Source organism: Pinus tabuliformis, chromosome 7, assembly GCF_031772625.1.
Source record: "Pinus tabuliformis cultivar Carrire ecotype Pingquan chromosome 7, CPIR1, whole genome shotgun sequence".
Classification (NCBI taxonomy): Eukaryota; Viridiplantae; Streptophyta; class Pinopsida; order Pinales; family Pinaceae; genus Pinus; species Pinus tabuliformis.
In genome coordinates, this window is record NC_142293.1 from 557,774,759 (window position 1) to 557,846,847 (window position 72,089).

At 35.4% G+C, this 72,089-nt stretch overlaps 1 pseudogene; it reads right to left on the bottom strand.

The window, feature by feature from the left end:
• Positions 1–3,444: 3,444 nt before the first annotated feature.
• On the bottom strand, positions 3,445–52,618 carry LOC149248596 (phospholipase A1-Igamma1, chloroplastic pseudogene; annotated as a pseudogene).
• Positions 52,619–72,089: the final 19,471 nt, after the last annotated feature.

The window sequence follows — 72,089 nt, forward strand, 5'->3', positions numbered from 1 at the left end:
TGGTTGCATAACATGAATTTACAAAGACACCATCTACATATAACTAAATATAGAGGTGGAAGATAAGGGAACAAAGGGTGTATTCTTCAAGGAAAACATAAGTGATATGTGACTTGAATTCTTGAAATATTTCATGGCTAGATTAATGGTGTTAATTGCATGGTTTTGTGTGTGAAAGTTAAGTTAACCTTATTATTGTTTAAAAAAAGGGTTTTCCTAGTTCTTATGCATAAAAAGATGGATTAATTATGAAATTTTCTTGAAAAGAGAATTTATGAGAACCTTGCATGTAAAATATAAAGAAGCCATCATATTCCTTTTGAAAATAATGCATGTGAACTATGCACATAAAAGACAAAAATTCATGTCATATCTTGGAAAAAAATTGTCATTGTATAAACAAAAAGAATATCAAATGTGTAGTTGCATGCAAAATTAATAGCTATTATGTTAGTTTCTTTTGGAAAATATTATTTGTTCATATGCAGAAGAATAATAGCTATGGTGTTAAACATCTCAAAGTGGAATATGCATTTACTTTTTATAGACTTATTGAGGAAGAAATAGGTATTGCATGGAAAGAATAACTATTATGTTTAGTTTTTTCCTTTTAAGAACAAGAACATGCTTTTGCATGCATGAAAATAATAAGTATTGAGTTTGATTTCTTGAAAAGAATATGTGATTATTTTTATAGTTTCTTGAAAAATAACATGTGTTTATATGCATAAATAATACTTATTTTGCTAAGTTTCTTGGAAAATAATGTGTTGAGGTGCATATAAACAATAGTGATTATGTTTGTTGTTCTTGAAGAGAATATGTGTTTATGTATATAAAATGATTAGCTAATGTGTTAGTGTTCTTGGAAAATAACATGTGCTTATGCATAGAAGTAATGGTTGTTGTGTTAAATTTCCTAGGAAAGAAATGTGTATTGCATGCACAAGAGAATCACTATTGAGAGATAAGTATTTATATGCATAAGGATAATGGTTGTGAGGCTAGTCTCTTTTGAAAAGAATATGAATTTACATGCACAAAGTTCATAGTTAATGTGCTAGTTTCTTTTAAAATACGATAGTAGCAATGGTTGCTCTTTTGAAAAGAATGTGTCTTGTGCAAGAAATAATAGTTAATGTGGCATTTAACTCTAAAAATAATTCCATTTTCTTGTGCGAAGAGATGGGGATAACCATGGAAGTTCTTTTAAATATTATTATGTTCTTGGACATAGAAGTAGAATGTAATTGTTTCCCTTTCTCAAGATACATGTGAAGTAGGGACAGTTGAGCATGCCTTGGTAATATTTATGTATTTTACCTTATGCAGGTAAGATATGAATGGACCAACATGTGTAATAAGCATACACGTGTAAATATAAACATAAATATTTTGGTAGTTATGTACTTTTAATTAATGCATGTGCAGTGTTAATAAAGAGGCATGTCTCAATACTTTGTATGCATTTTAATTATGCACATGAAAATATGCTTGAAGCATAAGTAAAATATTTATTATTTGGATGTCATAGTTTGCTGACACTAGTAATTGTGGGAAAGGATTGTAACTCTTGCAAAAGACGGGCTATATTTAACATTATAGAAGGGAAAAAACTAGTGGTCCATGTAGATTAAAGGAATTTCAACTGCAGGATAATCCACTTATGGAAACATCCAGACCACAAAGACATAATGTCCGAGGATTTGCGAGTAAATGACATCATGATTAATGTAATAGCTTCTAGCTAGTTATGTTGTATTTAAGATGATATTTCTTATAATAGTTTGTAACAATGGTCAATGGATGGACTTCCTTACAACCATTGAGTGAGGGGTGAACACCCTCACGAGACGTTTAATAAAATTAAACATTTACTGGTTTTTATCTACGGGGTTTCCAAGGTATATCAATGTCCAATTATATGTTTTCCTATGTGCCATTCTAATGATGTTGTTTTATTTCATGGCGATTGACACTTACATAATCAAATATGTGAATAACCATCCTAAGTAAATAAACAACGAAAAATGATGTAAGTGATGAGGCTCATCAATAAGTAAGCTATATGGGTCACAATGCCCCTCTCCATCTTATTAAATTGACTTTTCTCACATTTATTTACATATTTTGTTATATTTTTCTTAGTGAGAAGGGTAAAGGTGAGCTACTATGTCATGTGGCCTAATGTGTGTTAAATGCAAGAATTGGAGCAGTTTTGGGCTGACTTAAGTGCAGGAATTCGGAGTAGGTAAACAAGAGAGATTTTAGGAGTTGTTATCCCTCCTTAACTCCTCAAATCATTCGATGATTCCTCCACTCTATCTCATCAGCTCGGTGTCACTAACAGCCAAGCAAGCTGAGTTCATTGGCAACCAAGCCTGTGAAAGTCAAGGAAGAGTTATTCTCGAGTTAGGGAGCCAAGTATCCCTATTTTCTAGGGAGTTGTTGGTAGCTCCAATTTTGTATAAATAAGAGAGCCAAGGGACTCATTAGGATTCGATTTTTTGTTGTAGCCAAGAGGCCATTTTGAGATAAAACATTATGATTGTTATTGTTATGATGTACTTGACTTTTTTATCATAATGAGAAATTTTGTTTTGATCAAGCATTGAGTTGACTCAGAGGGTTGAAGCCCTTGGGTTAGGGACCAACCCTAGCAGCAGAAGTTCCTCTTTTGTAGCTGTATTCTTAGCTTAGAATGATATTTAGCTGTTGAAGTTTGTTTATGTTTTTCTTTTTAGCTTAGCAAGTTACTTAAATTGTTGCGTCTTGTTTCCATTAGTTTAAGGAGGTAGATTAGTATTGCAGTTTAGTGAAGGAAATTATACTAGAAAAAATTGTGACAGTGGTCCCTATCTCATCTCCCTCATGGGATCATGATTAGAGGACCCCACTCTCACAACCCCAAAAACAGAGTTTGTCTTTTGTTTATTGCATATATTAAGTTTCATTCTTAGCTAGATTATTGTTTATGATTTCTTGGAAGAATATGAATTTGTTATCTTGTTTTCTTAAGGCTTATATAGCTTAAAAGGAAATCCATTTCATAGATCTAGTCCTTAACAGTAGATAGATCAACTTCCTCAAATTCAACTCATCTTTTCCATGTGGACATGTAGTGATTTATAAATGAAAACAGAAATAGGTTTTATTGCAGGGATTGTTGATCTGCAGGAAGGGACTCCTCCAACCAGCTTCACCTAAGTCTTCTCCACCTTCAATCGAGGCATACTAGACCATAGTCTGAACCTTTGTTTTCTAGCCACCATGAGCAAGCTACCTTAGGCAAATCCGACCTCCTTGAGGTGTTGGGTTTGGCCTTGGGTGATGTTTACCTTCCCTACACCTTCTACTACTGTCATGCACCCCTCCAACACCTCATCTCACTATTATTACCTTCCAAAACCTCTCAGCTGAGACAAATCAGGTGGCTGGGCGGTCTTACAAACACCAGAGTTGCGCACGTTCTGTTGGGGTTTCTCCACCACCCGTACGAGAATAGGCGACCACCACTTCTGTTTTGCGGACGGACGTTTGTTGGAAGGGTTCCATGGATTTAGAGATGACTGACAGACGAGAGTCTTGGGCACTATCGATTTCACAGGGAAAGAGTGCAGTCACCAGAAGCAGCAGCTGGAATTTCGCTTGTATTCCCAAACCAGATATGTCTGGGATTTCTAGCACGAAACGCTGGAGCGTGAGATAAAGAAACGTACAGTGATTGAATCATGGCGAGAGCGAATATTTTCGATTTGAGCACGGGATTCAGTTAAGCATAGGGAAATTTAAGAGGAGATTGATCGTGTGTCAGAGTTGATTTCCCGGAATAAACAGACTCTAATCTTGAAGAACGAGGACGGTTTGACCAATTCACGGCTGAAGCAGCTGTTTATATGAAAAATTGGGTGACCAAGCATGATGGCATTGATTTTTTATAAAGCAGGATCGCAATCTGAAAGAGCGAGCATAGCCTCAAATTGAAGGTAAAAGCTACAGTTTCAGAGGAAAAAATGTAATTAATGTGAACGCCTTATCTCGCTGTTCCGGGCCAACGTGTAATGGTGGGGTTTTGGGGATTATGGCAGTGTCATAAATTTCCGCGTAATCTTCTGGTTTCTGGGTAGCCGCAGTGTCATGTATTGCCTAATGTACCATGTTGAACAGACAGTGAATTATAGGTTACATGTGAAAACATGAATTTGGTTTCATTTGAAGGTCAAGTAAATTCGTTCCGTTTCACATCTTGTGCATTTTGAAATTGTCACCTGTCACCATTCATCTGCAGAATATCCGTAGTTATGCGTTGAGTGTTTTAAACAGAAAGACATTCAAATGACTCATTCTAGCCTTCTAATAAAATCAACAATGAGGGAGCGTAGTCCTTCATAGATATCAGATTTGCATGAAATTGAATGAATTTTAATGACATCTATGAGATCTAGTTGTCTAAGCGATCTATATTCTAAACTAAACAAAACATCACCCTCTCAACACCGTCTCAAGTTTTCTTTAAAACAACTTTTTTCCCATGAATTTTAATAAAAAAATTGGCATTTTTGTGAAACTCCTGTTTCCTCAAACAATGTATTCAAACTGTCTATTTTTAGATTATTTTCAAATTGATTACTAATGTCCTCATAAGCTGGATATTTCATGATGAAGTGTCATTTAGTTTCAATTGCTCTTTTCCTGCAAAAGATACAAGTTCTTGCTACCAACTCTGCCTTGGCAGTTATCCATGTACCTATTTCGCACCTAAAATGGTGAGATCCAGTCCTCAGCTGCACTATTAAAGTTTTATCCTTTCCCAATGTTAGCCTTTCCCTTGATTGCAGCACTCAAATAAGTCTTTTCATCATGCCACTGTGATGGGTTGAAATTTTTGGCATATATCGATTTTTTTCTGCCATCCTGTTTCGCCCACATGGCAATCCTAATTTTTTCAAGTACCCACTTTTTTATCTCCACTTTAGAACTAGGACAGTCTTTGCCAATTTATTCACCATTTGCTCATCCACTTGTCATTTTGCTTCCTTCAATTTTTCTTCCTAAACTTTAGCTCCTCTGCAGCAATCATCTTGGGCCAACCCTATGCATGCATGCTTTCCACATTTTTTAAATAACTTAACAAACAAATAATTGTTGAAGCCTCCATTGCGAACATTCCACCTTCTGTGAGCAAGATCTCATATGGGACACTTGACTTGACTTTGAAGTTACTAATGATTAAGTGATTTTGAATTCTTTCTAGTTGTCTCTACTTGTGATTTGACATGCTACTCCCCCAAACTTCACATCCATAGAGGACAACCGGGGTAACCAACACTCCAAAAAGAGTTTTCTTGGTTTTCCAGTCCCACAATTTTTCTTTCCTACATCTATTCTGAAGGAGGTAAGAAGCTCTCCATCCCCCTTGTATCCTTTTAGTTATGCATGTCTCCCAACTAAGCCTGTTGTGAAAAACAATTCCTAGGTACTTGTATTCTTCCATTATCTCCAAGGATTTTTCCTCAAATATAAAGCTAACCTGCTACTTTTTCTGCTTTAATAAGAAGATCATGACTTTGGTTTTGCTAGTGTTCACTTGCATCCCAACCTCTTGACAGAAGATCTCTAAGGCCTTCAAATGATCTCTGAAACCTTGAACAGATTTTGCAATTAGGATAAAATCATCAACATACAAAAGTAGTTTCACCACATAACCAGCTAGTTGAATACCCTCTCCACTGGTGTTGCTTAGCCATTCTTCTAGCTTATCAATATATAAATCAATTAAAGCCGAATCTTGTTTCAAAGAAAAAGACATCTCGACGACTCTTCCTACCGTTCCAATAAAACCGAGAGTGAGGGAACATGCTCCAGATTTTCTATGTTCATGGCCACACGAAGATTCTCTGATCCAAATTTTTAACACCGCGCATATTCATTGCAGTGCATAGCCACACAAAGATTCTCTCGTCCTATTTTTCTACACCACGCGTATTCATTGACTTTTGTAGCGCTTCTCCTGGTCTGTCTCACCTTTTGCTTTCCAAAAATGTTCTTTTCATATAAATTTTTATTATAATAGGAGACCAGCACAATTTGGTTGATATATTCTAAAAGTTTATATCAATCAATTACATTAATTGATGTATAATAAATGTAATTGATCTATGTAAATAGTAATTATTTAATATTAAATAATATTTGCAATTGATTCTAAAGATGTAAAAATACACAGAAAAAAATAAAGATTTAAAAAAATTATCAATATAAAAACTCTTATTTTTAATAGAATAAATATTATATAAATACCAATCTTTCTCACAATCTTGAAACTAGCGACTCATTTTCCATGTCATAATGGGTCCTCGTGCAAGATAATCTAATCCACACTAATTCAAGAATGAGTCTAATGTTTTTGCTACAAAAAAATTCCATTAATCTAGTCCACACTACTTCAGGAATGAACCTAAATGTTCTTGCTACAAAAGAAAATGGCATATCCAAATATGTTATCCTCTTCACCTCTACTATCACAGCAAGCGACAACCTCATGCCTCACATCTCTTTGGATCCGAATCTCCGAGAGGATAGATAGATCTGATTTCTTAATCGCTGGTTGATTCAATTTGCTGGGTAGCGTGAAACCCCAAAACCAATCTCTATGGCCTGCATCCTAAAAGAATTCATGAGCAACACAGAGATGTTACCAATGTGTTTAATTGTATGGAAAGTGCAACACGGTGTTTCAGACACCAAGCAACCTCAAGAACCAGAAGCACATTTATTGTCTTCGGTGCAAACAATTATTGGTCGATTTCTGGTCACTATCAACAATGGGATGAAACTGGCACAAATGTATGAATGGTTGATCTGCACAGACTGTAAGGGCATAAAAATTCTTGTTTTCTTCTCTGCAGGTCCAGGCTTGTTTTCTGCTCGATACGATGTGTATAGACCCTGCGATGTCATGCTCAGGATCAAGTCTATCAATCCTGCCACAAGATTTTCCACCCAACCATCTAGCCACAATGTTCATTTTGTTGATGTATGCAGAATCACTATTCTCTGGAATGTGTTCATCGGCAACACTTCAATGGCCTCCTTAACCATCCATCCAAAATTAGATTATATATAAACCCAAATAAAAATACTCTTGCAGCGGCAGCCATGGAAGCGGAAGCGAAGGAATAGGAGGCTTCAAGCGTAAGGCGATTGGGGAGTATCAGTGGGTCTGAGCCGCGAGATTCCAGAATGCAATGTGGTAAAAAATAATTAAACTAAGGCAGAAGAAAATTGAAGTATCTCATTGGCTAAATCTATCCAACCCCAAGCCCTCAGAAAAACACTTTCAATATAATTAAGGAACTACAAATTAAATAGTGCATAAGTGTATGGGGATGGATATCAATATTTATTAACTATTTAATTAAATAGGACTCTCTTAATTATATACTTCTATGGTTTTATGAATTACTAAATTTTTTAAATAAAAATTATAAAAAACAAATACATTAAATACAGTCGTACCAAACTATAATTAGATACAATCTTGTCGGATGTGTTGATACAAAATTTCTCAATAAAGCTTTACTATTTACTACTATTATTCCTAAAGTTGACGAAATAGTAAGTTTTCTATTTACTAACTACTATTATTATTCCTAAAATCATCTTTCTTGCATGAATTTGGGCACCCGGTTGCTTTAGATTAGGGACAATTTTGGGACTAGTCAAATCCAATCAATTTAATAGATATTTTCCTGTTGTATGTCTAGAATTAGCTGGACCCCTCTTAAAATTCAATCCAAATCTTTAACCATTGAACTGCGTCATTTACGTGCAGTTTCGTTTCTTGAGATAAAGAAGTGATGCCTTGCCACTCCCAGCGACAATGGTGGGGTTTCCAGTGTGACATTTCAGCGAATAGTTTCAGAGTAAATTTAGGGTTGTGTAAAGTTTCTACATTGATAGTCATAATCTTTAAGTATATAAATCTTAAGATAAATACTATAAACCCTAAAATAAATATGGTTGATTATGGTTTACTATGGTTGATTTTCATTTTGAGATCATTTTTGTCACAATGCAACGTTGGACCATGGATGACCATGGTTGAACATGATTAAAAAATTTGATGTAAAAAATTCAAGCATTGCTGGAGGTTGCTCCTCATACTTAAGAAAATTCTTCGGGCTAGGATAAAAAATTTATCTTGCCATCTAGGTATTAAGATGCTGAAAAGCATGCAAGGCCACATATTCACCTTCACTATCATAATCCATATTTGACGTAACCTCTTCTTCAAAATTTTCCATATTCATATTAGTTTCTTCATCAAAAGTATTTTGTCCTTCTTTTTCTTCTTCATTGTTATGATATTTTTCATCTTCTTATTTCTCAAGATAGTCCGCATCCATCTCATCATTCTGATCAAAATATTCTTCTCCCACTTCACCTTGTTTCGTTTCTTCACCATCACTATTGTCTTCCTCTACATAACTTTTTTTTGGACATGATGTGACTTCTGCACATGATTTTTCTAATCATTGAAATGCTTCTTGAATTTTACTAAATTCCTCAACGCATTCAAGACATAAACGTAGTGGCATATTATGCAGCGAACTACGTTCAAAGACTCACATGATTATATTGTGCACCATGGCTCTAATACCACTGAAGCAACAAAACCTGTAGCTTGTTGACTTAAACGTAAAAATATACAAGAGGTATTTTTAATAATAATTTATTATATATATAAAATGTACAAGTGATGTTTTAATGTTACAGTGAGGGCATGATTTATATTCCTAGGCGGGTGTCCCTTTATGAATGGTTGTTTCCTTTAGGGACACACCTTTTCACTAAACTAATCACTAATTAATCATTGTTTTCATGTAGTGTTATTATCTATATTTACATTATTTTTACATAATTTATGTTCATAAAATCGACCATGATAATAAACCCAAGGGATTGATATTATAAACCCAAGGGAATAATAAACCCAAGGGATTATAAACCCAAGGAAATAACATTAAACCCAAGGGATAAATATTATAAGCCCAAGGTATGTAAACCCTATGATAAATATTATAAACCCTAAAATAATCATGATTGACCATGGAGCCTCAAGGGTTAGCTCAGTTGTCAAAAACTGTGCCTCGCCATCGGGAGGTCACAGGGTCGAATCCACCCTGAGCCCTTGGGGTCAGGTCTTGCAGTAGGCCGAGGGGCGATTTAGCCTAGCTATTGCCCATATTTTTCCATGGACATAGCAATCACTCACTGACCAGGGTGCTCATGAACCACATGCAAAAAAAAAAAAATCATGATTGACCATGGTTTACCATGGTTAATTTTCATATAGATATAATCTTTGTCACAAAGTGACGTTGGACCATGGTTGACCATGACTGACTTTCATATGGAGAAAATCTTTTTCACAATGCGATGTTGGACCATGGTTGATTTTCATATTGAGAAAATCTTTGTCATAATGTGACGTTGGACCATGGTTGACCATGATTATAAACCTAAGGGATTTATATTAAACCCCAGGATCAATATTATAAATGTTATGAATAATATTATGCCCTGGGAATAAGAACCCTTAGATTAATAAACCTAAGGGATTGATATTATAAACCAAAGGGAATAATAAACCCAAGGGATAAATATTATAAGCCCAAGATATATAAACCCTATGATAAATACTATAAACCCTAAAATAATCATGATTGACCATGGTTTACCATGGTTAATTTTCATATAGTGACAATCTTTGTCACAAAGTGATGTTGGACCATGGTTGATCGTGATTGATTTTCATATGGAGACAATCATTTTCACAATGCGAGGTTGGACCATCGTTGATTTTCATATTGAGAAAATCTTTGTCACAATATGACGTTGGACCATGGTTGACCATGATTATAAACCTAAGGGATTTATATCAAACCCAAGGATCAATATTATAAACTATATGAATAATATTATACCTTAGGAATAAGAACCATTAGATTAATAAACCCAAGAGATTGATATTATAAACCAAAGGGAATAATAAACCCAAGGGATAAATATTAAAAACCTAAGGGATTATAAACCAAAGGGAATAATATTAAACCCAAGGGATAAATATTATAAGCCCAAGGTATATAAACCCTAAGATAAATATTATAAACCCTAAAATAAACATGGTTGACCATGGCTGATTTTCATATTAAGACAATCTTTGTCAAAATGAGACGTTGGACCATAGTTGATCATGGCTAACCATTGTTGATTTTCATATTGAGACAATATTTGTCATAGTGTAACATTGGACCATGGTTGATGATGGTTTAATTTTATATTGAGACAATATTTGTCACAATGTGACATTGGACCATGGTTGATCATGGTTGACCATGATTATAAACCCAAGGGATTTATATTAAACCCTAGGATTAATATTATTAACCTTATGAATAATATTATACCCTAGGAAAATGAATGTTGAGATTAATAAACCCAAGGGATTAATTCTAAAACCTCATGGTATTATAAACCCAAGGAAATAATGTTAAACCCAAAGGATTAATATTATAAACCCAAGGTATATAACCCTAAGATAAATATTATAAACCCTAAAATAAACATGGTTGACCATGGTTCATTTTCATATTGAGATAATATTTGTCATAGTGTGATGTTCAACCATGATTGACCGTGTTTTAGCATGATTGATTTTCATATCAAGAGAATATTTGTCATAATGTGACGCTGGACCATGGTTGATTTTCATATTGAGAAAATCTTTGTCTTAATGTGACATTGGACCATAGTTGACCATGATTATAAACCCAAGGGATTTATATTAAACCCATGGATTAATACTATAAATCCTATGAATAATATTACACCCTAGGAATATGAACCCTTAGATTAATAAACCCAACATATTGATTTTATAAACCCAAAATATTAATACTAAAAACTCAAGGGATTATAAACCCAATGGAATAATATTAAACCTAATGTATTAATATTATAAACCATAAGATTAATACTATAAACCCTAAAATAAAAATTGTTGACCATGGTTTACCATGGCTGATTTTCATATCGAGACAATCATTTTCACAATGTGATGTTGGAGCACGGATGACCATCGTTGACCATGAATGAGTTTCATATTGAGACAATCTTTGTCACAATGTGACATTGGACCATTGGACCATGATTCATTTTCGTATTGAGACAATCTTTGTCACAAAGCGACATTAACGATAGTTGACCTTGGTTGATCATGGTTGATTTTCATATTGAGATAATCTTTGTCATAATGTGATTTTGGACCATGGTTAACCATGATTGACCATGGTTTCTTTTAATATTGACCATGATTGATTTTCATATTGAGATAACCATGGTTGACCATGATTGATTTTCATATTGAGACAATCTTTGTCACAATGCGACAGTCGACCATGGTTGACCATGATTGAACATGACTAACTATGGTTGGCTTTCATATTGAGACAACATTTGTCAAAATGTAGCGTTGGACCATGATTTACAATGGTTGACAATGGTTGAACATGGTTGAACATTGTTGATTTTCATATTCATAAAATATTTGTCAAAATGTGACATTAAATCATGGAAGACCATGATTATAAACCCAAGGAATTTATATTAAATCCTAGGATTAATATTATAAATGCTATGAATAATATTATACCCTAGGAATATGAACCCTTAGATTAATTAAACCAAGGGATTGATATTATAAACCTAAGGGACTAATAAACCCTACGGATTAATACTAAAATGCCAAGGGATTATAAATTCAAGGAAATAATATTAAACCCAAGGGAATACTATTATAGATCCAAGCTATATAAACACTAAGATAATTATTATAAGCCCTAAAATAAACATGCTTCACAATGGTTGAAAATGGTTGATTTTCAAATTGAGACAATATTTGTCACAATGCAACATAGGACCATGGTTGACTTTCATATTGAGACAATCTTTGTCACAATGCAACATTGGACCATGGTTGACCATGGATGGCCATGGTTGTCACAATGTGGTGTTAGACCAAGAGACAATCTTTGTTACAATGTGACTATGATTATTGACCATGGTTGACTATCATATTGAGACAATCTTTGTCACAATGCAACATTGGACCATGGTTGACCATGGTTAACGATGGTTAACCATGGTTGATTTTCATATTGTGAAAATATTTCTCACAAAGTGATGTTGGACTATTGTTGACCATGGTTAACCATGATTGACCATAATCTACCAAGGTCAACCATGTTTGACCAATGTTGACCATGGTTGACCATGATTGGTTTTCATATTTAGAGAATCCTATGATAAACCCTATGATGAATATTATAAATGGTAAAATTAACATGGTTGACCATGGTTTATTTTTGTATTGAGACAATCTTTGTCACAATGTAACATTGGACCATGGTTGACCATGATTAATTTTCATATTGAGACAATCTTTGTCACAATGCGATGTTGGGCCATGCTTGACCAAGGTTAACCATATTGAGACTATCTTTGTCACAATGTGAAGTTGGACCATGCTTGACCATGCTTGACCAACATTAACCATGCTTGACCAAGGTTGACCAAGGTTAACCATGGTTGATTTTCATATTGAGACAATATTTGTCACAAAGTGACATTGGACCATTGTTGACTATGGTTAAACATGATCAACCATGTTTGACCAATTTTGACCATGATTGATTTTCATATTGAGAAAATCCTATGATAAACCCTCTGATAAATATTATAAACGGTGAAATAAACATGGTTGATTTTCATATTGAGACAATCTTTGTCATAATGCGATGTTGGACCATGGTTGACCATGATTGATTTTCATATTGAGACAATCTTTATCACAATGCAACATTGGACCATGCTTTCCCATGGTTGGTTTTCATATTGAGACAATGTTTGTCACAATGTGACATCAGACCATGGTTAACCATGATTGACCATGGTTGAGGATGGTTGACGATGGTTGACCATGCTTGACCATGCTTGACCATCATTATAAACCCAATGGATTTATATTAAACCCGAGGATTAATATTATAAACCTTACGAATAATATTATACCCTAAGAATATGAACACTTAGATTAAAAAACCAAAGGGATTGATATTATAAACCCAAGGGATTAATACTAAAACCCCAAGGGAATAATATTAAACCTAAGGGATTAGTATTATAAACCCTAAAATAAATATGGTTGATCATGGTTGATTTTCATATTGAGACAATCATTGTGACAATGCGACATTGGGCCATTTGACCATGGTGCATTTTCATATTGAGACAATATTTGTCATAATGTGACGTTGGACCATGTTTGACCATGATTGATATTCATATTGAGACAATCTTTGTGAAAATGTGATGCTAGACCATGGTTGACCATGATTGGTTTTCATATTGAGACAATCTTTGTCACAATGTGACATTAGATCATGTATTACCATGGTTGGCCATGCTTTTACTATGGTTGACCATGCTTTTAGTATGGTTGACCATGTTTGACCTTGGTTTTACTATGGTTGACTATGATTGATCATGATCGACTATGGTTGAACATGGTTTGCATATGACTCACCATCATTTGACCAAGGTTTGACTATTGTCAACTAGATTTAAACATGATTGACTATAGTTGACTATGGTTTGAATATGGTTTGATTGTGCTTGACCATATTTCGACTATGGTGTCTCTATAGTTGACCATGATTTCATTATGGTTACCATTGAAATGGTGGTTGTTGATGCTCAACAATGGTTTGTCTATGGCTAACCGTAGCCATCCACAATATGTGTCCATGGTCAATAATGTCCATCCACCATAGTTCAATATAGTTAACTATGGTTGACAATGGGTCAGCGACTGATAGGTCATTGTGTCTTTGGTAAGTATAGTTCACCATAGTAGTCATGTTAACTATTATTGACTATGATGCCCATATTGACTATAATTGACCATGCCACCAATAGTCAACCATAACCATGTTGACTATAGTTAACGATGTCAACAATAATCAAACATAATTAAAATGTTTTAAGAAATTTTAAGTGAGTGGAGTAATATATTATTAATGTAACATTGATATTATATTAAACTATTATTAAAGCTATTTATATGTTTTAATAGTGTTTTCTACCGTTTTTTAATAATATATTAATGTCATAATTAAATATTAATAATATATTAAACACTAAATATTTATATACTAATGATGTATTAAGCGAATATTATATCAATAAACTAAATTAATGATTAAATTAATATATTAATGTATTATTTAATATTTAAAATACTAAAATATTTACCTCCTAGCCAAGTTCCTCGCCGCAAAGTTGAGACCCTTGGTTGGGCAGACTGAGTCCTTTGTCAAAGACTCAGCTTCTTTTATTGAGGATCTTAAGAAAATTAAGCTTGAGCCCGAGGACATTCTGGTAAGTTTCGACGTGGTCTCGCTTTATACTTGTATTCCTATCAATGAGGCCATGAAGGTAATTAATAAGCTAACTGACCCGGATACGGCTAAGTTGGTTGAGCTTTGCCTTACCTCCACCTTTTTCAGCTTCGAGGGAGAATTCTATGAGCAGACTTGCGGAGTTGCCATGGGCTCCCCCTTGTCCCCTGTCGTCGCTAATCTCTTCATGGAGGATTTTGAGTCTAAGGCTTTGGCCTCCTCCCGGCTATTACCGAAGCTTTGGAAAAGATTTGTTGATGACACTGGTGTTGTCTGGTCTCATGGTCCTGATGAACTGGAGCGTTTCTTCAGTCACCTCAATAACCAGTCCACCGCCATTAAATTCACGATGGAAAAAGAAGATAATGGTTGTCTTCCGTTCTTGGATGTTCTCATCTCTAAGAAGGTGGATGGTTCCTTTTCTCATCAGGTGTTTAGAAAGAAGACGCATACTGAACAATATTTGCATGCGTCTTCGCATCATTTCCCCGCTCAGAAGTTAGGGGTTCTTAGCACGCTTGCCACGCGTGCTGTAAGAATTTCGGATGAGGAGAGCCTGGAAGCGGAGAAGGCTCATCTCCTTGATGTTTTCGAGAAGAATGGTTACAATAGGCACCTAGGTCGAAAAGCCTTCCTCAGGGCCAAAAAGGAGCCTTCAATCCGAAGAGTCCCTAAAGACCATATCATGGGTGTGAACCTTCCTTACATCCAAGGGACCACAGATAGGATTGCGAGGGTTCTAAGAAGGTACGATGTGCCTGCAACTTTTAGACCTCTCCGCACGATCCGTAGCTCCCTCAGGTCTGTGAAAGACCCTATTGACCCTAAGGACATGAAGGGCGTATATGTCATTCCATGTTCCTGTGGGACCCCTTATATTGGTGAAACTGGTCGCTCTATCAATCAACGTATTAGCGAGCATTCAGCTGACTTAAGACATGGTAGAACCAAGTCCTCTGCCCTAGCTGAACATGCGGGGAAGACTATGCATCATGTGTGTATAGAGGATGCTCAAGTCATTGCCAAAGTTGCGCAGTTTCACCATCGCAAATTTAGAGAGGCCCTGGAAATTGAGAAAAGGCCGAACAATCTTAATAGGGATGATGGCTGGAAGATTAGCAGTTGCTGGGTCCCAGCCTTGTCTTCCTAGCCTCCTCTTTCCCCTTTGGTTAGGTCTTAGGGTTTCTATCTTCCCTCTCCTCAATTTCTGTTCTTGGCGGGTGTGTCTTGGAATGCAGGAGGTAGTAATTTGGTTTTAGTAGTTTCGGGCCAATTATGGCTTTTATCCTATCCGAGGGGGTAATTCAAAATTTGATCAGATACCTTGCTTTGTTTTTTAACTAGTTATTTCCTTTAACTGAATTCATATGTATTTAATTAAAATAAACCTTTTTTAAACCTTGTAAGTAAATAATTTTAGTAATAAATATTGATTGTTTAATGGATATAAATTACTAGGTTAGATTAACATGTGCTTTAATTATGGTATTTACTTAACTAGAATACTATTTATAAGATAAAAATTATTAAGTAAATATAGAATATTTAATAAACATAATTAGTGTATGAACTTATCATAATTAATAAAAATGTTTTAAATTTAGAGGAGATCTAGTTCACCTTTGGACCCTGAATTTTAATAAGTATTACACAGTTACCTATTGTAACTATTTTATAAGAATATTTGTAATTTAATACTATTTATTATATCTAAATAATAATAAATTTAGGTTATTTGAAAAAATTTAATTTATTAATGACCTTTATATTTAATTTACCTTATTTATATTTAATTTACCTTATTTATTAATGACCAATAATTCTTGTTTACCTTTGGACCCCTTGGGTTTAAACAGTTATTATTAAATTAATACACACTTACCGATTGTAACTTAATTCTAGGAATAATAGTAATTTAATACGATTTAATTTAAATAATTTGGGGTTAATATTAAATATAGGTTATTTAATAAATATGATGATATAATGACCATTATATTTATTACTCAATTAACTAATAATAATTAATGCTTCTATTAATAAAAATCAAGGGTTTGACTTTGATCCTCAGGTCAAAATTAGCCGTTGCAATATAGCCGTTGGAGTCTCTGCACACTCTATTTAATTAAGCTTAGCCTGATCATTTCTTCAACTTGTCCTGACGATGAACCACACTGGTTGGTTCGAAACGCGTCGACAAAAGATTGATTATGTGATTTTGCCGAAGATATCCAGACAATGTTATGGATCACAGAAGTCTAAATTCCTAAATATTAGTATTATTATTTTAGTATTAAAATAATATTATTTCCATTTACATCTATTTCTTAAATTCCATGCATGATTCTATTTCTTAATTAACTTATATTTACTTTAAATATAGACATAATACACCTAATAATTATTCCAATATTAATTGTAAAATAATCACCCAAGAAAAAAATCCATTATTATTTCATTATATCACTATTATAAATTTAAACATCTTTTGAAAATATCTTTCACCATCTCACCATTAAATAGATAATTCAAATAATTTTTTAATATTGAACTTTAAAATAATTTTTATCATCTCAAAAATAATAAAATTTCAACTTTTATAATAAATAATGATAATTTGATAAATTATAAGATTCCATATATTCCTTACTATGTTATCTTATTCCCATGGATCTACACCTTTTACAACACGAAGTTTTTTTTATGCGTCTTAGCACTTAATATATGGTTATAACCAAATCTATGGTAAGTTCAATTTTGACCGTTTGTTTGAGTGACACATGTATCAGTTTATAGCGTGGGTTGGTGAATCAGTCAAATATATTTAATTTCGTGGTTTTTTATTTTTCTCTACAGAGTTGTTTTTAATGTGATATTTTAGATTTTATGGTGTCGGAAGTTAATGAAAAATTTTAAAATAAAATCTTAATTTGTATTATTTAAATTGATTTTTTAACTGTCTATATAAATTTAACACCTTAAAAAAATCTCTTCAAATTAACAAATTCCAATATAAAAAACAAATTGTATCATTACACCAAATACTCTGAACAAACATTAATTGATTCCATTTTGATAATCGATAATCGAAGCACCTTGCACGATCACCGCAAGAATGGAAATGCTTATACTCTTAAAATATTTTTATGTCGTGGCTCCATGTGTATACCTTTAAAAAAATTTATGTCATGGCTCCATGCTCATATTCCTTCAAACCCCATTGTTGTCATCCATTTGTAAAAAAGAACTAACAAGTCAACGCCCACAATTTTTATTTTTACAAAGCATTAATTTTAAAATTAGAGGATGAAATTTTAGTTGGTATAATTATATTTAAAATAAATTTTATTTTATTTTATTTTTGAAATCAAATTTAATAATTAGATTGATGATTACGTCTATAGTATGTCTATTTCAAAATAAAGTTTTTAGAGTTTTATTTAATTATTAATAATTATCAAGTGAATTTTAGAAATTCAACTTGCATAGAATATTTTAAAATATTGTTATGTCACTGTTGGCAGCAATGACATCTAGTATTTTTTCTTGCTTATTAATATAGACCGTATTATGAAATTTTTACAAATTTTCGAAGTTAACCATGGGTTTTTATAGTTTTATAACTCATGACATCAGTGTGTTGCCATATCCTCGACTACTATTTTCGAGGATGAACATCATCCCCATGCGGCAGCGAGTTGTTTTATATTTATTGTGTATCATCCTTTGTAAATTCTCTTGATGGCTTGCATACTTTCCAAGTGCTAGTGGTAGCAAGGTTCAAAAAAATCATTATCTACTTTTCACATACATGAGTTTGGATTTAGGGTATGTGACTTTTGTGACCATCGATATGGGGTTTCTAGTGGAGTCTCAGCCTAAGGAAGAACTCTTAGAGAGGCTCTCACAAGTTGTTAGGGTTTCTCATATGCATATGGGCTTTTCCGCAAGGGTGGATGTCATTGCTACCAAGGACCGATGAGGTGGAAATCCATTAGGGGGAAATTTTCAGGGATTGGGGTTTCAGCGAAGAAAATTTAGTAGGGGTTTGTCACTTCTAAAGAATGTGCATCCTGAGAAGTTCAAAGCTGAATTTGTTGAGGAGGAAGAAGAATCCAACAGAAAACATGTTAGCTGAATTTTCTTATAAAACCCCAGAACTATTATTTATATTAGTTGACCCCATTTTTCCCATGAGTCCATTATTCAGTTGATGAGTTAATACATTGCGAAGTTTAGAGAAGTGTTTTCAAAATTTTTATGTAATATTCCAATTTAACTTCTTTCTTTTCTTGTCTTTTAGATCTATAGTAAGTTGTTAGTCATTAAATTCATCCTTGGTCAGGTTGTTCTATATTAATTTCACATGATCGCCCTTAGTTGGTGGAGCCTCTTGTTTTCATTATGCTTATGGTTAATGATTCTCCCTATCATTCCATATAACCACACATTAGTTGTGGTAGATGTATGTCTAGATGTGATCGTCGAGCTCACTAATGAGGAAGATCAATATGTATGCACTACTTCTCGCAATTGAGTTGTTTGAATGGAGTTAAAGGGATACATTGGAGAGATTGTATGTGTACTGACTAAAATATTTCAATCTTAGTGTTTGGGTAGGATTTAGAAATCTTTTCTATGGAAATCACAGTTTTTGTGAAAAGAGAAGTATTAGAAATTTGAGTTAAAAATAAATGCAATCCTTGAAGCATCCTTAGCTATAGTTTGGAATTTTTTATTTCAACGATAAATACTTGTTTCAATTCTATTTAATAATCTGTTTTGAGAAGATCCAACACTTGATAATGTTTGCATATGGCATTGTATAATTGAAATTTTTCTACTAGATATAACAATTATGATTCAGTGTAATGTTTTGTCTTCTAAAGCTAATAAGACATGGACGAAGTCAAATTTTAAGACAATTTAAGACTTTCCAGTAACATGGAACATAAGAACCTGTGAAAGGTAAAATGTTGCAATGTGATTTGTAACTACAAATGAGAAGGTATAATGTTATGATATGCAAGATATGGTAATGCTTTTCTAAATTGCATGATGTTTATTATGTGGAAAAATTGGAATGAATATCATCTATATGATATGATATGTTAGTTATGAATTCCTGTCAAATTTACTTTTACAGATTATGGGACCCATGTTGATGGTAAATTATGAATACATGATGCACATAAATGTTCATCTATTTTAATGTTCATGTGCATTTGGTTAGTTATGTAAATTACAGTGGGAAAAGGTGCTAAAAGAGAATTTCACATGCTAGAAATTTATGGGACAGTGTGAAACACCCAAGGAGGATATGGGCCAATGGTGGTTTCCTGTTCGAATTTCCTCTCCCTAGAGATATATGATCTCAGTAAGGGAAAAGAGTTGGCCAAGATAGTGAGAGGGGAAAAATCTTGAGGAAAATCTATTAGTTTTGGAGCTTGTTGGAGGAGGCCCAAAGAGTGAGTTGTTGAGCTCTAAATTCCTCATAGACAAGATGTTGTTGGAAGAATGTCGGGGAAATTATATGTGTTATAATTCCAACGTTAAATTATCAATCTCAGACTCATAAGCTTCGAGGCACAAGCGCAGGTAACGCAGGATCAGAGCATCTAGCCTAAAATAACATCATGAAATACAAAATACCTAATTCCTATATCTAATTATCTCATCCAAAAAAGATGAAGTGGAGAAACCTATTTCACTGTAATCTAATCTATCTCCAAAATTTGAATCACTATTCTATTTTAACTATGATTTATTTAACTCAAGAACTCATTATAAATAAAACAAACAACTAGTACTACAAATGCTTCTAAACCAAACCAACAGTAATCCAAATTCAAAATTATTGCATGAGCTGCTAAAAAATTATTGCACAGTATCCACATTATTGCATAGGTAATATAAATCACTGCACTAGTAACACAAACCACTATACTAGTGATACAAATACAAATCACTATTCAAATTAGTACACAGGTGATACAAGTTTATTGTACAAACAATACCAATCACTTGCTCAAGAAATCCTTGGGGTTTGTAAACTAATGAAAACTCATAATAACTCAAACTAATTCCTTCTAATATACCTAATTCACAAGTTTAATTCTGAAAGTCTTCAAAGGAAATTAAATGAAAATTTCAATCAATGCTCTTATACTACTTAATTTAACATATTTAGATTCGAAAGACTTCAAAAATAAATAAATAAAATTATATTCTGATTTAAAACCGATCTAAATAAACTCAGAAAATATTATATGGAAAAGAAAAGTAACATGTGATCTAAACACAATTTCACTACAGTTATGTTGAATCTCAGAGCTATGTTACCACTCTTAATATATTAACATACGATATACATTAATGAATAACGTTCCACCTTTTATATTTCTTGGTGTTCTATATAAAATGCAATGCTATAGAACTATGTGTCATTGATAAGTGCACATGATTTAAAATTATAAAGACCAAATCCAATTTGAATCGACAAGTTGAGCTCATAACACAATTATCATTTTCGTAATTCATTTGAAATTGGAGAGCATTTTTCCAAGTATTCTTAATTGTGAAAATATGATTGAGAAATCATTCATGAGCAAGAAATACTAATTAACATTGTCCTCCTGTTCACCAAGGCTTAAAGACAATACATTTTTCCAGATTCAAGAAAGAAACAGAGCAATGGTTTAAGTACAGAATGGAAAATAGTAAATCTAAGATCTATTTGGCAAGCAACTTTAAAATGAGATATAAACTTATGAATCGAAGTAAAACACACTTCCTACAATCTATATGATTACAAGACTTATTTCCAGGTGGTGGTGAGCCTTTGCCACTTCCAGGAGCAAGTCTAAATTAACCCAATGCTTTAAGAACCGGAAATCATAACACTTACAAGAATTTAGATGCCAAATAAAGATTATGTATTAAGGTTCAACAAACCATAAGTTCAAATAAAAAATACATCACAATCTCCAATGTTTCCTGAGCATATAGCTTCTTGCAACAATATTACTTAATGATACTTCCTATTATCTTACATACAAAAGACATCAGGATTTATATAAGGTTCAGCTGATGAAAAATAGATGTAACTAATTAACTAAAAAAAGTAAACATATAACCCAAGACTAAAATTAAGTTGTATGCAATCTTCTCAAACAACTTCAAATGAATCCCAGTTAAGCTCATAGCACGATTGATGAAACCAACTCCTTATTGGGCATAAGGAGATGAGCTCTGGAATGCCAAAGATTTGACTAAATGTTCACTGGCAAATGGAGTAAAGGAACAAATTGAAGCCAAGTAAGGAGAACAGATCGAATGAAAATATTTCTAGAAGGTGCAACAAACTGTCCCAATCATGGTCCTACACGTGGCTGATCCAAAACCGTCAAACCTAGATTTTCTTTACTTAACCCAGAATTTCGGCACTAATTCTATACTTAATACTCCCCTGACCATAACTTTTTCGTGATGATGAATTTTCCAAACTATTTTTGGGTTACCTAAATGAGGGTAATATGAACAAAACCTGCGTCTTAGAATCCTGATATTCTTCCCCATTTGATTACAAATTTTATATTTTCACCTACAGGAATTCTGCATTCTATACTTAATCTTGTAGAATTTAGTTTAATTAACTTATGAAGAATTTCAACAATAGATCCTTGCAGTAAATAAACTTGGCAAAACCATCATTATAAAATCATAGAAAAGTCATATCTAATCATTAAAATTTTAAGAAAACTAATGATAATAAACCACGAAGTGTAAGATATGAATTGGCGGCAAGTTATGAAATTATGGTATGAAAAGTTCTAAAAATATAAGAATTTAGGTTATGAATGGTGATATTGTTCGGTAGAAAAATGGGCATATTTGAGGCCCAACAAATTCATAACTAACATATCATATCATACAGGTGATATTCATTCCAAATTTTTCACATAATAACCATCATGCAATTTAGAAAACATTACCATATCTTGCATATCATAACATTATACCTTCTCAATTATAGTTGCAAATCACATTGCAACGTTTTACCTTTCACAAGTTCTTATGTTCCATGTTACTGGAACATTGTTATGCTATCATTAAGCTACCCCAGCTTAATCACACTAGCAACATTAGTCATCATTTCTTTTGATAAAAGCATACCTTCAACAAAATACTATTATTTACAAAATATATTGTCAATTCAATATTTCAACAATGTAGAAAGGTGTTGCCTTATCCAAATTTCATAAACCACTTTTATGCATTAAAAATAACCATAACAATAAGGATACATCTTCTAGATGCTACATCCAAGGAACTTTAAAACAAAGTTTTCATGAAGTTGTTTTCCCAACAACAATTAAGGGAATAGGACCTTCAAAAATACCATAGCCACTAAAATGACACTTCATTTACGCATATGTATCTAATCAATAGTGATTATGCAACATTATCAAATTCAAGTCAATCACACATACCTTTCTTGGTTAAACAAATCAATAATGTTGATGGGTTCGAAATGCCATCCTGATTTTTGTTTAGTGATGACAACGAAGACACCACATATTCAAAACATAATAGAATTAGCTTATTAGATTTAATTTAATGTCGTTGTAGTACTCACACACATTGGGTGAGTTTGTAAAGGATGAAATTAACATATTTGTTAGATGTAGAATGAATACCAACTAACATTATCATTGAATCATCAATTTGTAAAGTTTTGAAATTTGAACAAGCAACGTAATCATCAACGTCAGATTACTACTAGTTATATCATTAAGTTGGTAGAACATACATAATCTATTTCATCTCATGCATCTCAGGACATTATAATACTATCAAATAATCTTGGCTTGTCTCATCCTACCAATTATTATTTATTATGTTCATATGAAAAGCCACGCCATTTTTTTCATTCTATTTTATTAATGGAATAACAATGCATTAAATCATCCACTTTAAAAACACTACTGTATCATGATCTAAGTTCTTTGTATCATTCAAGAACTTGCAGTCATATGTATACATTTTTAAACAAGTATCAATTTTCGTAATTATTCCAGTTTATTAAATACAATACTATTATGTGTGAAAGCTTCTGCAAAGCTTTAATCATACAAAAACATTGATTTATCATTATTAAGTAATTTTAAATAACAATTATGGTAACAATCCAATCAACCTTAAGTCCAATAGTGTAGTGCCACCATTAGACCAATAACAAGAAGTGAACTACCATATTCACCTTATTTACAATTTCTAATAATCTTCAATCAAAACTAATTCATGCATATAAGTTTAATAATTAGTCAAACCAACCATCTTAATTCAATCCAAATCCATGACAAGACTCAATCGTCAATTAGTCATTAAATTCAAGTCCTACCACTTGACTCGTTGTTTGTTTTTAACATCCAAAGTTGTTCTTTTGATGTTTTTTAAAACATTCTATTGTCCTGTTCAAGGACAACTCCCCACCTTTTCATTTTTTCGTTATCACACAGAACGATACATGCATTCATTCTTTATAAGTATTTCATTGTACCTTTAGTAACTTTTCTCAAAATGCACCATTAAGCATTATTATAGGAGTATGCTTGCAAAGGTGCGTAGTTAATCCACACTATCACTAGTGAGTGCTCAATATTGTCCATAAATGCAACATAATTTTTATTTTCTTTTATTCACATAAATATTAAAATGTCATGATCATAGTTTTAAAGCATCATTATCACTTACTATTCTTCAATGCAGTTATTAACATGCATCATGCATCTCATGTTAAATAGTCTACTGCATATATCGTTATGTAATTTCTTAGAATCATACCTGAGCTAATGCTCATTAGTATCATACCTCTACTTGGTTTTCGCGTATAGATTCCCAAAAGGCACTAGTGCTGCAACCTTTTGCTCTGATACCACTTGTAACATCCCCTGGTAAATCTCGTGTAAAAACACATAGGATTATAAAAGTTTCACATAATTTACTAGCATGTAACATTCTGAATTACTTAATCCATAGTCCTTCACTAACCCTTAAATAAAATTATTTTCATTACATAAAATAAGTTTATAGATGGAATAGCAAGTTAAATAACAAACATCCATTATGGCAACATATTAATATAAAGCTCTCTATTGTAATCTTACATCATTTTCATCATTCATATACATAGACTAGTTATTTACATATTTGATGATGTAAGTGCCAGTTTTCAAGCAAGGAAGCAACATCATTAGAATGAAAAACACATCATTAGACACCGATATACCATGGAAACCTCGTAGGGGAAAAATAACAAACATTCAATTTTATTAAACATCTCATGATGGTGTTCACTCCACACTCAATGGATGTAAGGGAGCCCATCCCTTGACCATTATCACAAAATATTACAAAGAAATATCATATTAAATACAACATAACTAGCTAAAAGCTATTATATTGATTATGATATCATTTACCCACAAATCCTCAAACATTATGTCTTTGTGGCTTGGTTATTTCCATCAGTGGATTATCCTATAGTGGCTATTCCTTCAATTTGCATGGACTACTAGATCTTTGTCTTCCATAATGTTAAATATAATTCGCCCTTCTCAAGAGTTACAATCCTTTCCAGCAATTACTAGTGTTAGCAAACTATGACATCCAAATAATAAATCTTTTACTAGTTATTCTCCAAGCATCTTTTCATGTGCATAAATAAAATGAATACAAAGTATTGAGACATGTCTCTTTATTAACATTGAAAATGCATTAATTAAAAGTAGATAACTACCAAAAACATGTTTTTTTATCTATACGCATGTATGATTATGACACATGTCAGCCCATTATCTTACGTGCATAAGGTAAAATACATAAATATTACCAAAACATGCTCACTCGTCCCTACTTCACATGTATCTTGAGAAAGGGAAAAAATTACATTCTACTTTTATATCCAAGAATATTGTAATATTTAAAAGAACTTCCATGGTAATCACCATCTCTTCACATAATAAGAGGGAAGTATTTTGAAACTTAAACACCACATTAACTATTATTTCTTGCACAAGACATTTTTTTCAAAAGAAAAACTATTGCAACTGTCGCATTTTAAAAGAAACTAGCACATTAACTATGATCTTTATGCATGTAAATTTATATTCTTTTCTTGATATGTTAGCCTCACAACCATTATCCTTGTGCATATAAATACTTATCTCTCAATAGTGATTCTCTTATGCATACAATACACATTTCTTTCTCAATAAATTTAACACAATAGCAGTTACTTCTATGCATAAACACATGTTCTTTTCCAAGAACACTAACACATTAGCTAATATTTTTATGCGCATAAATACATATTCTCTTCAAGAAAAACTAACATGATGGTTATTGATTTTATGCACCTAAACACATATATTTTCCAAGAAAATTAGCAAAATAACTATTATCTATATGCGTATAAGCACATGGTCATTTTCAAGAAACTATAAAAATAATCACATATGCTTTTCAAGTAATCTAACTCAATACTTATTATTTTCATTCATGCCAAAACATGTTATTGTTCTTAAAAGGAAAGACTAAACATAATAGTTATTATTTCCATGCAATACCTCTTTCTTCCTCAAGAAATTTATCAAAAATAAACACATATTCCTCTTTGAGGAATTTAACACCATAGTGATTATTCTTCTGCATATGAACACATAATCATTTCTAAAAGAAACTAACATAATAATTATTATTATTGCATGCAACTACATATTAGCTATTCTTTTTATTTATACAAACACATTTTTTTTCTAAGATATGACATGTATTTCTATCCTTTATGTGCATGGTTCACATGCATTCTTTTCCCAAATAATATGATAGCTTCTTTATCTTTTACGTGCAACGTTCCCATGCATTCTTTTTCAAGAAAATGTCATAGTTGATCCATCTTGTTATGCATAAGAACTAGGCAAAGAATTTTTTTTTAACAATAATAAGGTTAGCTTAACGTTTATACACAAAACCATGGAATTAACACCATTAATATAGCCATGAAATATTTCACGAATTCAAATCACATATCACTTATCGTTTCCTTCAAGAATCTAGTCTTTCTCCCCTTAGCTTCTACCTCCATATTCAGTTCTATGTCAATGGTGTCTTTGCAAATTCATTTGCACTTTCTCTCCTTTACATTCATCTTTAACAGTTTTGTTTTGCATGTCGCAGTCTTCTGTTCATTTTAACAGTACAACGCTTGTGGATCCTCCAAGTCCCGCATGCGTTTTTCTTGCCAAGTTGTGTGAAGGGTATTTTGTTCATTTCCTATAAAACCCGAAGAAAATTTCTCCTACCAAAAAGTGGACCCTTTGCCTCATCTAAATCTTGTACTTTAGCCATTTCAGTTTTACAGATGTTAATTAATTTTGCAATGAATTCTTGATGGAACAATCTAATAAATTAATAATGTTTTACCATATGTAAATACATGAGCTTTAAAGGTTAGTATATTACACATAAATTATATATATATATATATTGTAGATAAATGTCTTTCGGATTAATCACATCATTAGGATTTGGTTGACATTTCAAACCAACTAATGTGGTTCATCCTCAGGATGAACCACATTAGTTGGTTCAAAACGTCGACCAAATCCTAATGATGTGATTGAGAATGAACCCCATTATTTGGTTCGAAACGTCGACCAAATCCTAATGATGTGATTAATCCTAAAGACATTTATCTACAATATGAATCACAAAAGTCTCATATCTAACATATATAAGAATTCTTATTCCATAAAATAGATTCCATTTGTAATTCATTTATTTTTTTAATTATGGAGTTGACATGTAACATTTTAAATATTAATGATAGACAAATAAATGAACATATAACATTTTAAAATATATTTATAACGAAAATATTTTTTTTATACAGAGAGAGTCCTATGGCTATATGTTTTCTACTTCCATTGAGACATGTATTAATATTTTAATGTGTAAAATGTTAATTAGGAATGAAATATTTCAATGTCAACTATCTATCTATTTATCTATTAGAAATCTGCCCCCCCCAAAAAATTAATTCCATATTAAACTTTTTTAACTAATAAAACTTTATATATATATATATATATATATATAAAGTTTTATTAGTTAAAAAAGTTTAATATGGAAATAGTTTTTTTGTGGGGGAAGATTTCCAATTAATTCATTTTTTTAATATGCAATTGAGTTGTAACATTTTAAATATTAATAAAAAAATAATATATAGAGAGAGAGAGACAAATAAATAAACATGTAGCATTTTAAAAAATATTCATAACAAAAATAATTATATAGAGAGAGTGTGTGATATAGATATATGTATTCTACTTCCAAATATGATTAAGGCATGTATTAACATTTTTCATGTATAGAATGTGAATCATAAATAAAATATTTCGATTATATATATATATATATATATATATATATATATATATATATATATATATATATATATATATATATATATATATATATATATATCTTTTTCTTAGTGGTTTTTCAAAATCAACATAGATCCATCTTAACTTCGAATCTACCAAGAGCTAAGAGGAAACAAATATTTCAACATGCAAAACATTCCTTAAGTTTTGCATTCAAAAAAAGGTATGCATCTTGAGAGATTTGATCGCTTGGTAATTGGTAAATCCGGAGTTAAGATGGATCTATGCTAGTTAAAAAACAAATCATTGCTCTAAGAGTTTCTCTCCAGCTAGTATGATAGAGATGTTTTAATGTAACGTAATGTAATGTAAATATTTTCACTCGATAAAAAATAAATAACACTATAAAAATAAAATAAAAATAAAAATGACACATGGTATTCATGCAGAATATAGCCTATTTATAGGGGGAAATTAAACAAGCCTAGATCTATCTTAACTTGGGATCTACCAAGTGCTCAAAGGGATCAAATATCTTGACATGGAAACCTCTTTTAGAGTCAAAAGAGATTTTATCTCTCTCGGCACTTGGTAGATTCTAGGTGTTACATGTCCTTTTGTTACGTCCAATCAAATGGCCTAGGAACTGGATCAATAATCATCCTTTAACACTTTTCATTCATCCCCTACAAAGCCTAAAGCATCCTCTCTCCAAAAGTTCCAAGAATTCTGGGTTAAATAGCTCAAAATCCTAATTTTTAGCCTCATCACACTTTCCCTTCATGCAAACTGCACTCTTGCAAGTTGTACATAGAGCAATTGCATTGACCAGCACATGTTTCCTTTGTTGTAGGTGCAACAACCTGTAGAGTTGATGAAAATTAAAAATAATTATGAATCTTCTCTTTCCAGAAGTTTCCAAAGTGGTTCTAACTATTTACTGTTAGATCGAGTTATCAAAATCCTATACTTGAGGTATTATCTCTTATCCTTAGAGCTTATCCTCCCTTATATGTGGATCTAAGTCCTAGATTGGTAAATCCCAAACCACCTCATTTACCCTATCAATTTACTCCCTCCCATGGAGTCTAGGTTTCCTTTTGAAGACTCTTGATTATGCCCTCTTGTTGTTGTTGCATGCTTAGGGGTCCATTATTCATCCATGCACTTGAGTTGTGATTGAAGGCTTGCTTTGTGGCAAAGGAAGGACAAGATAGTTGGGAGATGTCTACAAGGTCAAGATCTATAAAGGGTTGCAATTTATCCTACGTTCATTAATACAAAAAACGTTTTTTTTTTCCTATACTCATGTCTCATTAATGTATATGTATTACAATTGCTTCTTGTCTCATTCTTTAGAGATGTTGGTACATGCTTTTTATATGTTGTAGTGTTCTTGATTGTTTTAGTTGTTTTGTAGGTCCCATTTATAGCATTTGGATTTGGAGCTAAAGATTACAAGGAAGGAGAAGAGGAGAAATTATGTTGGATTCCAGGTAGGTCTTTCCTCCATGTTCTAATTTCTCTAAAGAAAGCATAAGTATTTTTGTATTTGTTGTTTCTAGATCCAACCACTATATCTAGGGAGTTTGCTTTTGTCCACAGAAGGGAATTATCTGTCAAACAACTTGGCGACCATACTTGGGAACGAGAAGTTCCTTTAGTGGTTTCCTTTGCCTAATCATTTTAGACCTTTGAAAGCGACTCAATTTTACTTGTTCAAACAATAATTAGCCTTAGGAAAGTATAATTTTGAACTTGGTAGGGTTTGTGTTTTTTCTTTTGAATAAAATTAGCTCCAGTGCACTTTCTAGTCTGAGATAGAGTGACCCAACGCACTTGTCTCTCTTTGTGGATGTGATAACTCGTACTGGTTGTCATATATAGCCTATGTCAGTACCTGTAGGATGAAAATTTTTCATTTTTATTCCTTGCTCTAAGTTATGTTATGATCCAGTGTATTTTCCCTTATCTCTGAACTGGTCTATGTCTATGTAAAGCCATCATTGTGTTTAAATTTGAGTGTGTTTTCCTTTTGATGAGAGTTTGTTTGTTTTTGTTTTCCCTTGTAAATTAGGGTTTTTAATCACTTGGCTTGATTGTTGATTTTACAAAAGACTTTCATTTTCAGTTTTCATTTTCAGTTCTAGTCTATATGAATTCTTTTGATTCAATAATTTAGTGGTATTTCATTTTTCATTACATTTGAAAATTGAAAAAGAAAAGGAAAGAAAAGAATTCATTTTCTTCATGCATTAGGCTTTGAATTGAATTGGAATAGTACGTTTGGATATCTTAGTTAGGAAGTTATTGTTTGTTGTATTACTATTTGAAACCTCTTGCTTCCCGTAGATATATCTTCATTGAACAAAAAAAGTTCTTCTAATCATTCTAGTTGCATTATAGGAAGTTTATGTGAATTTGTTTCGTTAGCCTTGAAATTGAAACTTAAATCAAGATCAACCTTGAAATTTATTCAATTAACCTAAGGAGCATTTGGAAGATTAATGACACACATAGTGTTTTAGGCTAGAAGATATGTTTCAGTGTCATTAAACATAGGATTTTTCATTACTTGTCAATGTTACATCCCAGGGATAGTTGTTTTTCCATGCACATTGAAGTATATCAGAACATTCTTCCACGTACCTTTCGGTATATAAGACAATTCTCCATGTACATTTGATTATATAGGAACACCTCTATCAAATGGTTATGCATTATACATCACTACTACAGACCGTGCTTCCATGCACCTCCAGGTATATTTTGGAAGTTCCCACTAGGTTGCAATCCTGCCATAGGTAACCGAGTCAATCGCTTGTTAACTATGATACACTGAACATAGCATTAAGTGAGATTACCTGCATGTACCAGAAATGGTATATTGCAGTTCACAATGACTTCGTAAACCCTTTTATCTAGCTACCCCATTTTTATTTTTATTTTTGTCTTTAATTTCTAAAATCAATTAATTACCCGTGGAACAACATCCTTGTTGTGGAGCAATTCCTTAGTGGACCTTAGGTTAAACTTGATGGCAATAGTTCCTAAGTCTACTAGTCAAGGAAACCCCTCTGACAAGATCTTGGTCCTTTTCCTTCTTTTGGAAATATTTTTGCTCCTTATATGGATACGTTGTCTCTTCCCAGATTCACCATAGGTTTTCCAGTTTGGTTGTTTTCAACCTCTTTGGTTTTGAATGTCCAAACTTCTTCACAATCAAGTCCTCCACCTGAACAACATTAACCTCAAGTTGATCTTCAAGTTGAACCTTTTCCTTATTCCCCTATTGTATATTCTTCCCTTTCTTCTTCCTCGCCTAGTGAAAGTATTGGTTTTAGTAACCAGGAGTCTAAGAAGAAGAAGAAAAGGAAGAAGACGAAGAAGCCAAATAAGAAAGGGGGTAAACAAGAAACCATTGTTGTTGATGTAGCTAGTCCTTCAAATCCCCGTAAAGTCAAATTCACTTGCATGCTTTGTAAGGGTGACAACCTCCTTAGAGATTGTCCTATTATTCCTCAGGTATTAGGAGTGTGGTCTGCAGGCTCGTATAATCCCTTGTCTTCAGCCTCTGGAGATCATGTTGGTGACCAACCGTTGACTAGTGCTAATAAGGTCCACGAAAATAAGGGTAAAGTTAAGTTTCCCTATATGTTATGTGAAGGGAATAATCCAATTCACCTTTTCCCTTGTTTAGATGAAGTGCCCAAAGTGTTGGAAACCCTTACTGCTTCTCAACAGTAGCTTCCAGTTAGTTTTTGAAACATTTCCCCGAATCCTTCACTAGTTGATGAAGTAATTGACTCGAATCCATCTACAATCAATCCCACTCTCTCTGAATGTGATTTTTTCCCAACCAACCATTGGTTGAGAAAGTGGTTGACTCGATTCCACCTTCAGTCGATTGCATTTTTCCCATAGAAAGTGACGTTCATACCGCTCATGTTCTTCTTGTTTCTTCAGATCCCATCGAACAAGGGGACATTTCTCCCATTGTCACAAAACCCTCTCCAAGTAATGAGGTAATTTCCTTGGATTTGAATCAATTGAAAAAACCTTCTCTCCCTTCTTACTTTCCTTTTCAGATCATGGTGAAGGCTTGTGATAAAAATATTTGTCACACTATTATAAATGAGGGAGATTTTTTATCATTATATCCTCAACGACTTGGAAATATTTGAGTTGTCGTTAGCTTGTGTTTGTTTCTCTGAATATGTTAGATTTTAATAAGATAACCAATCAACCTTTAGGGATCCTTCCTAAGTTTCTTGTTACCTTGGAAGGAAAAATTATATATGTTGATGTTATGGTAGTCATGGGCCCCATGGATTTCAATTTACTCCTTGGGTAATATTATGTTTATGCTATGAACTTTGTCATGTCCACACTCTTTCGAGTGATGTGTTTCCCACATAAAGGAAAAATTGTGACTATCAACCAAATTTCATTCGTTGGTCCTGACTTAACTGCCAATCATCTAAATTCCATAAATGTTCCAAATATGAAAGTATTATCTCCCCAACCACAGGTTAATTATGTGGAAACATGTCCCATGTCTTCACTTACTAATGAAGAAGTGCCTTTCACTTTTTGCTCAACTTATTTTCACCTGGATCAAATAGATGATATGGTGAATCATTTACTGGGGGCATTGGAGTCTAATCTTTCCATTGGATCCCTTGATATGTATCCCTTCCAGAGTGTTGTTCTCTCATATGAATACTTTTTGGAATCCATGGCCTCTTAGGGGCCATGAACAAGATAAATAGTTATGAGTAAAGTTCCTTTTCTTATGTCAAGCTCATTAAAAAATGAAACAAGGTACACAGATCATAGTTTTTTTATTGTGTCAAGCTCGTTAAAAAAATGAAATAGGTCACCACGAGCGTAGTTTCTTCTATGTTTCAAGTTCGCATAAAATGAAATAAACCTTTGAGCATAGTTCTTTTCCTATGTCAATCTCATTAAAAAATGAAACAAATCCCCCTCCAACTCGAGTCTTTGATTAGATCTCGTAAATGTTAAGTCAAGCCTTTCATTTTATCTCATAAATGAACCTTCATTCCATCCACCTATTAGTGACTAGTAGTCTACTTAGGTGAATGAAATGAATCTTGGGGGGGAATTTCCTAGAATTAAGTCATTATGTTGGGGACATGCAACTTATCTCAAGCATACTTTTCCTTTGTTTCAAGCTTGTGTAAAAATGAAACTACTCTCAAGAATAGTTTTCTTTTGTTTCAAGTATGTGTAAAAATGAAACCTATTTCGAGTCCATTTCAATTATTATTTTAGATACTTGTTAAACTCATGAAAATACTGAGATTCTTTTGTTATATTTTCATGCTCATAAAACACACATGAAAATGTCGAGTTCTTTCTGTCTTTTCCTCCACGTTAATTAAATTGAAAGTTGGCAATATGAGTACACTTTTATCACCTTTTCAGGCTTGTTAAACTATTACGAAAAATGATTCCACAATTTATCTCTCGTGATTTCCATTTTTTATTAGCCTATTTCTGCAAGATGAGCCTTGGTTTGCTCATTCCATCATCACCATTTGCTTGGTTGATCATTCGCTTTCACTTGGTATTTTACCCTTTCCTTAGAAATCACTGTGATGAGTGGTCTTATATGCCTACCTCTTTACCTCTACATGTTTTGAGAAGTTCCATCATGACTGGAACTAGTTGCTACCCTTTATACCACCTTTTCATCTGGGAAGAGTCCTCTTTAAGTTTTTTTAAGACTCCCAAAACATGAAAATATTGTCAAGCAATTATCTTTTCGAACTCGTTAAAGTAAATGAAAATACGTTTGCCTAATATAAGTTTAAGCCTTTTCCTGACTGGATAGACTATTTATGAAAAAGGAATACTTTAGTCGAGCATGACTAAAAGGTTCTCTTGGGTATTTTTTTATGCCTTCTCAGGCCCAAGGGACAAATTTACGAAAAGAAACATCTTGGAGTTTTCTTTTTTGCCTCTTTTTCAAACTCTCTAAACATGAAAAAAAAGTTGAGTTATGCCTTCACTAGACTGGTAAAACTATTGAACAACATTGGACTCATCAAACATGACGAGACTAAAACACTCCTTCTCAAGATTCATTAAAATTACTCAGAAGGATTCATCTGAACAATGAACTTATAGATCAAGCATATGTTATCCTCCTCAATCTTGTCAAAAATAAAGAGGTACTGGCCAGAAATGGTTGGGAAATTGAGAAAAAATGGCATCAAACCTATTAATGGAAACAAGTCGCTCTTGAAAATGACACTCTTTCACTTCATCTCCATGACTGCTTTAGGTTGGGGAATCTGCTTGCCTCTTTATTGATCACACCTTAATGAAAGCCTTCATGATGGGTCTTTGAGTTCATGTTGAAAAATCCATAGTAGTGTCGTTGATATGTTCAAGAGAAAGTCCACACTCAGTTGACATCTACTACAATAACTTTAAGCCTTACTTCATTTATTTCGTTCCTAAACCAGATTTGTATCATCATTAGCATTATGTCTCAAATATTGATACCTATTTCGTGTCATTGATGGGGGATACATTAGGGCTCTCCTGCAATTGGTAACTTCCTCTCGACATCGTCACATTATCCAAGAAGTTGACTTACAAACTCCCTTTAGTGCCTTGGATCTTGCCTACCTCAATGGAAAGTTTATTTCTTTTGGTGGCAAGTTCTCATCATTGGCCTTTGACCAAAGATTCTATGTGGTGTTCAACTTCAACTCATTTATTCACACTGCACAAATTGTATTGTAGTACCTTGAGAGCCATTATCATTATCGATGGTTCCTCTTGCATCTGTTAACAACTTACATCATTGGCTAATAATAAGATGGTGTCTACTATGTTCGACCCCAACACATTTATTCACATGGTTAAACTTGTATTGTCGAGTGACAAGGTAGAAGACCCCATATCTAGTTTCATCCATCCGAGCTACGATTTCAGGATTCATACAAGATCACAAAGTATGATGGCTATGATCATTCAGAAATTTATCCAAGCATGGGTCCACCATATTTCATCAGTGGATGTGAATTTGATTATTGTACATGTAAATTGGCTTATATGTTGAGTATGGGTATGCCTACCTCAACAATGATATCATGATGATTAAGTATTGTAACATATAATTGATGATCTCAACCAATATATTCTTGATCTGAACTTGTCACATGGTAAAGAACTTAAGTCCTCAACCATTGCTTATGGCTTTGTAATTTGGGGGGGGAATTTGTTACAGGTCATTTTGTGACATCCAATCAATTGGCCTGGGAACCAAATCAATCATTATCCTTTAAGACTTTTCATTCATCCCCTGGAAATCCTAGAGCATCCTTTCTCCAAAAGTTCCAAGAATTATGGGTTAAATAGCTCAAAATCCTAATTTTTAGCTCCATTGCATTTTCCCTTCATGCAACCTGCACTATTGCAAGTTGTACATGGAGAAATGACATTGGCTAGCGCATGTTACCTTTGTTGCAGGTGCGATGGCCTCTAGAATTCAGTAAAAATTAAAAATAATTCTAAATCTTCTCTTTCCAGAAGCTTCCCGAGTGGTTTTAATCATTTACTGTTAGATCAATATCTCGAGCTCCTATATTTGAGGTCTTATCTCTTATCCCTAGAGTTTATCCTCCCTCATATGTGGATCTAATTCCTAGATTGGTAAATCCAAAACCACCCCAATTACCCTACAAAGTTACTGCCTCCCATGGAGACTAGGTTGGCTTTTTGAGACTCTTAGTTTTGCCCTCATGCTACTGCTTTATGCTTATGGATCCATTATCCATTCATGCACTTGAGTTGTGAATTAAGGCTTTCTTTGTGGCAAAGGAAGGACAAGATAGTTGGGAGACATATACAAGGTCAAGATTTGTAAAGGGTTGTAATTTCTCCTACATTCATTAATACAAAAGTTCTTTGTTTTCCTATACTTATGTCTCATTAATGCATATGTATTGCAATGCCTTCTTGAATCATTGTTTAGAGATGTTAGTACATGCCATTTGTATGTTGTAGTGTTCTTGCTTGTTTTAGTTGTTTTGCAGGTTCCTTTTATAGCATTTAGATTTGGAGCCAAAGCTTACAAGGAAGGAGAAGAGGATAACTTGTGTTGGATTCCAGGTAGGTATTTCCTCCATGTTATAATTTCTCTAAGGAAAGCATAAGTGTTTTTGTCTCTATTGTTTCTAGATCCTGAGTTCAATTTTATCCATAGAAGGGAATTATCTATCAAACATTGAGTTAAGATGAATTTATGTTGGTTAGAATATATGTTATTTATTATAATAATTTCAATTAAGTAGAGTTCTTGAATATTGATAAGGAGTTTGTGTGGAGTGAAATTAAATTTATTGTTAAATAATATATAGTTAATTTAAAGAAAATATGTGAAATTATATTCATTGAAATCAATTTTTTAAAAGGAAATATAAAATATTGATTAATATAAAAAGTGTTTTCTTCTTTCAAAATCTTATAAATTTAAATTGTTTAATCAAACCATTTAAAATCATTGTTTAATTATATCATGCAATTAAAAAAAAAAAAACTCAAAAGTAATATTTGTTTTTCCCCTTTTTTGAGAGGTATGGTTACGATATATATATATATATATATATATATATATATATATATATATATATATATATATATGAATGAGATTATTTTTCCTTTCTTATCAGTTGAGAAACTAAATCGATAATAGAAATTTAAAATTTCCAAAAAAAATCACAGTACCTATAACTAAGGCAATCTGTCACTTAAACTAAATAACCAATCGATACATGGTATTAATACAGAGATTATAAATTAAAATATAAACTAGTAAGTTGGTTTTCTTGATCATTCCATCTTGTAGAAGAGCCCACTTAGATCGGTGTTGAGTCAAGGAGAGGATGAAGGTGATGTTTGATTGCTTTTAACCAAGTCAAGGACATTCGTGACTAGCCTTTCAATTTTCTCCCACTTTTTCCATGCAAACCAAGATATCATGTTCTATGTCAAATTGTTCAATGAAAACTCTTCCAATAAGCATTTTAATGTGCCAATATAAATTGACCAATTGTATGTAAGAGGTTTCTTGAGACCTAGTAGAGGTGCCTATTTAGGGAATTATTCCTTCACACACACACATCATTTATTTTTCATTGTAATTATAAACTCCATAGATATATAATATAATAATAAAGGTAACAAAAATTTTAAAGAAGAGTTTCTTCTTATTTTAAAGTCAAAGGTTTGTCCATTTACAATTATTTTCAAGTCCTTTCCACCCTCTCCTTATAATTTTTTCAATGCTATAGTTTCACTTAAGTTTTTAATAAAAATTGGTTCTAAGATATTTGCATAAATTCATTTCCTCCAAGCTACTATTGTTATACATGAAATTAATATAAGTGATCATTTTGTAATTATTTCCATAACCTTTGTTTTAGCACTGCTAGAGAAAAAATAATTGAAACTTTTTAGTTTCTTATTGAGATTATAGGAGCTTCTCACTATAAGAAAAAAATTGTCACTATAAAAAAGAAGAATGATGAATATTTCAATTGAAGATTCTAAGAACATCCTACTCCTCTCCTTATCCTTTTTTCAATGTTATAGTTTCACTTAAGCTTATGAAATAAATTGGTTCTAAAATATTTGCATAAATTCATTTCCCCCAAGTTATTATTGTTATACATGAAATTAGTATAAGTGATTGTTTTGTAATTATTTCCATAACCTTTGTTTTAAAGTGTTAAATAATCATATCCATACTAGAGAAAAAATAATTGAAACTTTTTAGTTGCTTATTGAGATTATAGGAGCTCCTCACTGCAAGAACAAAATTTTCATTATAAAAAAGAAAAATTATGAATAATTTCAAATAAATATGATAGACACATCCTAATTAAAAAAAAAAAAAAAAAACCCTCAAACTTATTCAAATATGTGTGAAAAATGGTAGGTATAGGGGGAACCTTTCTTAACTCATGCATTATAGTTAACTTCTTTCGACCACCCCTCAATGTCTTTTTTTTTAAGGAACGAGTAGGTATTTATATATTAACAAAAGATGGGGTATGGGCCAGAACCCTTACACAGAGATTCAGATACAAAATTGGATATATCATTTATCCATTCAAAATGGCTAACAACTGTAGAGCTGCAAATCCTTCTTGTGCTAAAAACATGGAAACTATAAACTTCACATAAGGACCCTAGAATAAAGAAGCATCTACATAATATCATAGATAACCAATGTTATGAGGAAATAATAGATACTAATATGAAAACATTATTCAACAAGTACCGAGACCAACAGTGTCAGCCCCCCTCGCACGATGAGATCTCTTCTTTTCCACAACGTCGAAGCCTACTCTTCCCACATTCTGAAGCATGTCGCCAACCTTGGTGGACTCCAACGTTGTAACTCGAGCGCTTAATGAGTGGACCTCCTCACACAGACCTTCAATAAATTCCTCCATATCAGATTTATGCTTAATCAACTTTTCTTCCATCAATAATTGAAAGGAAAAAATTTGCCTTTTGACCATGTCCTCTAATTTTTTCTAATAGAGGCCAATAACGCTTAAAACGCTTCCAACAACCTGTCTAAAACAATGTTGGTGGTGGTATTCTCTTGGGATGCCAAAGGATTAGTCATATAGAAACATAGACACAACACCCAACAAACAATCTTTCTATTAACATTTATCCACACTCTAATGATCACATGAGAAAATAGCACATAATTGATCTGAGGGAACGAATAACTCGATAAATAGACAAAATTAGAGCCATGGAACAAGCAATACTACAACAAGATTTCAAGAGCCATGACAAAATTATCAACTAGCTAGAGAATTGATGGAAAATAATTACCACAAAAAATTTTAATTAAATCCTTCCCACTACTCCAAAATTTGAAATTTGTGGCCAATGAAAAACCTTATCATCTCCCACCAGGAGAAAATTAAATAGACAAGACACTCAATACTATGTATTATGAAAAATGGCACTTGTATAAATGGATACAAGATCGGGACCAAGTTGAAGGAAACTATGGTTGAAAAAGGAGCAACCATCAGATCCTGGGATCCATGCCTATCTATAAATGATCCATGTGATAGAAATAGAGGATGAAAGATGGCCACAAAACAAGATGGAGGATTGCCCCACTAATGATGGAATTAGTAAAGGAGTAATTTATTCTTGGGACTCCAAATTTCATGGATAAGGAGATGAGAAGGATAAGGTTTGCCTCCATACAACCCTAATTACACTATAATAGTATAAACATAACTAATGTATGGGAATATTAACAAAACTATGATCTAATTATAGCCAACCTTGACCCATAGTTGATCCTTTATTAGTAAGGGTGTCTGCCACTATATTCAATTTCATGTACACATGGAAGGGATCCAACTACTCAAACTAAGAGGCAGAAATAATATTCCTCTAGACCAAGTGTGATAGCCCCACCCAAGGTTCTTGTACGAGCCATGTAATAGATGTAATGTAAATTTCATGTAAGGTTGAAATTCAAGAAAGAGGGGACTAAGTTAAGGGACACAGATTCCAGGGTTGGGGTGGAGAATTGTTGCTTGGGATGTTGTGGTTTCTTGTGCCAAGGAGAAACCTGGATTGGAAAGGCAGGCATTGATGGCTATCTAGTGCAAGGAGTTAATGAACTGGCTCCTGAAATTAAATCAGCTGAGGGAAATTACTCAGGCTCGTGCTTTCTTGAGAAAACACTACAAGCAAGGAGGGAAGGAATTTATGAAGGAGCTACAAAACTACAAAAAGGAAAGATGCAACAATAAATAATGTGAACAAAATTTTGATCGAGGGCATTGGAAAAAAAAAGGAGAGGACACGCGGGAGGAGGATACAAGTAGGGGAAGCCTTTGAGTAGAAGGAGGAATTCATTTAAACAAGTGGAACAAGGAATAGAGACCCATTTGAGTTCCTAGAAGAGGAGAACATAAAACTTTTCTTAGAAGGAGACTGAGAAGATGATTGGGAACCATGCCTTCAATAGAAGCTTGTAACAGACATCTTGAAGAGAAGAGAAGACAAGGGAAGAGAAGGGGATTGGTTCTCTGTCCCTGGAGGTTGTGGGTTCAGTGTTGGCCTCTAGAGCCCTGAAATATCTTGGGATCCCTCAAGGATGTGGATTGAGATAGTATCACTGAAACCCTATGACAACTTGGGTCCCTAAAGGCTATGGGTTGAGACAAGAGATCTATGGAACCCTATAACAGCTTGGGTCCCTGGAGGCTGTGGGTGGGATCAAATCTCTGGATCCCTATAACAACTTGGGTCCCTTGGAGGCTATGGTTTGAGATAGTCACTCTAGAACCCTATAACATTTGGGAGGATACCATCGTAAAGTAAAAATAGAGACAGGCTTTATCACAGTCTTTGGTTACTCCATAGGAGGGGGTGAATAATTGTACGTGCACTTGCGGGTGAGGTTGGGAACCTATAAACTCCCTATGTAGGAAAGAAAGAAGTAAACAATTGTTGGGATTGAGACAGGAGGTCCTTTGGAGTCCCTAACTTAGCTCACAGCTTGTGTGTGGTCCCAAAAGCAAGAATTGCCCCCTCAGACTATGGAATCTGGCTCGGGGGTGGCAGCTGCAAGTAACAGTGGTTGTAGCTATCTATGGTTGGGTGGAGATTCATAGTCCTAGACTTAGTTTCCATGTAGACTTAAATATAAGTATTTGTGAATGTTTCTTGCATTTAAATGGATTATGTTGTAATGTTGTTTATAATGGTTCTTGGAAACAAAGATTGATTTTGTGTTGTTTGTGCGTATACCTGTGGTGCAACTTGGAGGGGATATTCTCCTTATATGTATGTTGAATATATGTGTGTGTATATATGTATGCTGGTGCTTGAACCTGAAAGCAAATGTGTTCAATAGCCTAAGTTATGGCAACCATAGAGTATCTGATGTTAAGATGTGAAATGAACCTAAGAACAGCGATGCCTAAGCTATGGATTCGAGGATGGCCTTACTCTGAATAAAACACCCATATGTGCTCAAAATGACACAGTAATGGAAGAGAAAGAATTTCATGATATGTTTAACCATGCTCAGAAAATAATACAGTAGTGAAATTGAATGATCTTAATGATATGTTTCGGGACATAATCAAGCTTGAATTAAACCATTAAAAGTAGTGGGTTTTGAGACCCTTTTTATTAATGTACAACTTACATAAAAGACCCTTTGTTGGCCATAGTCAATCATTGTATACATTTGAGGTAATTACTTACAAGTTACTGTGACGACAGGAAAGAAGTGTATAAATGTTATGGGAAGTTCCCCAAGGCTGGTTGATCCTTGCAACTTTACCTAAATGTCCTGCAACCATACTCAAATGACCTAAAACCTTGCATTTGCAGCAACCTCCATTCCCGCCATGGGGACTTTGGCATTAAGGGCTACAAGTCCCTACAGTAGCCAAATGCCCCAGAAACCTTTGAGCAATACTAAGAAGTCGCATGTAGGACTGACATGGATTCTAGAATTGTCGGCCTGTGTCAGGTGAAGTGGAACCTTCTCAGAATCTTGCACCAAACCCATGGTAGGAAATGGGTGTATGATCGCCTACGTTTCCGTGCGAGGAATTCCCTACGTGAGGGCAGGGAAGGCCTATTGGCAAGAACCCGCTTAGCCTATATAACGCACAAGATGAGGAGGCGTAATGCCATGAACTAAATTATATCATTGTTAGAAGAGAATCAATTTTTCATAAAAGAAGATTAAGAGGTCTACCTAACCTTTAAGATAAAGCTGCAACTAGGTAGATTAGGTGGAGAAGGCTTATACAATGATAGAGTTTCTCTGTGGAGTGTTCACAAAGATCCTCTTATGATTTGTTACATAATCAAGGATCGATGTCCTCTAGACGAGATTGAAATGAGACTAGTCACAGTATGAAGGGACTGAGTACTGTGCTTAAGAGGGAGGATCAAGAAACCTTATCCCTTCGTTAATCTGAATCCTAAACATGGAGACACCTCATTGACGTGCCATATTTTTCCCTGGAATGTGATTGGATGAAGAAGTGAGGACATGGTTTGAATAGAACTCGGAAGGGTTAGTTGTTTGATAATATGAACAACTACGATGACGTCAGCTGGATGTGCTAGCTAACATGCCAGCCTGAACTTCCTATGATTAGTCGAGAGGAAATCTGACATGATCCAGAGGTGGGAGCCCAAAGGTTCATTCCCTGAACATTTCTAAAAGCACAAGCTAAGGAACATCAAGATAGAGGTGCAGGGATGACGCTACACATGATGTGCTCCCGACATTGTTGTTATTAGTGGGTTGGTTGACCCACAACACACCTAAGCCCGAACGTATAACTCAGAAGAATGAGAAGATAAAAAAATGGAAAACATCCGGCATGGCCTGGCAGGATGCTGTGGGAGGTGTATGTGGAAGTTCTTGTTCCATTGTGGTAACACCAATTGTTAGCGACTGGCTCATATAACATGTCGGACCACTAAGTTTCACCTGAAGGATCATTTGTGCAGAAGAGTTGAAGGCGTCGATTAAGGCCCGACGGGATGGCGCAAGAAGCTACATGTTAAGACCCCCCTTAATGCTACGATGTTATTGGTCAGGATTTGGCCCACCTATCAAGTCATCCTCACGGGTTCATCGTAGAAGAACAAAGAGGGAATTTATTCATAAGCGCGAGGAAGGTAAGTTGGAAGGATGACGTAGGTTATGCCACACAATGTTACACTCGTGGAATTGGCTACAGTGGCATACATGAGTGGAAGACAGGCCAATGGGAAGGGAATTCATACGACCCCACCTTCCATGCCAGCCCGGTGGAAGAGTCGTGATGGTTGGTAGGTGCTTCTCTTTAAAGTGCGCCAAGAGGGACTTAGCTAGATTACGTATCTTGGCTATGTAGGTCATCCATGCAAGCCCAACCATGATACTATTGGAAGAAATCAGTGCCACAGCCAGATCAGCCCGACTTTGCCGCCAGGCAGAATAAAGTGGTGTTGTGAGGGAAGTTTTTGAGATGTCGTGGATCGGCAATTACGAAAGAAAATGGTGGACAAGCGTTAGGCAAATGAGGAGATGGTATGGGGGAACCGTTGTCTAGGTAACTCTGGAACAAAGAGGTCGATGGGGACCTAACATGTAGTATGGGAAACCGTAAGGAAGGCAACACTGAGATAGGGAGGATGATTGTGTTGGCATACAAAACCAATCAAAGTGCAGGGGGTAGACCCCACGAGACATGTAGCTTGGGAGATTAACCCCGACAGGTTATAAAGAAGGCATGAAGGATTGCGTCGGGATGGAAGAGGCTACGAGTTAAGCTCGACCCTTGGAAATTTAATTTTAAAAGCTCATTAAAAATAATTTCAACTATTATATGCAATATATTTTTTTAATTCAAATTGTGTATATATTTTTCAAATTTAATTTAAATAACTCATTAAAACAATTTCAAATATTATATATAACAAATATTAAACAAATTATGAATGTCCAATTTAAAGAATTGAATATCATTTTTATTAAATTTTAATATTAATAACATATTCCCAAAACACTTGGTGATGAGATTAGTTATATTATAATAAATGTATCTCGATAATTATAATTGATCCCATTTATTTATTAAAATTATATATAAAACAATTATATTATAATATTAAAGTGGATATAATTATATAACAAAATAAAATGAATAATTGAAAAGTTATATATATTTAATATTTATTATAAATTTATAGAATGATAATAATTAATTTTATAAAGTTTTTCAGGTAGACATCTAGAGGTTATAGTGGTAAACATTAGAATTGAAATGAAATGTTAAAGATTGGAATGGACCCAACATAACATAAAGACAAAACTAACTTCATAAATTATAGTGGTAGAGATTAGAATCAAAATAAAATGTTAAATGTTAAAATAGACTCATGTAATGTGAGGACAAAACTAATTCTACATCTTATATAAAGAAGTAAGAGACCAGCGCAATTACAAATTCCTCTAAATACATGTGCATGTATGTATGTACGTATGTATGTATATATATTATATTATAATACTTAAATATATATATATTCACATCATTTTTACATATATACATATATACATTCACATCTTTTTTTTTAATTTAAAAATAAATTCATATATACTTATTTTTTAATACTTCGAAACAAAATTGTTACGTGTATGTTACATAACCAATGATGCCCTAACATATTATTTTTACACTTTCATAGACTGTGTGAATCACTGAAGCAAATATTCACATGACTAAACCATCGAAAACAAAGAAACTACGTAAAGAATTATATATATATATATATATATATATATATATATATATATATATATATATATATAAACTAAAAATAGTTGGGCTTGGAGCTGCACGACGACACACATCAAAAAGGAGGGATGGGAGGCCGAATTTTTATAAACAATTCACACTCCATTTTTTCTTGTGGAAATATAGGCATAGTGTGAAACAATTATGCACAATTATTTGCTCTAAATATCTCTTAGTTGTGAAGGAATAAAATATTACCTAGAAATTCCAAAGTTATTATAGATGGGATGAATGGAACATTCCGAATAAGAAACTACACTTTGATATCAATATATCAAAATATGATTTAAATCTAATGCATTTCTGAATTTCCTGAAACCTTATGACAACTTGGGTCCCTAAAGGCTATGGGTTGACACAAGAGATCTAATGAACCCTATAACAGCTTGGGTCCCTGGAGGCTGTGGGTGGGAACAAATCTCTGGATCCCTATAATAGCTTGGGTCCCTTGGAGGCTATGGGTTGAGATAGCCACTCTAGAACCCTGTAACATCTTGGGAGGATACCATCGTAAAGCCGAAATAGAGACAGGCTTGATCACAGTCTTTGGTTACTGCCTTAATTGGTACAATGGATTTTGGACTCCCTAGGAGGGGGTGAATCATTGTACGTGCACTTGGGGGTGAGGTTGGGCACCTCTAGACTCCCTATGTAGGAAAGAAAGAAGTAAACAGTTGTTGGGATTGAGGCAGGAGGTCCTTTGGAGTCCCTGACTTAACTGACAACTTGTGTGTGGTCCCAAAAGCAAGAATTGCCCCCTCAGACTATGGAATCTGGCTCGGGGGTGGCAACTGCAAGTAACAGTGGTTGTAGCTATCTATGGTTGGGTGGAGATTCATAGTCCTAGACTTCGTTTCCATGTAGACTTAAATATAGGTATTTGTGAATGTTTCTTGCATTTAAATGGATTATGTTGTACTGTTGTTTATAATGGTTCTTGAAAACAAAGATTGCTTTTGTGTTGTTTGTGCATATACCTGTGGTGTAACTTGGAGGGGATATTCTCCTTATATGTATGTTGAATATATGTGTGTGTATATATGCATGTTGGTGCTTGAACCTGAAAGCAAATGTGTTCAATAGCCTAAGTTATGGCAACCATAGAGTATCTGATGTTAAGATGTGAAATGAACCTAAGAACAGTGATGCCTAAGCTATGGATTCGAGGATGGCCTTACTCTGAATAAAACATCCATATGTGCTCAAAATGACACAGTAATGGAAGAGAAAGAATTTCATGATATGTTTAACCATGCTCAGAAAATAATACAGTAGTGAACTTGAATCATCTTAATGATATGTTTCAGGACATAATTAAGCTTGAATTAAACCATTAAAAGTAGTGGGTTTTGAGATCCTTTTTATTAATGTACAACTTACATAAAAGACCCTTTGTTGGCCATAGTCAATCATTGTATACATTTGAGGTAATTACTTACAAGTTGTTGTGATGGCAGGAAAGAAGTGTATGAATGTTATGGGAAGTTCCCCAGGGCCGGTTGATCCTTGCAGCTTTACCTAAATGTCTTGCAACCATACTCAAATGACCTAAAACCTTGCATTTGCAGCAACCTCCATTCTCGCCTTAGGGACTTTGGCATTAAGGGCTACAAGTCCCTACAGTAGCCAAATGCCCCAAAAACCTTTGAGCAGTACTAAGGAGTCGCATGTAGGACTAACATGGATTCTAGAATTGTCGGCTTGTGTCAGGTGAAGTGGAACCTTCTCGGAATCCTGCACCAAACCCATGGTAGGAAATGGGTGTATGATCGCCTATGTTTCCATGTGAGGAATTCCCTACGCAAGGGCAGGGAAGGCCTATGGGCAAGAACTCGCTTAGCGTATATAACACACAAGATCATGAGGCGTAATGCCATTAAGTGAATTATATCGTTGTTAGAAGAGCATCAAATTTTCATAAAAGAAGATTAAGAGGTCTACCTAACCTCTAAGATAAAGCCGCAACCAGGTAGATTAGTTGGAGAAGGCTTATATAGTGATAGAGTTTCTCTATGGCGTGTTCACAAAGATCCTCTTATGATTTGTTATATAACCAAGGATCGAGGTCCTCTAGACGAGATCGAAATGAGACTGGTCACAGCACGAAGGGACTGAGTCCTGTGCTTAAGAGGGAGGATCAAGAAACCTTATCCCTTCGTTGATCTGAATCCTGAACATGGAGACACCTCATTGACGTGCCATATTTTTCCCTGGAACGTGATTGGATGAAGAAGTGAGGACATGGTTTGAATAGAACTCGGAAGGGTTAGTTGTTTGATAATATGAACAACTGCGATGATGTCAGCCGGATGTGCTAGCTAACATGCCAGCCCGAGCTTCCTATGATTAGTCGAGAGGCAATCTGACGTGATCCAAAAGTGGGAGCCCAGGGTTCATTCCTTGAACATTTCTAAAATCACAAGCTAAGGAGCATCGAGATAGATGTGCAGGGATGACACTACACATGACGTGCACCCGACATTGTTGTTATTAGTGGGTTGGTTGACCCACAACACACCTAAGCCCAAACGCATAGCTCAGAAGAATGAGAAGATAACGTAATGGAAAACATCGGGCATGGCTTGGCGGGATGATGTGAGAGGCGTACGTGACAGGTCCTGTTCCGTTGTGGTAACACCAATTGTCAGCAACTGGCCCATATAACACATCGAACCACTAAGGTTCACCTGAAGGATCATTTGTGTAGAAGAGTTGAAGGCGTCTGGTAAGGCCCGGTGGGATGATGCAAGCAGTTGCATGTTAAGACCCGCCTTAATGCTACGATGCTATTGGTCGGGAGTTGGTCCACCTTTCGAGTCATCCTCACGGGTTCATTGTAGAAGAACAAAGAGGGAATTTATTGCAGGATGACATAGATTACGCCACACAATGTTACACTCGTGGAATTGGCTACGGTGGCATACACAAGTGGAAGACCAGCCAATGGGAAGGGAATTCATACAACCCCACCTTCCATGCCATCCCTGTGGAAGAGTCGTGACAGTTGGTAGGTGCTTCTCTTTAAAGTGCGCCAGGAGGGACTGAACTAGATTACGTAGGTTGGCTATGTAGGCCATCCATGCAAGCCCGACAATGATACTATTGGAAGAAATCAGTCCCACGGCTAGATCAGCCCGACTTTTCCACCAGGCGGAATAAAGTGGTGTCGTGACAGAAGTTTTAGAGATTCTATGGACCGGCAGTTGCAAAAGAAAATGGTGGACAAGTGTTAGGCAAATGAGGAGATGGTATGGGGAACCATTGTCTAGGTAAGTCTGGAACAAAGAGGTCGATGGGAAACCGTCAGGAAGGCAACACTGAGATAGGGAGGATGATTGTGTTGGCATACGAAACCAATCGAAGTGCAGGGGGCAGACCCCACGAGACATGTAGCTTGGGAGATTAACCCCGACAGGTTATAAAGAAGGCATGAAGGATTGCGTCGGGATGGAAGAGGCTACGGGTTAAGCTCGACCCTTCCTCATTTCCTGAAGAATGTGACTAAGGGCTCAAAAAAATAATGAAGCGCACATAAAAGTGTCAGGCTTGGGAGCTCTGGCCTTGTGTCTGGCCTATGGTCATTTCGCGTAGAAACAAGACCAATGGCACAGAGTCATTAGTGAAATGAATTTAGCCCACAAAGGGTTAGACAGGCTAAGCGCCTAAGCGAATCGAAGAGGAAATAAGGGGAAAAAATTATATACCCCATCCCTCGAGGTGATAGAAGGGGTTGGGTATGTGACAACAAGGGAGAAGAATCATGACAAGCCTCCTTCAAAGCCTTGATCACTTGTTGGATGACAATCATTGAGTATCTGAAAACTATTAATCTAGTGATTTTCCTCGCTATGGTTAATTCCAAGCCTTTCCACAAGGTGAGGTACTCAGCTTGGTTGTTTGTTGTTGTACCTAGGCCCCATGCATATTGCGAAACAATTATTACTTCAAGGCTAAAAAAGACCCCACTTGCTCTACCTCCCGTGACACCCCTCAATGTTATTAATTTTACAAAGAAATAGTTTTTTTATGTCTTTATGTAAATTTAACACCAAATTCTATATCTTAAAAAAAAAAAACAACAACAAACAAACAAAAACAAAAACAAAAACAAAAAATTTCTTCCTTCATTTAAAAAACATGATTAGATTATTATCTACAACATCAAGAACTTCATAAAATTTATAGAGAAGTTAATCCCTCTAAAACATTATATATGTTAAAATTTAATTTATAATTTATTATGATTTAACTTAAAGCTATATAAAAACTTTTCAACTTTTCTCTATTTATACTTATATGCCATTTTTTTAAAATTAAAATTGCATATATATTTTGGAAATTTAATTTTAAAAGCTCATTAAAAATAATTTCAACTCTTATATGCAATAAATTTTTTTAATTCAAATTGTGTATATATTTTTCAAATTTAATTTAAATAACTCATTAAACAAAATTGAACATATTTTATATATAACAGATGTTAAACAAATTATGAATGTCCAATTTAAAGAATTGAATATCATTTTTATTAAATTTTAATATTAATAACATATTCCCAAAACACTGGGTGATGAGATTAGTTAATAATATAACAAATGTATCTAGATAATTATAATTGTTCCCATTTATTTACTAAAATTATATATAAACCAATTATATTATAATATTGAAGTGGATATAGTTATATATCACAATAAAATGAATAATTGAAAAGTTATATATATTTAATATTTATTATAAATTTATAGAATGATAATAATTAATTTTATAAAGTTTTAGACATGTAGAGGTTATAGTGGTAAAAGTTAGAATTGAAATGAAATGTTAAAGATTGGAATGGACCCAACATAACATAAGGACAAAACTAACTTCAGAAATTATAGTGATAGAGATTAGAATCAAAATAAAGTGTTAAATATTAAAATAGACTCGTGTAATGTGAGGACAAAACTAATTCTACATCTTATATAAAGAACTAAAACACTAACACAATTACAAATTCCTCTAAATACATGTACATGTATGTATATATGTATATATATATATATTATTATAATATATATATATATATATATTCACATCATTTTTTTAATTTAAAAATAAAACCATATATACTTATTTTTTAATACTTCCAAACAAAATTGTTACGTGTATGTTAGGTAACCAATGACGCCCTAACATATTATTTTGACGCTTTCAAAATAGTAAAAATAGTTGGGCTTGGAGCTGCGCGACGACACACATCAAAAAGGAGGGATGAGAGGCCGAATTTTTATAAACAATTCACACTCCCTTGCGGAAATATAGGCAGAGTGTGAAACAATTATGCACAATTATTTGCTCTAAATATCTCTTAGTTGCGAAGGAAGAAATATTACCTAGAAATTCCAAAGTTATTATAGATGGGATGAATGGAACATTCCGAATAAGAAACTGCGCTTTGATATCAATATATCAAAATATGATTTCAAATCTAATGCATTTCTGAATTGCCTGAAACCTTATGACAACTTGGTCCCTAAAGGCTATGGGTTGAGACAAGAGATCTATGGAACCTTATAACAGCTTGGGTCCCGAGGCTATATGGGTGGGATCAAATCTCTGGATCCTTATAACAGCCACTCTAGAGCTATGGGTTGAGATAGCCACTCTACAGCCCGCTAACAGCTTGGGAGGATACCATCGTAAAGCCAAAATAGAGACAGGCCTGATCACAGTTTTTTGGTACAATGGATTTTGAACTCCCTAGTTGGGGGTGAATCATTGTACGTGCACTTGGGGTGAGGTTGGGCACCTCTGAACTCCCTATGTAGGAAAGAAAGAAGTAAACAGTTGTTGGGATTGAGGCAGGAGGTCCTTTGGAGTTAAGTCACAGCTTGTATGTGGTTCCAAAAGCAAGAATTGGCCCCTCAAACTATGGAATCAAACTATGGAATTTAGCTGGGTAAACTATGGAATTTAGCTCGGTAGTTAGTGGTTGTAGCTATCTAATTAGTTATAGATATGAATGGAACATTCTGAATAAGAAATTACACTTTGATATCAATATATCAAAATATGATTTCAAATCTAATGCATTTCTGAATTGTCTGAAGACAAATTAGATAGGACAAAGTCACACCAAAGTTCTTTGAACAAAAGGATCATCAAATTCTCATAACAATCTAATAAAGTCAGTTTTTCTTCAAAGTGATTTACATATTTTCCTTTGGTGGTGGGTTATCAGTAGGATAATCTTATTTCTCCTATATTTTAAACTTTGTGACTGGATTTTATATATTCAGCAGAACTGACAAGATTATATATTTTAAACTTTGTGACTGGTTTTTATATATTCAGCCGAACTTACCGATTATATATCTCCCATACACACAACTATGAATCCTTACAGGACTCTTCATACAACATTATTATTTTGACATTTCTCAGCTGGTACTTCGGACATATATAAAACATAAACAAATCCTTAAAAGCCTTTTAAAAAGCAAATCATTAGATCTCCCTTAACATCGGAAATGCATTACTTTCAGACATTGATCTGTACCTCGAAACCCAGAGACTGTTGCACTAGTACGTGGTTAGGAGATGGGATATCCTCGGGATCTCGTTCAGGCTGCACCCATCTTCCATACGAGTTGCGGACGAGGCCCTTGTTCTCCAATTGATACCAGTTTCCCGGCACCATTAACTCCGGCCTCACCATGTCTGACGCCTTGTTCACCAACGCCACGTCTCGTTTGACATCCCCTGATCGGAATGGGGCGCACCAGCTCTCGAAGCCATCCAACAAATGAAGGTTGTGATAGTCTGCAGGGTCGAGATTTTGTTTCAGAGAAGGTGAACGTCGATGATCCAACTTGACTTCCACTCCAACGTGAGCGTATGTCCACGGGAAACGGTCAAGCAACGGCTTCATCAGTTGCTCAATTTTTTCCATCCCTTTGTTCAAGACGATCCCAAGCATCTTGGGCACCATGTCCTGTTCGCTCACCACGCGCAGAATCTTAACCCCCATAGTCTCCAATCTGTCTTTGAAAGCCCAGTTGCCCACTCTCGGACCTCCGAAAGAGAAGACAGTCACAGGGACGGTCCTGTCGGGGTCGGCTTTGTGCGAATTGAGGCCCTTCGCTGCAACCTCGTAAGCGCTGAGCAGAGCGAGGGCACCACCGAGGCTGTGGCCGGTCATGGTGATACTCACGTCTTCTCCTTTCTGCGTATACACATCCACCAGGCGGCCGAGCTCCTTCATTGCCTGCTCGGACGCGCTGAGCTTGTTGTATCTCGTGTTGTGGTCCTTTGAGGTATATATGCTCAGAAACCCTCGCTCCACCTTCACTGATGAATTCTCGTGCAGGCTCCCCACCTCTCCCAGGGGATGGAGAATATCCTGAAAATCCTCCATCCACTCGAGCTGCGTCACAGTCCCCCTCCACGCCACCACGATGTCTCGCCTCCCCAGGCGCCTCACCTCCTCGTCTGTGCTCACCGCAACGTATCCAATCCAGTTGGAGTCCCTGCTCCATGTATTGTCGTCCATGGAAGATGGGCGGCCGAACCATTTAGGGAGGTGAATGTCCGACATGGCGTAGAGATACTTGGTGATGTTGTAACCCGTGTTGTCCAGCCCCACCTTGTGGAACATCTTCTGTCTGCCGTATCGGCAGCTTCCGCAGTATTTAGAATTAGGCTCAAAGTCGAATGCGTCATAGGTGGCCTGCGCAAACTCGCCGTATCTCACGATTTCTCGTCTCAGATTCGGATGCAATCGATCGCCCACAAGCCCTGCCCAGTTTTCTGATCCCTGATACTGTCGCCAGTTCTCCTGGCCGAGGGATTCTTTGGGCGAGAGCGGGAGAATTTCCTGCACGGGATCAAGGGTCCCAAAACTTTCGTGGTCGCCGGGGATGATCGACCGGGCAATCGGCCTGTCGACGACCTTGATGTCGAGAGACAAATCAGGTGGCTGGGCGGTCTTACGAACACCAGAGTTGCGCACGTTCTGTTGGGGTTTCTCCACCGCCCGTACGAGAACAGGCGACCACCGCTTCTGTTTTACGGACGAAAGGAGATCGGAGGGGTTACATAGATTTACATATGGCTGGCAGACGAGAGCCTTCGGCAGTGTCGATTTCATAGTGAAGAGAATGCAGTCACCAGAAGTAGCAGCCGGAATATGGCTGGGATTTGTTGCACGAAACGCCGGAGCGTGAGATAAAGAGATGTGCACATATTGAATCATGGCGAGAGCGAATACTTCTGCGTATACTTCCTATTTGACCAGGGGATTGTGTTGAAATCTAATTTCAACGCAAACCAAGAAAAACCGTGAACCAAGCCAGAAACCGTTCACCGGATTTTCTCGGAGCTATTTGCCGACGAAGGAATAATCCGGGAAGGAGCTCCGAGAAAATATGGAGCTGACGCGTGGTTGACCCCTGACGTAACGCAACGTAAGAATCTCGGAGGTTAACTTTCAGCACTTGTTGGTCTTCCGATATTGCCCTCCACCGTCGGATGTGCTCCACTCCTTTCAACCGTTGATTGCCAAACCTGCATACGGCAAACATTAAATTCATAGCGTGGAGTAAATCAAAGTTTTGTTGACCATACGGTTAATTAATGAAATGTCATAGTGGTAGGTAGTATATTGAAGTTTTCATATATTGCACGTAAATGTTTTTAATCGGAGGTATGGGCGCATGTGCTCATTAACTAAGTATTGTAAGGGATATGGGTACGTAATTTTTTTATATTTTTTATGCGTTGACCATATTTGGGTAATGGTATGTAAAAAGATCAGAGACACGAGTTAAAAAAAAAACACAGATGAACCAGCCAAGTAGAAGTATGCTCGTGGGTTGTAATGGTGGTGGTGTTGATTTTGTAAAACAGAGGGTGTATGCACAGCAGTGCACAAATATGTTGTAATGTTTTTTGTGGGAATTGAAAAACAGAGGTGAAGGAAAACCATGTGTGGTTTTGGACAAGTAGTGGATAAAGGAAATGGTGGAGCGTGAATTTTTGTAAGCCTGTGTAATTTTGTTTTTCACAGCAGTAATCTTATGTAAGTCTTTATATTACAGCAGTAAAGTTTTGTTACAGCAGTGAATGTAAAATGGGATTTACAGCAGTAAACCCAGCTCAGTGAATTCTCAGGTGAAAACACAGTGAATGTTTTTTTGTTGAATGTTTTTCTTGTGGTGAATCCCTCTCAGTAACAGAGGATGAATATGTATGAGGAAATATATTTGTGAATAGAAATGTTTTGTGTCAGTTTAATGGTTTGATCTGAGTCATTTTGTTTCTAAGAGGTTTTCTGTCAAAAGATCCTGGACAGAGTAAACAGAGCATTGGCTCTGTGGTAAACATATTGTTTGTTTTTGGTATTTTGCATTAAAAATATCCAACAGTGGTATCAGAGCAGGCTTAGGCTCTTTAAGGAAGTTAAAGAAGCTGAAGGGAGAAGGTTGTTGCTGCAGCAAAACTTCTCAGGCAGACAGAAGACTCAGACAACAAAGGATTCAGGTATTCTTCATAGCTATCTTGTTTGTTATTGAAGAGACAGTCAGTGTTTTAAATACACAGTCAAGGAATGGCCAGCACAAGCACTGGTATGGGTTTGTTTAACACCCAGCTCCCACAGTTTAATGGGAAGAACTATGACTACTGGTCAATAACTATGACAGCTCTGCTTGCTTCCCAAGATTTATGGGAAATAGTTGAAGAAGGTTTTGAAGAACCAGCAGATGAAACTGAGTTCAATGCATTAACTCAGGGAGAGAAGGATCTGCTGAAGAACAATAGGAAGAAAGATTCAAAAGCCCGTGTGTTGTTGTATCTAGCAGTAGACCAGAGTATGTTTCCAAGGTTAGCAGCAGCTAAGACAGCCAATGAAGCATGGCAAACCCTCAAGACAGCCTATCAAGGCATGGAGAGAGTGAAGACAGCAAAGCTACAATTGCTGAGAAAGGATTTTGAGAACTTGAACATGAAGGAGTCAGATAACATTGACTCATTCTTCACTCATGTGATTGGTGTAATCACACAAATGAGAACTCATGGAGAAACCATTGAAGACAGAAGAATTGTGGAGAAAATATTGAGGGTCTTACCCTCAAGGTTTGATGCCATAGTCACCACCATTGAAGAGACAAAGGATCTCTCAAGCTATTCAGTTGATGAGCTGCATGCATCACTGATAACACATGAGCAGAGGTTGAGTAGGAATGAAAACTCATCTCTTGAGCAAGCCTTCAAGACCCAGATGTCCTTTGGAAGAGGCAGAGGTCAAGGCAGAGGAAACAAGAGAGGAAGAGGCAGAAGCCAGAACAGAGGTGGAAGGAACAGCCCAGCAAATGCACAAGGAAGAGGCAACAATCCAAATCAGAACCAAGGCCAAGGCAGCAGCCAACAAGGAGGACAACATCATGCTCAAGGACAAAGGTATGATAAATCTAATGTTCAATGCTATTATTGCAAAAAGTATGGACATTATGCTAGTGATTGTAGAAAGAAACAGCATGATATGAACAGCAGACAAAATGCAAATGTTACAAGAGAAAACAACAGTCAAGAAAATGTCCTGTTAGCTTGTAACATGGCTGAAACACATAGTGAGGACATATGGTTTTTAGACTCGGGTTGCAGCAACCATATGACCGGAAACATAGCCTTCTTTTCTGCCCTAGATAAAAATGTGAAATCAGAAGTCACACTAGGAACTGATAGTAAAGTGTCTGTTATGGGAAAAGGAGAAATAAAAATACTTTCAAAGCAAGGAGAAAAGAAAACCATAGCAGATGTATACTATGTCCCTGGCATGAGATGTAACCTCTTGAGTGTTGGACAGCTTGTCCATAAGGGGTACAATGTTTTCTTTAAAAATGATGTATGCACTATCATGGATATACCACCCAGCAAAAGATGCATTGCTGAAGTGAAGATGACAAGGAACAGGATGTTCCCCTTGAGGATCAGGGCAGATTTGAAAATCAAAAATGAAATTGCAGCAGTTACCCAAGAGGCCTTCCAAAGCGTGCCAAAGGATGAAAATTGGTTGTGGCACTTGAGATTTGGTCATCTCAATTTTGGAGGTCTAAACTTGTTGAGTAGGAAAGGAATGGTAAGAGGATTACCATTGATAGAGAAACCGGACAGCCTATGTGAAGGCTGCATTTTGGGAAAACAACACAGAGAAAGTTTTCCATCAGGGAAGAGCATAAGGGCAAAGACACCCTTAGAGATTATCCACTCAGATTTGTGTGGACCAATGCAAGCTCCATCATTAGCAGGCAGCCTATATTTCTTGACATTCATTGATGATTTTACAAGAAAGACTTGGATATATTTCCTTAAAAACAAAAGTGAAGTCTTTGAGAAATTCCAAAACTTCAAAGCACTTGTGGAGAACCAAAGTGGGCTGCACATAAAAGTATTGAGAACTGATAGAGGAGGTGAGTATATCTCCAAGGAATTCCTAAGATTCTGTAGAGAAAATGGAATTCACAAACAGTTTACAACTCGGTACACCCCACAGCAAAATGGAGTTGCTGAAAGGAAAAACAGGACCATTATGGATATGGCAAGGAGCATGTTGAAGGCAAAGCATTTGCCAAATGAGTATTGGGCTGAAGCTGTACATTGTGCAGTTTATATATTGAACAGGTGTCCTACAAAAGCAGTCATGAACAAAGTGCCAGAAGAGGCATGGAGTGGGAGAAAGCAAGGAGTCACCCACATGAGAGTTTTTGGGTGTGTGGCCTATGCACACATTCCGGATCAGCTAAGGAGGAAGTTGGACAGCAAAGGGGAGAAATGCATCTTCATTGGATACAGTGATGAATCCAAAGCCTACAGGCTGTACATTCCATCTACCAAGAAGTTCTTTGTCAGCAGGGATGTTCAATTCATTGAAGAGGAAGCTTGGGATGGAAGCATAGAGAAAACAGTGAATGTCAAAAACTGTTTGTCTCACGATGAAGATGAAGAGGAGGTGGCTGAAATGAATCCCCAAACAGCAGCACCAACACAAGGACAGCAAGGGACACCATTGAGGATCAATGAGAGTGCTTCTCCAAGCACACCACAAGGAGGAAATTCAAGTGCATCTTCAAGCACTTGCACACCAAGTGAAAGAGGTAAGAAATTTAGAAATCTAAGTGACATTTATGAAGAAGGAATGAATTCCTTATTTGCCTTATTTTGTCATGTTGATGATCCTATTCATTTCGAAGATGCAATCAAAGATAGGAAATGGATAGAAGCTATGGATGAGGAGATGAATGCCATAGAGAGAAACAAAACATGGGATTTGGTTGAGTTACCAAAAGGCAAAGAAGTCATTGGTGTGAAATGGGTCTACAAGACCAAGAGCAATGCTGAAGGCAAGATTGAAAGGCACAAGGCAAGGCTGGTTGTCAAGGGCTACAAGCAGCAGTATGGGAGAGATTATGAGGAGACTTTTGCACCGGTTGCAAGAATGGAAACCGTGAGAGCAGTGCTGTCCATAGCAGCACAAAACAAATGGAAAGTCTACCAAATGGATGTGAAATCAGCATTCCTAAATGGAGTGTTAATGGAAGAGGTCTATGTGGAACAGCCTCTCGGATATGAGAAGAAAGGTGAAGAGCACAAAGTGTGCAAATTGAAGAAAGCTCTTTATGGGCTGAAGAAAGCGCCAAGAGCATGGTACAGCAGGATAGATTCATATCTATTGGATAATGAATTTGACAAGTGTGAAGGAGAACCCACAGTCTACATCAAGGAAAAGGATGGTAAGATTTTAATTGTTGTTTTGTATGTTGATGATGTGATTTTCACAGGTAATGATGATCAGCTCATTAAAAATTTTAAATCAGTCATGAAGGATGAATTTGAAATGACTGACATGGGTTTATTGAGATACTTCTTAGGCATAGAAGTAGATCAAAATGAAAAAGGAATTTTTATATCTCAAGCAAGATATGTAAATCAAGTTTTGGACAGATTTAACATGCAAGAATGCAAGGCAGCCATCACTCCCACAGTAATGGGATTAAAGCTCAGCAGAGAGGACAGCAGCAAGGATTTTGATCCTAGCTTGTATAAAAGTATTGTGGGCAGCCTTATGTATTTAACAGCAACTAGGCCTGATTTAATGTATGCTGTTAGTCTAATTTCTAGGTTCATGGAGAGGCCAAAGGAGGCACATTGGCAGGCAACAAAGAGAATTTTGAGGTATGTCAAAGGTACCAAAATGTTTGGAATTCTATATCATGCCTCAGAACATTCAGATTTGGTTGGATACACAGACAGTGATTGGGCTGGAAGTGTAGATGATCGGAAGAGCACTTCCGGTTATGTTTTTAATATGGGCTCAGGAGCCATTTCATGGGCTTCTAAGAAGCAGTCCATTGTAGCATTGTCTACAGCAGAGGCTGAATATGTGGCAGCTACAGCAGCAGCATGTCAAGCAGTGTGGATGAGAAGAATGTTGAGAAGCTTAGGCCAAGAGCAGGCAAAAGCGACAGTGATTTTTTGTGACAATAGCTCAGCTATTGCTTTGTCAAAGAATTCAGTGTTTCATAAGAGAACGAAACACATTGATACAAGGTTTCACTACATCAGAGAATTGGTGAACAATGGAGAAATTGTCTTGGAACATTGCAGGACTCAAGAACAGGTTGCGGACATCTTGACAAAGCCGCTGGATCAGAAGAGCTTTGAATTTTTGAGAAAGTGTCTGGGTATGACTGAATGCCCAGCTGTTGAAATTAAAGGGGAGTGTTGAAATCTAATTTCAACGCAAACCAAGAAAAACCGTGAACCAAGCCAGAAACCGTTCACCGGATTTTCTCGGAGCTATTTGCCGACGAAGGAATAATCCGGGAAGGAGCTCCGAGAAAATATGGAGCTGACGCGTGGTTGACCCCTGACGTAATGCAACGTAAGAATCTCGGAGGTTAACTTTCAGCACTTGTTGGTCTTCCGATATTGCCCTCCACCGTCGGATGTGCTCCACTCCTTTCAACCGTTGATTGCCAAACCTGCATACGGCAAACATTAAATTCATAGCGTGGAGTAAATCAAAGTTTTGTTGACCATACGGTTAATTAATGAAATGTCATAGTGGTAGGTAGTATATTGAAGTTTTCATATATTGCACGTAAATGTTTTTAATCGGAGGTATGGGCGCATGTGCTCATTAACTAAGTATTGTAAGGGATATGGGTACGTAATTTTTTTATATTTTTTATGCGTTGACCATATTTGGGTAATGGTATGTAAAAAGATCAGAGACACGAGTTAAAAAAAAACACAGATGAACCAGCCAAGTAGAAGTATGCTCGTGGGTTGTAATGGTGGTGGTGTTGATTTTGTAAAACAGAGGGTGTATGCACAGCAGTGCACAAATATGTTGTAATGTTTTTTGTGGGAATTGAAAAACAGAGGTGAAGGAAAACCATGTGTGGTTTTGGACAAGTAGTGGATAAAGGAAATGGTGGAGCGTGAATTTTTGTAAGCCTGTGTAATTTTGTTTTTCACAGCAGTAATCTTATGTAAGTCTTTATATTACAGCAGTAAAGTTTTGTTACAGCAGTGAATGTAAAATGGGATTTACAGCAGTAAACCCAGCTCAGTGAATTCTCAGGTGAAAACACAGTGAATGTTTTTTTGTTGAATGTTTTTCTTGTGGTGAATCCCTCTCAGTAACAGAGGATGAATATGTATGAGGAAATATATTTGTGAATAGAAATGTTTTGTGTCAGTTTAATGGTTTGATCTGAGTCATTTTGTTTCTAAGAGGTTTTCTGTCAAAAGATCCTGGACAGAGTAAACAGAGCATTGGCTCTGTGGTAAACATATTGTTTGTTTTTGGTATTTTGCATTAAAAATATCCAACAGATTGAAGTAAATTGAAGAGGGGATTGATCGTGTGTCGGAGTTGATTTTGTAATCGTGAAGAACGAGTACGATTTCCAATTACGGCGAAAGCAGCTGTTTGTATGAAAAAATTGCAGGGATTTCGATTGTGTGGTTTGTTGGAGTTGAAGAGAGATTGCAATCTGAAGACTGAGAGAACGAGCACGGCCTCCAATTGAAAAGGAAAAATGAAATTAGTGTGAACGCGTTATCTCGGGTATAATGTCTGCGGAAGAGGCTGTTCCATAAATTGCCGCGTAATCTTCAGGTTTCCAGGTAACTGACTACTATGTATGGCTAGCTTTCCAGGTAGCTGACTTTTCCAGGTACCATCTGTGGTACTATTAGCAAATTGATTTTAAATACCAAAACGATGATTCTGTATGGTTATTGGGATTTAGGATTATTTGTAAATTGATTTCAAATACCAAAACAATTTTATATGCTATTTTAATTGTAAATTTTTAAAATATTTTGAAATTTGATAAATGAATGTGAAATTAAACCATTAATTTAAATATTATTTATTAAACAAGTAATTTTATTACTCATTAAACAAATTATTTTAAAATTTAATTGTAAATTTTAAAATATTTAAAATTTAATTAATAGAAACGAATTACACCATTAATTTTACCATCTGCAATCCAATTAAAATCATCTACCATATAGGGGAGAGATTCCTAATGTTGTGCAGGGACCAGTAATTGATATAGTACTGGTCCCACCAAACCACCATAAATTGAGACTTTTGAAACCAAAATTTAAACAAAAATAAATAACATTAAGTATAAATAAGTATTAATTTATATACAAAATTTCCCCATACATTGAGTGGGCCCACAACTGTCTATAAATAGTATTTTACTACTTAACACTGCAAACCATATTGATGCAAGTAGAAAACAGCTAAAGCCATAAAGGCTTCCAAAATGGTCTATTCTAGAAGTACAAAGCAGCAGTCACTTCAACCCCCACTCATTAGAACTGCAGCTTTGCATCCCAAATAAATATGCCTACCTGCACATAACAAAATGGAATGTATGTCAGCCATAACTGCTGTGTTGTTCAACAACTAAACACCCTATGTTCAATAAATGACACCCAACCCAATAACATTTAAACCTACGTGGTTCAATAAATGACACCCAGACCCAATAACTGCAATAAATGACTCCCAACTCACTCTATTTCTCATTAAAACAGATCAAAGCACATGGATCAACAAATAACCAATTCCCAACCATTAGATCACATCAAATTAAATCCATACCACACATTCAAAATGAAGCCATTGCAATCCATGTGCATCCATGTCCACCAATTAAATTCAAGTCCCCAAAACTATAAAAGAAGTCCACCCACTGTTGAAGTTGCATCTTATGCTTTCAAACTATTCAACAAACTTGAAGACAACATCACAAAATAGTGGCCAATATATCCAAGTTAGTTATATGAATTACAACTCATTCTTCTTACAGTTTTGTTTTCATTGTTTTCATTTATCAGATTTCTTACATGATCTGTCTCGCCATAACTGCTAGAAGGATACCTGGATGGTTTCACAAACAACCATTGAAAGTCGTTGTTCTTACAGTTCTGTCCATAGGGTTACAGTTAACCTTTTTTATACAGAGTTCATGTATGTGTTCTAGCTTATTATGGCAACACTTATTCGATCATCAACTTCATAGTGATTACAACTTACATATCACAGAGGTTACGTATGTCGTGTTAGTACTGTAGTCACAGCTTGTTTAGCTTATATGAATTGAACCTATTGAATACAGTCGTATCCATCTAATCAACCAACTTGGTCATAGCTCTGATTACATATTATGCTTAAAATATGTTGTTTTTTGTATGTTGAATATGGATATGCTTACCTTATGAAATATGATGAAATGATACAAGCTCTGATCATAGCCTAAGCTGAGTAACTGTTTAGAGATACTAATGAAGCTTGAGACTAGTGATAAGGAACATGTATTACTAAGGGTTTATGTTTCTTACATGTTATGATAGTGTTAATTAGGGATATACCTATACAGATTACTTCTAAGTTAGAACAGGTATACTAGTATGATTACGGTCAGAGTACTAGAGTTGATGAAACTCGTGTATCTTACTCAATACGTGATCTAGTATGAAGCTAAGTTGTATAAGCTATATAACATAATACATTGAACAAATATATGTATCATATTCAATGGATCTCATTCATCTTATCACTAGTAAGCTCTATACACTAAAAAGCTCGTATTAGTATCTAAGCATGGTTTTAGTTCACCCTTATCTATGAGTGAGCTAGAACAAAGCTCTATATAGTTACATATGTTATATCTATATTAAAGCTGAGTCCAGTCTATTAGGGAGATAACCAACCTGTGATACACGTACTTTATCATATCTATACATGTATTTCTTAGGTTAGTACTGATAGGTCAACCTTTAGATGATGTTACTTATAAAATATTTGTGCTATTACTTATGCCGAGTGTAATGAGAATGAGACAAGCAAGTGATTAGGTAAACAAGCATGGTTAGAAAGAGTCATGTGTAACTACTGTGTTCTAATTCCATAGCTTTTCATAAGCTTAGATAAGGTACAAAAGTGACAAGCTAATCAATATACAACATGATATCCTGTGGTTCTCGCTCTTAGTAATTCCTATTATATAAATACCTTTTTTCTTATTGGTATATAGAGTACCGTTCTCTCCATAATCAATACATATGGATAGACTGTAATCACTATATACACATATCCTAATGTAACAAGCTATGTTTCCTCATTACTTTGATTTCCATGGTTCTACTTATGGCACTGATTCAACCATTAGTAATGATTACACTCTACTGTATAGGGTAAGTACATATTGAATAGACCTGCTTATTACCTGTATTCCCTAATCTTTAACAGGTATAAGGAGAATGACATAATTCATACATGTTTACATACCTCATTGGTTTAGCTGTATAAAGTTGTTGAAAGTAAATGGAAAATGATATTTGAAACAACTATCATAGAATCCTACTTGAATCCATATAAAAGTTGCTAAATTGATGAACTATGCATTTACTTGGAATGAAATTTGCAAAATTTGACACAGCCCTATGAAAGTGAAACATTTACTCTCATTATGAAAACAGATGAATACATGGAAAGATAGCTTAATTGCAAAATTTCTTGGATCACTTTGGGTTTGGGTTATAAGAATTTATAAGCAAGTGTTACATTGTCTGTCGTTTGGTGCCATTGTCAGCCTACACAACATATGTACTCCACAAAGATCATAAAGAGTTACAATTGGAACTAGTTGACTCTTCAAGGAATCTGACACAGATAGATTTACAAGGGTTTTAAGCAAAAACACTTAGGCTATGTATCAAAACCCCCAATCCATTGTAAGGCTATTAATACATGCAAAAAACAACATTTCAAATGAATCTAAGCCACATCAACAAGAAACAACATCAGAAACACAAAACATTTCATCTCCATTACAAAAAAAAAATCCCACTTCACCATTGAACCGTTAATAGGATAGACAAATATCAAGCCATCCCCAAGGGTTCCAATATCGTTCTGGTCTCCCCCACCTCTACAGCAAAGTTGCAGTACTGAGACATTTTTGGCAATGCCAAACAACAAAAAAAATGGAAAATGATATTTGAAACAACTATCATAGAATCCTACTTGAATCCATATTAAAGTTGCTAAACTAATGAACAGGCAGGCAATTGAGAGACTACGAAGTAATTTGCAATGAGAGACTACGAAGTAATGCAATTCGATTTCTTATAACATAAGTAATGCAATTTGATTTCCTATAACATACATGTTGATAATTTCCTGTAATAAAGGAAAAATATTTTTGCAGAAGTAATAAAGCATAATTTACAAATATTCTAATGTCTAAATGCGTGCAATAATTTTACAGGTTGTTGAATCTATGGCAAAAGGAATTTACTCTGATCGTACAAGGAGAAGTGGCAGGAGAGCGACAAGGGGTGCGCAGTGGCGATGCACATCGTCTAATGATGACAGACCAACAGATGTCAATGCCAACAATGCACCAGGGAACATTATTGAGGATGACCATGTGACAGAAGCTGATGTTAACACACCATCAGCCACAGAACCACCATCAACAACAGTCCAAGGGGCAAGCTCAACTAAAAAGATCAATGCTATAAGAGGATGGACAAAAGAACAAATGTTAGTTGCAATTGACGACATAGAGTTTCATGGATACTCAGCTCGGGCATCTGCAAAAAAACATGGTATTCCTCCCTCATCAATACATTATTGGATAAATGGACTGACTCATACAAAATGTAGAGGGCCTCTTACAGTTATGACTGAGGAGGAGGAGGCCGAGGTGGTTGAGTGATGTAAAGAGATGGCCCAACTGGGACATGGGCTAGATTTGATACAGCTCAAATCAACAGTTGCTCAAATCTATCAAGGGAGGCAAAACCCATTTAAAGATGGGTTTCCTGGTAAATCATGGTGGTTTGGGTTTAAAAAAAGGAATCTAGAACTTGTATTGTGTACTGCTGAGGGCCTTGACAGAGACAGAGCATTAAATTTGCGCCCTGCAGTTGTGCAAAAGTTCTTAGACACACTTTCTAGTGCTTACGATAAACATTCTTATGGCGCAGACCATATATGGAAGTGTGATGAAACAGGTTTACAGGTAAGGAGGAATTGTGGCATGCAGGTAATTGCTAAGAGAGGGAGCCGAAATGTGCCAAAGATTTTGCCCAAGAGCAGGGAGTGGATAACTATTTTATGTTGTGTCAATGCAATTAGTACTTCAATCCTAGGATTTTATCTATTCAAAGGTAAAAATCAACTGAAAAACTATATACATAACTGTGAACTAGGTGCATGCATGGCTGCACATCCCCATGCATGGATGACTAAAGAACTGTTTCTAAGTTGGCTTTTTCACTTTGCTGCATCGGTACCAGGTGGCGTCTCACCTAATAACATACACCTTTTGATATTAGATGGCCATGGGAGCCACATGGCTGTACAAACAATTGAAAAAGCAAACAATTTAAGCATCCACCTGCTGACATTTCTAGCTCATACCACTCATAGACTGCAACCCCTTGATGTTAGTGTGTTTGGCCCTTTCAAGAACTATTTCAGGTTGGAGCACGCTGCATGGATGGCAAAGAATCCAGGGGTTGAGGTGAAAAGGTTTGAGCTAGCAGAGCTTGCAAGTAAAGATTTTAAAAGGGACTTGACACCATCAAATATCAAGGCTGGCTTTAGGAGGACAGGAATCTAGCCACTGAACTATGATGGTCTTATGCATGATACTGGTTGTAGCCAAGCGTTTCATGTGGACGGTCAGGAAGAAGGGAATGCCCAAACAGGTGTTGAAGTGCAAGAAGTAGATGACCAAGATGATGTTGTTGCAGCTGTTAATATGATTTCCTTGTCTCAAGGACACTTATATGCTGAAGATGATGAAACTGTATGTGAAACACAATATAACAATGAACAAATTCGCAGTAACATGGAGATCGTTCCACCAACTTAAGAACATGAAATTCCTATTGCTGATATTGTTAATGATATTGTTGAACATGCAGTTGACAATGACCAATTGACATTCCCAAGCCAAGTAACCCCACCTTCATGGCTAGCAGAAGCAATGATCAATATGAATGCACATAGTGTCTCAGGCTCCAGTGTTGCACACATCGCGATTAAATCGTAAAATCGCGATTTTTTAATTTCGCCGATTCAAAGCGCGATTTTTATCGAAAAAATCGCCCCCTTTTTTTTATAGCGATTTTTATCGAAAAAATCGCGATTTTTTGAAAAAATCGCGATTTTTTCACTTAAAATCGCGAGGGCGCGCGGCAGCGGGGTTTTATATGGAAAAAACGATTTTTTTTTAATTCATTCAGCAGTCCGCCGCGGAGGAGAAGGAGAAGAAGAGAGGGAGAGGGTTGCCGTCGGTTGTGGGAGCGAATCGAAGCGATTTTAGGAGGAATCCAAGCCAAGATCGCCAATTTGTCCATAAACCAGGTATGTAGATTAATTTTTTTTTGTTTTGGTTCTATAAAAACTTTGTTTTTCATTGTTTTTAAAGAATTTTTGGAAATTTTTCATTGATTTGGGATGGGTTATTTGTTATGACTATGAGAACCAATTTTTGATTTTTATTTTCTCATTTTCTTTAAACATTGTTTATTTTTTTTTATTTTTCATTGTTTTTTGGCATTTGGTTGGGTAACTTGGGTTTAGAAATTGGGATTTTGGAAATAATTAGCTTGTAATTTTGCAAATGCTAAATTGTAATTTGTATTTACTATTATCATTTATGTAATCCTAAATTCCTATTTCCTAATCCTTATTTTTCCATAGGTTTGCAAATTCAAAATTCAAAAACAAACATGCCAAGGAAATTGGATCCTTTCTGGGAATATGGTGACCCTAAAACTCCGAATGATAGACAAAACTTGTATTGCAAGTTGTGTGGAAAGGAAATATTCGGGGGGGTGTACAGGTTGAAGTTCCACCTTGCACAAATCCCTAGACGTGATGTGGGGCCCTGTCTAAAGACAAATGCTGAAATTATCCAAAAAGCCATGAGAGCATTGGGAGAATTAAAGCACACTAGAGACGCCAAAGAAGAACTCAAAAGGCAACTAAAAATGTCAGTTGAAGGAAGTGGGCCAAGTGGCACAGGTTCTACTGCAGCGTCAGTCAATCCGGTAGCTGCATCATCATATTTTGTTCCTCGAACCACACCTGGTTCACAACCAACTATTGGTTCAATGCTAAAAAGAACTGAAAAAGAAAAAGCTGACAAGTTGATGACAAAATTTCTCCTCTGGAGTGATATTCCTTTCAGCATTATAAGGAATAATCCATTTTTCCAACCTACTCTTGATGCTATTGCCAGTGTTGGCCCGGGGTACAAACTCCCTTCTCTTCATGATTTCAGAGGCCGGCTTCTTCAAGATGAAAAGCGTGACTGCACCCAAAGATTGGAGGATTTTAGGGCATCATGGGCACAAACAGGATGCACTGTTATGTCAGATGGTTGGACTGACCAAAAGGGGAGAACCCTTATAAACTTCTTGGTTAGTTGTCCCTTGGGGACTATGTTTATCAAATCTGTTGATGCAACTCATCAAATCAAAGATGCAAAAACTTTATGTGATTTGCTGGATGTGTTTATTTTGGAGGTGGGTGCAGAAAATGTTGTCCAAGTCATAACGGACAATGCTGCAAATTATGTTGCTGCTGGTAGAATGCTTATGGACAGGCATCCTACTTTATTTTGGACACCTTGTGCTGCCCATTGTATTGATTTGATGTTAGAGGACATTGGGAAAATTCCCTTTGTCAAAGAGGTTGTTGACTCATCAAAAAGCATCACAAAATTTATTTACAATCACACATCTGTGCTTAGCTTGATGAGAAAATGCACCAACAACAAAGAGTTGGTGCGCCCCGCCATTACACGGTTTGCGACGAGTTTCATATCTCTTCAATCCCTCTTGAATTCTATGTGGGATTTGAAGAGAATGTTTCTTTCAGAGGAGTGGCATGCTTCGTCAATGAGCCGCAAACCAGAAGGAGAGGCCGTCTACAGACTAGTTTCATACCAGGAGGACTTCTGGGCGGGAGTGCAGGAGGTGTGCGCTGTTACAGAACCTTTGGTAAAGGTTCTTCGGTTGGTTGATGGTGAGAAGCCCGCAATGGGCTATTTGTATGAAGCCATGGATAGGGCCAAAGAAGCCATTCGGTCCTACTATAATGACAAGGGAGATGATGGGTTCCAGAGACAACTCCTTCTATGGAACGTCATTGATGAGCGATGGAACAACACACTCCATCGTCCCATTCATGCTGCTGGCCTTTTCCTGAACCCTGCATTTTCTTATGCATGTGGGTTTAATTTTGATGTTGAGGTCGTGGAAGGATTATTAACCTGTGTCCAGAAGATGGTGAGAACTTCAGAAGAACGTATGGAGGTCTCTAGACAAATTGAGCAATATAAGTTGTCAGCTGGCACATTTGGCTTTGAGATGGCTGTCATTGATAGGACGGTTAAAATGCCAGGTATTTTTTAGTTTGTAGTATGTACTTTGTAACTTTGTTTCAAATTTCATTGTTTCTTCAAATTCCATTTTTTTCTTATGTTTATTTAAAATTTTCTTTGTAATTTTGTTGTAGACGCATGGTGGAAGATGTATGGTGGCAGAGTACCCCTTTTGCAAAATCTTGCCGTGCGGATCCTCAGCCAAACATGCAGCTCCTCGGGATGTGAGCGCAATTGGAGTGTATTTGAAAAAATACACAACAAGAAGCGCAATAGGTTAACACTTAAACATTTAAAATATTGCAAATTTCCAAATAAATTTTTGAATTCATTAAAGTTTTAAACAATATTTTTTTTATAATATTAATTATTAATTTATTATTTCATGAACTTTGTACAGGTTGGAGTCCCATAGACTTAATGACATGGTCTATGTCTACTACAATCTTCGATTGTGGGTGAAACAACTAGAGAAGACACCTGATACGGAAGCCATCTCATTGGATGGGATTGACACCACTGCTGAATGGAGGGTTGAGACCGAGAGGCCTCTCATGGATCCCACTGAGGATTGGTTAGTGCAGGATGAGGGGGAGGAGGAGGGGGAGGAGGAGGAGGAGGAGGAGCAGGAGCAGGAGCAGGAGCAGGAGCAGGAGGAGGAGGAGTTGGAGGAGCAGGAGGAGGAGGTGACACCGCCTACCCGGGCTACCCGGGCTACCACTACCACCAGTAGAGGACGTGGTCTCCGTCCACCTCAGCCTCCTGTAGCTGCTACTACTAGTTCTTCAGCTTCTAGAGCACGTCAGACTCCACTGCCATTTCCACCACCACAGGCACCAGCTTCTACATCTAGAGGGAAAGAGAAAGTTGTGCCATTTTCTCGCAAGAGGGGCAGAGGAAATCAATAGGATTAGACTTTCATTTTATTGTATATGACATTATGACATGATGAGATACATTATCATATTTTTTGTTGATATTTTGAGGCTGAGTTGGACTTGGGACTCAGGACTTACTATTCAGGACATGATTCAATGTTATGTGTGATTTTAGCGCTAGAAATGATATTAAACATCTTATATATTAGTTTTTTTATCATATTTATGTGTCAATGTATTTATTTTATGTTGTAGATGGTTTAGATATTAAAAAAATTGAAAAAAATTGAAAAAAAATGAATATTTTTGTGCCAAACGATTTTTTCCCGCTTTTTTCCGATTTTTTCCCGATTTTAACGATTTTTTCCGCTTTTTTCCCGGCGCCGATTAAATCCCGATCGCGATGTGTGCAACACTGGTCTCAGCAACCAATGATGAAAGCATGAACATGCCCTCACAACCAGCAGAATTGAACAGTGAAATTGTTCATTTTTTTGTGGACAATAGATCAATGGAAGAAGATGAAGGACATAATGAGGCATCAAATGAAGATAATGATATAGTTCAATCAGTTCCAACAGATACTGAAAGGGAAGTACCAAGCAATGACATGCAGGTGGGAGGGGTGGAGAAGACACTTGGACAGTTCCTAAAGCTACCAGTACAGAGAGTATCAATGAAAAAAAAGCAAGGTGCACTGGGTAGTCTTCGTCTGGGCCGAAGCTCACAGTTACTCACCTCAGAGGACTATATAAACCTGTTAGTTGAGTCTGAAAAAAAGAAATTTGAAATGCAAGAATTAAAACAGAAAAAGAAGGATCTAGTCAAGGAGAAGAAGGCAGCAAGGATTGTTGCAGCACAACCTCGAGCAAATGAAAGGATTGAAAGAGCTAAAGCAAGGCAAGTTAAGGACCAACAAAAGAAAATGGCAAGACAGGAAAAGGAAAAATGAAAGGCACAACAAATGCTTGAAAAGGAACAAGGGATGATCAATATGGTTGACAATGATACAAGAATAGCTAATGAAACCAAGATTATTTCAAACTCATTGGAATCCATTGCAAATAATACACCATTATTCCAAGATCTCATAAACATTCAAGTGCCTCACTATCAAACTGAGGGTTTACCCACTTGCCTTATTCCTACCAGAGTTGGTGCTAATTCTATGTATGCTCATTACACACCTCCACTTAATGCAGGGGTCAGTAGTACAAATGTGAGGTATGGGTACTCAATACCTCCATGGTTGGAAGCTGCAAATTTGAGTCAATCATATGGAAACAATCAACCATTTCCTAATCAACCCTTGACAGGTAGGCCAACCTACCTGGCTCAAGAAGGTAACTCGGGGAGTTTTGGCACTCAAGATTCTCAGGGCCATAAAGAATAGGGGTGTCATATGTTTTTGGTTGTAACCACATTATGATGTGGATTTTGGATGGATTGTGTCTTTTTCTTGTCACAGAAACATTCTGGCTTTCAACCTAGGTATTTTTATTGCTTTGAAACGCTAACAACATTATCGTTCTATGCATTCACTACATTGAAAAGCCAACAGCAGCTTGGTTGGTTGTAAAGCAGTTTTATTTGCGAGCTAAGCATAAATGATATCAATCCACAAAAGATGCTACAATGATAACTTAGATACTTATTCCACTTTTGAAATTGTTATGTCAATTCATATTATGTCTTGGGGCATCTTTTTCCACTGCAAAGATGAAAAATATTTCACAAAATAAATCACTTAATACTTCACCATTAGCTTCAAAATGATGCTCCCAAGACTGATAAGTGATTTCTTATGGATCTTAAACCTTAGAAAATTGATTTCTTCTTACTGAAACAAGTACACCAGATCTCGAAAAGCATATTTCAGATATCAGAAAACATATACTAGACCTTAGAAAAGCACTTGGAAAGTCACCAACAGAAAAACATATGACTTTATTAGCCTCTTATGGTCAATGTGCAATGGTCTTGGGCTTATTATTATTGTCTTATGGTATTTATTAAGTCACAGTAGAAATATGCTTCAAATCTAATTATTCATTGCAGTCAACAAGGATCATAGAAAGCAGGCCACTGTAAGCAGTTTTTCAACTTTGAAAGAATAACCTAGATCTAAGCAAGCTTACCTACAAGCACATACTTCTGTAAAATATCTTAACTCTCAAACACATCCATCTTCTATTGAATACATAAAGAAGTTAATACACAACAATAGCTCAAAACCAAAACTCACTAACCAACACAGTGGCGCACCCTACATTTCCTTTCTCAGATAACAGAATAAGGTAAAATAATGTCTCTAAACACGTGCAATAAGAACTTGGTTTCACTGTGTCAAACCCTAACCCTACTCAAAACACCTAGTACACCCTAGCTCCATGGATAACTACACATCAGGCAAATCTGCCAATGCCTCCTATAGAACTAAGCTCTCATCCAGAAATAGACAACTCCCATAAAAGCACCTTGGACAGCCTAAGGATGTACCCTATTTGAAAAACGGACCATGCATGCACCCTCAAAACTGAACTAAACTTAAAGCCTACACAACATATGTACTCCACAAAGATCATAAAGAGTTACAATTAGAACTAGTGGACTCTTTGAAGTCATTTTCTTCATTTTTGAAGTAATTATTATTTAAATTTGCTGAATAAAACCTGAAACACTGAGATAATAAGACACAGAGCTGAAAATAAATTCTCAACCATAAATAAGTAAATAAATCCAACAAATCTGATTTTAATATAATCAAATATGTAGTCATATATAGTTCTAAAATAATTTAGCTAAGAATTGTTCCAAGGAAACGAACAAAATGCATGTGATAGACAAAATTGAATGGCGTAGGTAGACATGGGAGATAGTCTTTAGGAACCTAACCCAAGCTACTACAAGCACTAATAAATTATATGGAATGGTACAGAAGCTCGAAAGGCAGTTGAAACAATAAAAGATAAGTCAATAGGGCCAGATTTGTCAAATTACATGAGTTCGAACATAAAATAATCTCTTTGGGTACATCTAAACTCAAAATCCGAAGCACTTAAATTGAAGGATGTGAAGACCAAGATTTTCATGTCATTCAATCGCTTATTCAAATCTAGTATTACCATCCTCTTGCCTATCCCATGTTTTGGAAACTCTTTGATGATGATAAAGAGTGTAAGGTTGTTACTATTGCAAACCTATCATGGAGGAATTTGGTTACACAATAAAATTCCCATAAATGCAAAGGATATCCAAGGAGGAATAGGATGTCATTAAAACATTCTCTGTTCACGCTCCAATATTGAAAGGTAGCCTATAATATGGCAGGGACCTGAAGCCTCACAATCTCCTGCTGGATAAGCAAAGAGGTGTAGTAAAAATAGCAGATCTTGGCCTCGGAAGAGCATTTACAATTCCTATTAGGAAATATACACATGAGGTGAGTGCTTTAACTGCATTTTCCACATTTTCTACTAGTTTTTGTAGAAATTTTGTCCTCGCTGATTTTAGAGACGGTTTGGTTCCAGTTTCTTGGTGAATAATATCTAATTTTTAGCACTAAGGTTAGAGGTTTCGGGTGTCAACTTCTTGTTGGACGATTTGGCCTTTTAGGATCAATCCTTTGCAAAGCATGTCAGATTCACATTTTCTGTATTCATATTTTGGGAATAGTCCACATTTGCTTCTGGGTTTAGCAAGAAATTTGGTTGTTCCTGATTTTGGTCGTTTAGGTTTCATAGTGTATACCATTTAACTTCCAGGTATAAGGGAAGAGGTTTAGGGTTTTTGGACATATAGGATTACTGTCATAGGCTGAGGATTCACATCGTATTTGTAACCCTTTTCT